Source organism: Vicia villosa, unplaced genomic scaffold (assembly GCF_029867415.1).
Source record: "Vicia villosa cultivar HV-30 ecotype Madison, WI unplaced genomic scaffold, Vvil1.0 ctg.000175F_1_1, whole genome shotgun sequence".
NCBI classification, from domain to species: domain Eukaryota; kingdom Viridiplantae; phylum Streptophyta; class Magnoliopsida; order Fabales; family Fabaceae; genus Vicia; species Vicia villosa.
Window position 1 is genome coordinate 155,132 of NW_026705050.1, and position 72,089 is coordinate 227,220.

General features: G+C 30.9%; 3 protein-coding genes across 3 annotated transcripts; all 3 read right to left on the reverse strand.

The window, feature by feature from the left end:
- Positions 1 to 7,901: 7,901 nt before the first annotated feature.
- LOC131624940 (uncharacterized) lies at positions 7,902 to 24,094 on the reverse strand. The gene is made up of 4 exons (XM_058895862.1): positions 23,912 to 24,094; positions 8,786 to 8,965; positions 8,387 to 8,626; positions 7,902 to 8,231 (listed from the first exon to the last, which is right to left on the reverse strand). The coding sequence occupies exons 1-4, from the start codon at positions 24,092 to 24,094 to the stop codon at positions 7,902 to 7,904; spliced, it is 933 nt and encodes a 310-aa protein (XP_058751845.1).
- Positions 24,095 to 24,248: 154 nt separating this feature from the next.
- LOC131624941 (uncharacterized) lies at positions 24,249 to 25,145 on the reverse strand. The gene has a single exon (XM_058895864.1). It carries the CDS (start codon positions 25,143 to 25,145, stop codon positions 24,249 to 24,251), a length of 897 nt encoding a protein of 298 aa, XP_058751847.1.
- Positions 25,146 to 31,919: 6,774 nt separating this feature from the next.
- LOC131624957 (F-box/kelch-repeat protein At1g80440-like) lies at positions 31,920 to 33,427 on the reverse strand. The gene has a single exon (XM_058895881.1). It carries the CDS (start codon positions 33,236 to 33,238, stop codon positions 32,123 to 32,125), a length of 1,116 nt encoding a protein of 371 aa, XP_058751864.1. The 5' UTR covers positions 33,239 to 33,427; the 3' UTR covers positions 31,920 to 32,122.
- Positions 33,428 to 72,089: the final 38,662 nt, after the last annotated feature.

The window sequence follows — 72,089 nt, forward strand, 5'->3', positions numbered from 1 at the left end:
CGCAAGTACCGGAACCCCGTGCAAAAGGATCAGAGTCACTAACCGGTCGTCCTGCTATAAGTGTGTGGAGATAACGGGCTTAATGTGATTGCGCCTGAATGAAAAAGAGCAAAAAGGATGAGTAAGTTAGGCTATGGTATAATAATATGATTTGAATTGGTTTGTGCATTTAGGAGGCTTATGTCTGCATATCTGTGGTTAGTGTTCTTACGATGTCCTTAGTGTGCAAGATTAGTACCTGTCGATGCAAACTTACCCGAAGAAGATTTGTAGCCTATGATGAGTAACTGTTGATGTATTTGTGCTTTCTTTGTTTTGTTTTTCATTTTGCTCGGAGTGCAAAAGTTCAAGTGTGGGGGAATTTGATCAGTGCATTTTAATGCACGTTCTTATATGTTTGTACTCAAGCATTTCTTCGGTTTGTTTTATTTATTTTTATGTTTTAGTATGTTTTTATATTTTATTTTATTTTTGCACTTATTTGTTTTTCGTATTAATTTTTCAACATTAACAGTCTGCACGGAAACGATCATATCTGGAGTTCCAGGAGTCCGATTGAGGCGTTCTAATAATCGATGGAAAGCTATGAGAAAGAGCTACAATTCTTATGTTGGAGTCGAAGTCAGAATCGGACTGTAGAAGGGCCAGAATATTCGTTGAAGTTGCAGCACTAGTTTTAGTTAAGTTTCGGGTCAATTAGTAATGGGCCTGGGTTTTGTTTTTTGACCCAGTTCGGTTGTGAAACGGGTTGTGCTTTTGTCCCTTAGGTTAGGCAGCCACGAAAATACTGTTCATCATCTTCCATTCACGATTTTGAAAGCTTTGACGAATTTCTATGGAGAACTAACCAAATCCTGTCGAATTGCTGAATTCAGGTTCCGACCTTGAGATTATTTTAATGTTAATCTAGTATTTATTCCTTTCAATTTTGTTCTATGTTCTTGAATGCTTAATTCGAATTGCATAGAGTATTTTGATTCAATTCGATTGATTGTATGACCCTAACAAATAAACACGTTACCGTTTGCTTAATTCGTTACCGTGTATGATTTATCACGTTTGCTTAATTCGTGAAGCGTAACTCCGTTTGCTTAATTCGGATATTAGGATTATACATCGTACAATACTCTTCACGCTTGTCACTGAGTTTGTAGTCGAATAGGAATAGATTATCCGCTTAGGAGATTAATATTGCTTAATCGATGATAGATAGGAACCGAATCAGTAATTTGACTTTTCAGCTTATTTGATAATCACTTTTTCATAATCATTTTTTTGTTTAATCGAAACCAAACCAACCCCCCCCCCCCAAATTCGACTTACATTCGGTTAATAAGAATAGGAATCCTTGAGAGACGATACACGAGTTACCGTTACCGTCGTACTACAGTTTTTTAAAATTAACTCGTTTTTGACCCGTGAGCGACACCGGATCAGGCATCTTCCATAATTCCATCCTTGCGACTCCTAATTCAGTCCCGACGACTCAGAGATTGTAATAATTTATTTTCTTTATGTTGTGTGAGCATTGCTCCTTTTGGTTTTGAATTAGACCAAATTTGATATTATAAGAATTCAACTTTTTTTGGTAATATTCATTCCATAAAAATTATTTTCCTATATGATTAAACGTAAAATTTCCAACTATTTCTTATTTTCATTTTGTTGTTACAAAATTCATTAGTATTTCTATTTTCCATTGAAAATTCGAAAAGCATTCCGTTACTCATCATTATTTTAGAGCCACACAAAGAACGCTTGCTTTTCATCATTAATTTTAAACTCAGAGTCCATTAGACATAAAGTTCCAGAGGAATTCTAACTTAGGACATTCTGACATACCTTTCCTTAGCTCTTCCTTCTTCAAAAGCAAGTTGGCGCTCCTGAGTTTCAATCCCAGAGGCATTTCTTTATTTTGTTTGAATGATAATATGGTTTGTATTAGTTATGTCTTATCTCCCAAAATTAAATCTTCAAAATGAGAGGTTTTAAGAGATGTTGACGTGTCAATAACTTTCTGGTTCTAACTGTTTACTCTCTTATTGAGGACTTTTAGAGGCTCTTTTCTCAGAGTAAAAAAAACTAATATGAAAATCTAAAAAATTTATCAACTAGATTTGACTTTTCAAAGTCAAGCCTATCATCGAACTTAGCATGAATTGATTCAACAACAGTGTTAGTTTTAGTTTTGTATACCCTTGTAGCCTTTTGAGCATTCAACGTATTCTAGCATGATACCTTTCTATGCTTCAAAATCAATTTTGTTAATATTAAGCATAAAACAAATATACCAGAAGTAAAGGGAGTGGAACAGGACCCCATAAGGATATAACAACACTTTGACTGCCTATATGAGTGGCAAGGATCCTATTTAGGGACCTCACATTTTAATAGCCTTTATGGAGGAGGCAAATATCCCACTTAGAGACCCAACGACTTGATTGCCTTTATGGGAGAAATTTGATTTTATAGTAGGAGTTATCTAGCTAGGAGTGATCCTTGTGAGCTATACTATGATATGAAGTACATAATTCCTTATTTTATATTTTCAAGCATTGTCAGTAGTAAGTAAATTTTTTGGATCACCTTGGACTAGGACAAATCTTAAGCAATACACATAATCACACCCATAAGCATAACACTTATCAAAGATCATTTCTCGTATGATCACACCCTTCAAAAGCTTATATCTAAGCATATTGTCCATCAATAAGACCTCTCATCTTGAAAGTGGGAGTTAGAAACCTCTTTGTTTCTAAAATTCCATTCAAATCATTACTAATTATCAGCATGTCATCGACATAGAGACAAAGGAATGTTATAGTGTTTTTGCGCACCTTTGTGTGTAAACACTTGTCACAAGAATTAGGAATAAATCCATTATAGAGGATCACATAATCAAACTTTTAGCAATATTCAATGTTCATAATATTGTATAAGTTGAATCATTTGATTGAATGGGTATAAGTTGAAAACATACTATGAAACATGTATGTACACACACATGTTCATATATAGCTAGAATATTCATAAAAAATAAGTTTAGTAAATAGCTATGGTCAAACAAAACTACAAGCTAATAAATAAATCTGGATAAAACTAGTATATCAGTACACTGCAGAATACAGGAAACAAATGATTTTACACTAGTACAAATGGCTAGTTCTTTACGTGGGTAGTAAAATATTATGAATTCATTTCATCTATGTCGTCAACCTTATGAGTTTAATGAGTTGGAGAGCGATATCTTATATGATAACAAACTATTTTGACAAAGTAAACCGTCTATAAGATATTATAAATTCATTTCCTCTATTTCTTTTTATGTTAATCATCAGTAATTTATCCAATCTTGCTCTAAAGAATTGAAGAAAGAAGAATATGGTTGAAGTTATGGAGTGTTAATGTGTTGTTCACTTGGCAAAGAATTTAAGAAAGAACATGGTTGGAGTTACGGAGTCCCACGTCGTTTTTTAAAAAGAAAATATTAGTGTTTATAAAACAAACAAATAGCTGTGCTACTAAATTGAAAACAGTATGAGTTAATGGGCTGCTATTGAAACTAGACTTGGCTTTAGGCCCAGATGTTATTTTTAATAAATAAAAAAATAATTCATAACAAAAATTAATAAATTAATTACATTATTAAAAATATTAATTAATACAGATAATTTAAAAAAAATTAAAAATTCATAAATTTAAAAAAATCCATGTGGATTAAAAAATTAAAAATTATCACGTGGACTGTCATGTAGGCAGTTAAAGAGAATATTTGTTGGTTTTGTATATTTAACCCTTTTTATAGCTTTAGTTTATTTTAATGTTTCTTTAGCTAATACATGATTGTTAATACAATAAAATAAGCGGCGGTTAAAATTTAATTTTCATAAATATAAATGCTTGATCAACATCAAGTGATTTTCAAAAGTGCTTCATCTATTTTCGTTAATTTTCAAATAAATCAATCGTTCACAATAATTCAATACTTGGTTAACACCAAGTCTTTTCACTCAATAAAACCAATTTCAAAACAAACATGAATAAAACCTTGGTCAACCCCAAGTCCATTTTCAATCCTCAAGTCAAACCATACCATTTTCAAAAAGTCAAAACACTCGTTCGTGTTAATCCTTTCATTCGTATGCGAACCTAAACCCATATAAATTACGTATGTCATGAGTTCCTCTATGTACCTGAGGATACGTAAGAGCGAGATCCAACGTCTCGTCAGACAAAATTTTAATAAAATGTTGGCAATCTTTAAAAGTAAAAAGTAATCTTTGGCCCAAGTGCGAGTCATTTTTTGCCTTTCGCTCAAGTGCGAGTCTTTTTACTTTTTCACCCAAGTGTGAGTCCTTTTTCAAACACCTTTTATCGCCCAAGTGCAAACCCTTTTTACCCTTTCTCCAACACTCACCTGTGTTGGTCTAGACATTTGTCTGTGTAGCACAAACCCAAAACGTTTAAGTTTACCCCACACTGAAGCTCTTATTTTCTCATTCCACCATAAGGATACGTAGGCCATAGATTACGAAAACTTGGTGAGCCCAATAATTAAAAACCAAAAACATTTTCCTTTCTTTCTCTTTTCTCTCATAATAAGTAGAAGATAGTAAGTAGACATCACGTTAACATTTGATCACAAGACTAACTAAATTGTTCCCATTGAGTATAATGGATGTGAAGGATGTTAATACCTTCCCCTCACATAACTGACTCCTGAATCCTAATTTGGTTGTGATAACTATCTTATCCTTTTTCTTCGTGGGTTTTATAGATATTTTCCCTTTCCTTTTGGAATAAATAAAGTTCGGTGGCGACTCTGTTGTATTTCGAGCGTGCGATGCACTCGAGTATTTTTTGCGCCGCGATACATACTGGCCAAGAAGGATCATATTGAAGAAGCCCCTTCGCAAAACCTAATCACTTTTCCAACAATTATCTTGAATTAATTCATATCGAGGCTAATACTACCAGGGCCATGAAGCCAATTTGAACTTCTATTTGCATGCATATTATTGACTAAACTTCAGAGGACCGCTAGAAATCAACATCAACCCCGAAGTAAAGACACAAAAGGGAAAAACAACTAGTTGTCCGTTCATAAGAGACAGTCGAGGGCATTCTCCTATAGACAGACGGACATATAAGGTCATTTATATCCAAGATAGCCACAAAGTTATTGGCTACCCTATATCCCCCTAGAAATAAGTTATGCAGACAAGACCTAAGAGAGACACGTGCACGCGCCGAGAATCTTAAAATACAGACCGCATCTGTGACACCAAAGACACATTTATTGGGAGGTCTTTAAGACCACAAGTCTGTATGGACACAATAATTATAAAACTTACTTTTGATGTAAATTTTAACATCTTCCTTGAAAAATATGATATTTCTCAATCAATTTCACTTTGACATACCTTCAGTATTATACAAGCTTCAACTTATCTCATTTAGAGTTTTAATAAACTATAAACTAACTAAAACTATGTAAAATAAATATATTCAAATGAACTGGTCTTGCCCCTATTTATATATTTTAAAAGGCTGGTTCAATTCTTTATGAATCTTGCTTTTAAGTTGTATCCGGATAATTCTTAATTTATCATAAATTGCAGTTTTTTTGGATTAGTTTGTGTCTATGTAGGTTAATAAGTATGTGAAATGATAGTGAAAGTAAGTAAATTACACACTTACTCGCTCCATTCTCTTTTATAAGCTAATTTTACTTTTTAAATTCATTCAATAAATGATGTATCTAGTTTATATGTAGTCAAAATACATCATTTACTAAATGAACCTAAAAAGTAAATTTTGCTTATAAAAAGGAATGGAGGAAATATATCACTATCTCCTATTCTTATCTATAAAAATAGTATTAGGAGGATTTTTAAGACCTATTTTAAATTATAAAAGTCAAAACTTGTAAAGTATATTTATTATTTAAATAATTATTTGTATTTAAAATATATTTTTTAAAATATTAGTTGGTAAATTAATTATTTCACAATTTTCCATAAACATGATCTTTAATGTATCACAATTTCACATAAAACTATATTTTTAAAATATTTTTAAAATTCAAATAATTAATAATTTCATTAACTTTTATTTTTTTCTATGTAGCTAGTAGGGATGTCAACAGGGCAGAGATTGTTCGGAGGATGCTTCTCTGCTCCCCGCCCCGCCCCCAAATTTATTCCCCATCCCCAATCTCCGCCACGAAAGAATATTTCCCCCCATCCCCATCCCCACAGATCCCCACGGATATCCACGGAGATCGAATCTTAAAAAAAATTCTATACTTTTTGATCAAAACTATGACATTAGTATTTTGTTATTTTTTCCCCTTTTTTTTAAAATGCATATATTTGCTTTTTTATTTTATAAAAAAATCAAAATATATCTTGCATCAATAATAAATAAAAAAAGCAAAAGAACTCGATGTTGCTAATATTTTTTATGTAAAAATAAATAAATAAATAGTAACATGATTTCTTGCTACCGTGCTTCCATAATTTACTACCACAATACCGATGTCGTCCAACGCAAGTGGTTGATTATGTGTGACAAATCTATAACTTCTAATGACTCTTCATTTTCTAAGACATTAATATTTTTGATGTAAAATTATATCATATATATATAATATATAAAGTATAAAAATTAAAATAAATCGTCGGAGTCGGGGAATCTACGGGGCGGAGGATACTTTTGCAATCCCCGTCCCAAAGTGTTATCGGGGCAACTTTTCCCACCATCCCCATCCCCACGGGAAAAAAATCCCCAACTTCAGATCTCCGCACAGATATTTGAAATCCCCTGTAAATCTTGCTTTTAAGTTGTATCCGGATAATTCTTAATTTATCATAAATTGCAGTTTTTTTTGGATTAGTTTGTGTCTATGTAGGTTAATAAGTATGTGAAATTTTTTGGATTAGTTTGTGTCTATGTAGGTTAATAAGTATGTGAAATGACAGTGAAAGTAAGTAAATTACACACTTATATCACTATCTCCTATTCTTATTAATAAAAATAGTATTAGGAGGATTTTTAAGACCTATTTTAAATTATAAAAGTCAAAACCAGTAAAGTATATTTATTATTTAAATAATTATTTGCATTTAAAATATATTTTTAAAATATTAGTTGGTAAATTAATTATTTTACAATTTTCCATAAACTGATCTTTAATGTTTCACAATTTCACATAAAACTATATATTTAAAATATTTTAAAAATTCAAATAATTAATAACTTCATTAACTTTTATATTTTTCTATGTAGCTAGAGGGTGTATATGTAATTGAAATTTAAATTGTCAAATGTTTTTGTTTTTATGTTTTGGATCAAACATTTGGTTTCTTTAAATAAAATTTTTATTACTTTTTGTTTATACTTTTTTATAGAGAGAATATTTTAAAAGATGTTACGTAGCTTGCATATATAAATAAATAGTTTTCTTAGAAAATATTTAGTTATTGTTTTCGCTAAATTGCTTATTTATTGAATAAAGTAAATATAAAATATTTAAAATATAATAATTCTAATTTGTGTTCCAAGAACACATGTTAAGAAACCGTAAATGAAAAATTTATATTGAGTATAAAAAATTTGTGTTTGAAAATTCTACATTGATTAAAATTTATAATTGATTCGTTATTTACTTTTTCACTACAAAATTTTCATTTATGATTTTCTTAGCATATGCCCTAAGGGCACGAATTAATATTATAGTTTAAAATGTTAGTTTAATGAATCTAAACACAACAAAAGCATTATGAACTAAATTAAATATTTAAAAGTAATTTATTATCGCAAGAGCACAAATAAAATCATGAAAGAAATCTACCACATATGGTATTATTTAAATTTATTTCTATTCCATGATAAAAACCTTAAAAGAAAGGTGCCCTACGGGGTATTCCCTTTCTTCTTGAATTTGGCTTGCGTTTTGAAGTCGGTGGATGATTGATCAGAACCACATTTTCTTTGTTGTTTTCATCTTCTTTGACATCTTTTTCATCTTCTTCTTGGTTCTCTTCCTCTTGATCATTGTCTTCTTCAATTCCCGCTTCTTCTAGTTTTCGTTTTGAATTGTGTTCACCCATATTTTTTGTCTTTCCTTTTGGTGGTATCACTTTGATGGATTTTTCTAACAAAAATTCCAATTCCTTCTTCTCTTTTGCACTTACGAAAAAACCTCCTTCCTTTTCTATCCAAGCAAACTTGTATGATATACAATCAATACAACAAAAATTATTTATTATTTAAAAATATAATAGAAATATAAGAAAGAAATTTATAAGTTATGACATTTATTGCCTGTCAAAAAATAATCGAACAATATTAATAGAAAATGAGACTAGGACCAACATTTTACCTTACATTCCAAAGAACAGAAGTAAGTAGGGTCCACTAGATTTCTTTTGCAAATCTTGCAAAGAGAATCACTCATGTAACCGAAATTACTAACATTGTTTCTCTTCGGATGACTACGATCTCTCTTGTTAATGAAGACGATTGTAGAGTTATTTATCATGTAGGTTTGAATTCCAAGAATGTCCACAAACTTATAAATATCAGTGGTCCTAACTGCGTCGTTATAGGAAGACCTCCGTATCTAATATATGATTTTAAATATAAATATTAAAAGTATCACATACTCGTAACAAATATTAAAAATGCTATAAAATGAAGAGAATTATATTTAGAATAAAAAAATACATAAATTATTGAGAATTTATATATAGATTTAAATTTCAAATTAAACAATACTCACTTGAATTACATTGTGATCTTTGTGACCAGAAGTGATGCAAGAACCACAAAACGGATTATCATTGCAATCGAGGCAAAACATGTTGCACTCATTTTTTGGCACGTTTGGGTGAACTTCACATAAGGTGAAAAATGTAGTGATTGATAGCAATTTTTTCAACCAAGGAACAAACATCATGTCCTTAAAAACAAACACAAATATTATAATAAGAAAAATAATACAAATAATTTAACTTGACATTATAATTGAAATAGGTATACATTACCATTGCAACTGTCCTTGTTGAAAGTTGATTTTGGACTAAATTTGAAGAGAAAGAGAGGCAATGATGAAATGTTTATGTAAAAATGGTGAATAGGAAATGACAAAGAAAGAGTTTATATAGTGATAAAGATTCTAGAGTTTGGACACATAAAGTATTGGTTGGCCAATAGAATTGCGGGGACTCGAATTCTCTAACATGAGTTAGGGAGACATGTAAATTAAGATAGTTAGACAAATTATGATTGTTTGATTAAAATTAGATGATCTAGATTTAAAGTTTACAATAAAATTTAAAAAAACATTTTCAAAAATTTCATTAAAAAAATTTGACTAATTTATATTTCCAAAGTAGAATAATGAAATCCACCATTAGATCTTTCATAAATAAAATTATTTGATTAAGATTTGGCACTTCAAATTTAAAATCACGTAACCATCATGGTCATATTATTAAGATCAAATGGTCTAAATTACTTCTTCTAAAAATTCAATTTAATTTTAGAGAAATAATTTAAAACACCTTACAAGGCAACTTATTCATTGAAATCATATTTTCAGGATTATTATACCTAAGAATAATATTTTTATGTATGTTTTTGGTGAAAAACTGAATTTCTTAAGAATGTTTACAAATTTCAATTAATTTAAAAATTATAAAAAAATAAAAATAAAATAAATGTGAGTATTAGTAGGAAGTTAAGTTAGTTTAATTTTATTTTTTAAAAAAATTTGGGTTTTCATCCTCCAACATAAAAATAAATATGAGAAAAATCATGTATAAACAACCTTTCAAGGAATAAAATATATTCAAAAATAATTTTTAAAAAACTAAAACAAACACAAAATTGTTGTATTTCCAATATCATATTCATACAAATATTATTTTATAATAACTTGAAACAAACGTATCCTTAAAAAAATGGCTGGCTAGATGTTGAGGTGAAAAAATTAAGAAACCAAGTTTTAAGGATGACTTTGTATTTAATTCCCACCTTTAACATAAACTATTAAATTAAGAATTAACATACTAACATTGACTGTATAAAAATTCATTAAAAATTCATTTTTTCTTGACAATACAAATTCATTAAATAAAGTGAAACGGCTAATTTATTGAAAATGTGAAATTTTATACAAAACCTAGACTCTTATCATCAAACGGTACTATAAACACAAACATATTATTATTACTTTTATAATATTTATATTTGATAACCTAGTATATTAAAAACAATTATAAATAATTTATGTTTGAAAGAATTAAATAGTTTTTTTTATATATTTCTTTAGAGTAATATTAGATTTGGGGTTTATTCAACAATATTGTTTATTATCATAACTTCATTGAAAATGCTTTTTTTTAGTTTGCCTCACACAATAACAACAACAACAAAATTTACATTGAGGATAATATTTTAAAAATAATAATTTAAATTCTTGAATGAGTTGTTTTAAAAAAAAAATTAAAAAAAGTTAGATATTTTCTTAAATATAATAAATAATTTGAATTTGAATAGTATATAAATTAAAAATTTCAAAAAGTCTCAGAGAAATCCCTTACAAAATTTAACCGAATCATGTTAGTCCCTCAACTAATATTTTTTAAAATCGATTTTTTTCTTACTTTTGAACCGTGACTGAACTGCTAATAAAGACTCATTTTAGTCTCTCACAAAAAAAAAAGAGTCCAAATTAGTCCCTAAGAAAAAATAAAGTATATATTTAATCCCTTATAAAATTTAATCAAGTCATGTTAGTCCCTCTTTTAGTATTTTTTTTTTTTCAAATCAATTTTTTTTTAAATTGTGACTGGACTTCTATTTTACGACTGTTGAATTGAAATTATTTATGAAGGAATTGTAGATAAATCATCGCGATATCACGACGTTCTTTTCTTTGTTTGGTTTATTATCAGACTTATGGGTGGGTGACTATGATTTTTGTTGTTATATATTCCTGTGTATTAGGTGTCGTTATTGTTTTAGTTGCTAATTATTTTTTAGGAAGGTTTAGTTTTGCTACTAATGTGGTTTAGGATAATTTCTTGCTTTTGTAAATAATATTTGTGGCGAAAATAATACACATGGTATGTTGAAAGAAAATTGGTTTATACCATATCACTTAGGTTTTGATGATAACAAAGTATTTAATGAAAGCAGGTATATCTTGTCAAGTCCAATCATAGTTTAAAAATACGAAAAAAGATCATTTGAAAAAAATATTAAAAGAGGGACTAACATGGCTCAGTTAAATTTTGTAAGAGATTAAATAGAGACATTTTTTTATCAGGAATTAATTTGGACTCTCTCTTTTTTGTGAGAGATTAAAATGGGTCTTCACGGGTGGTTCAGTCACGGTTCAAAAGTAAAAAAAAAAAATCAGTTTGAAAAAAATATTAGTAAAGAGATTAACATGACTCAATTAAATTTTATAAGAGATTTAATAATTATGAGGACTAAAATGAGACTTCACTAAAAAAAATATTATAAATTTCTCTAAAGTAATATTAAATTTAGAATAATTGAAGATCAAAGTACTAATTTTTTATAATAAATTGAAGATCAAAGTACTAAAATTTAGAATAATCTTTAGAATGTATAAAAACCAAAAGGTTTAAACATTTCCGTAAAAATTAATTGAAGAAACAAAAGTTTTGTTGGAACCACTATCATTTTCAACAAACTTAGTAAAAAAACTGCATGTAACAAGGAAGTCTTTTGCTAACATTTTTCTTTTATAATTATTTTAAAAAGTTCATTTAAAAATTATAAATGTAATATAACTTTGTTATTATAATTTGAAATAAATATTTATTCGTGTAAATAAATTTCTCATTAGAAATTAATATCATTTCATTATTGTAAAAAGATAATATTATCTAGAATTGACATCCAAAATGTACTGAAATCAATGCACATAATACATAAGAAATAGTACATCAGATGTCCAATAAACTAAATAAAAGATCAAAGTGGAGTTAGACACCAAACACCAAAGTTTTCAACCTTTAGGTCTTCTAGCAAAAACTCCAACTTCTCCAACTCACTTGAAAATCAACAACAATATTGAGGTGGGATAATTAAAATTTAGTGGAGTTCCCTATCTTATGTGTCCACGCGACACTACAAAGTTCTACTACTATTCTCGCACTACTAATACTACTCTCACATATTAGATACACTATGAGAATAACGAAGCTCTGCTAGCTTCTCAACATACATGAATGTCATACTCACAACTGCGGTTGTCATGTAACCCAAGGGTAATTAGCCCCAAAGTCGATCACAAGGATCTACCAATGCAGTTTTGTAAATCCGTTACAGATGTGGTCAATTGCGTTAGAAAGCTAATGCAAAGAGCTCAAGTTATGACGAAAAAAGGTCTAGAACAAAATCGACTTCTCATTATTCGAATCATGTTGTTTTCCTTACTCTAATCAAATCAGGCAGAAAGTTTTTCTTCTAAAATTTGACATATGATTCAAATTGTTAAACCCCTGATTCGAATCAAATATGGAAAAGTTGAATTTCTCCATTTCCTTCCCAAAAACTCGGTTCTAACATGCAATAACATTCGATATCATTATTCATCATACAACCATAAAAACAACAATTTTATAGGTGATCAAACGACAATAACCGTGATCTTTTTCATGCTAAAAATTCAGCCATGCAATAACATTTCAAGGATTTTACCAAAACTCATATTTTCATGAATGTAAAGTATGAACTTGCTTCATTCAAGTCATTTATCACATGCAACACAATACTAACATGCAAAGCTATATTCTAATTATGAACCCCAACTTTAATTGCTTAAAAATTTGAAATGGAGAAGATGGTGGTGAGAAATTGATGATCTGAGTCTGCCTCGATGCTCCTCTTCAAGAAGTCACTCCTTAATCCTCTGTGCACATGACCAAGATGAAGGTTGTGATTGCTAGAGGTATTCTTCCTCCTCCCATTCCAATCCAAATTGTGACTTGAGGCCACAAAAGATAGAATTGGTGGAACAATGTTGGTTAACCACGCACACTCTTGGAATTTGAAGAGACTCGTTCACCCTTTTTTATTCTCTCTCAACTCTCTTATTTCTCTTCTAGTCTGAAAGATAGAGAGATAAGACAAGTGTGGGAATAAGAGAAAAAGGTTTCTCCTTTCCTTATATAGATACAAGGTTAATAAACCCTTTTTCCCTTGCCACTTTACTAGAATTAACAATGATTCCACTAGATAAAAGGTATATCTTGCCATCTATATTTAGCCATAATTATTAATGATGTCCTTTCCTACTTAATCAATCTTAGCATTTTAATTATCACACTTGATTAATTCGTATGAGATGATCGTTATAATTAGGGCATTACACATATAAAAAGAGAAAGTTAATCAACGGAGCTAACGATAAGACGTTCACATAAAGCATATAGATTACATGTATTACGTGTTAAATAAGAAAAGTTCCTACAACTTCTATATGATGTATATGAAGGGTTTGAATGGCTAGTCTGCAGAGAACTTAAGAGAAACTCGGAATTTGCAAGTTTGTGCAAAGTGTAAGGTGAAATGATGGAAAACTTCATAATTAATCAAAGTTTTGAACTGGTTAGATCCCTCTCTCCTTACTAAGCTCTAGTTTAAGCAATGATCAATATACAGCCGAATGAACCCACAAGAAGGGGTTAGGTGAGCTATATGGTTGCATAGGCCAATGCTACAACAATATGAGTGACTAATTCTCCCATATAAATGTCTTCTATGGTCTGGTTGGCAACCTTATTTAGGTTGGTTAATAGAAAGGTTGCAGAATTAATAGGACTATCTCAAAAAACACTTAGGATGAAAAACAAATTTTTCTTTGCTCACACATGTCAAGTTTTCGGCCTTTCCAAAGAATGTTTGGTCTACGACCATGTGGAAATATCGAATGGCAGGATTATGGATAAGAATGTTACTCATGGCCTTATGATCAGGTGAAAAGTATTCATTGAGTCTTCCACATAATAATCTAGTTTACCTTGCATATGTACATCACCAGGTACTTTAGAATGAGCACGGGGACCAGGCTAAAATGCAAGGAGTTTGGCTAACTCTCTACTGGTAAGACGGTAATCATGGCCAAAGAGCCTAAAGGTGGCTAAGCCTTTGCTTTGTCCTAGTCCAATATGGGGTTGGAAACAAAATGAACTTAGGAACTCCAATGTTAGGTTTCTATGTGTGGTGTCGTTTTTTTTACCTCCCCGTTTCACTTGGGAGGACGGCACGCTAGACCCTTCACGCGAAATTTGGAAGGAGAATGCGCTCGTGGTGGGATGAATTTTGTTTCAGTTCTTCCTACGATATCACACGAACTTTCTTATTTGTCCTACGAGTAGGAAAGGGGAAAAAAGATCTCAACTAAACCCTAGGAGTTTGCTAAGTGTGGGGATTTCACCTAGACTAGAAATTCTGGAGTCCGGGGGGTCGGTTATACATAGGGAAGTGTTTAAACACCCTACATATCTGTAGTACTCTACAGGAACCTTCTCTGTGTCTAAATGTGTTTTTGTTTACTGCTAATGATTGGGGAAGTTTCTCCTTTGTGTTAGGAGAAGGAATTGAATTAAAATAAAAGAAAGACAGACAGACAGACTGACTATTTTTGGTATTTTATTAGCTCGCTGAGATTCCTTGTGAACCTCATGCCTACATATCCCTAATGGAAGTCAGAGCTTAATGTAGTTCGGGGAACTAATTAGGGAAATTAATTATTTTTGGGTGCCTTGCTTGAAGCTCAAGGTTGAAGCTTGAATTAAATCTCTGTTTACAATAAAGAGGCATGAAATCATCTTTACATAGAGGTATTTGTACTATTCTACCACAAACATTGTAAAGGAGTGACAGAATAACTGAATTCATTTCATTCAAGAGGGGGACCTTACTTGTGTATGTGCAAGTATACCAGTCAAATGCCTCTTAAATGAAAGAAAGATGCTCATCCAAATTAGGGAAAGTTACCACATGAAATCATCTTTACATAGAGGCATTTGTACTATTCTACCACAAACATTGTAAAGGAGTGACAGAATAACTGAATTCATTTCATTCAAGAGGGGGACCTTACTTGTGTATGTGCAAGTATACCAGTCAAATGCCTCTTAAATGAAAGAAAGATGCTCATCCAAATTAGGGAAAGTTACCACATGTCTGGGTTTTACTGCCATCTCATGCCTTTCAAAATCCTAAATGGGAGACTTGATTAAAATGTAATGTTTGTTTGTTTGAATGTGGTAGAGTAGTAAAAATATCTCTCTATAGAGATAAGCTATGTCTATCTACTGTATAAAATATTTGACTTTAGCTGGCTTGTATGAGGCCCAAGCTTGAGGCTTTTTTGATTGATTTATTAATTATTATTGACTCTGGGAGATGACTCCACTGGGGATTAATTACAGGGTTTTTTTTGTGTTCTGTACAAAGCCCAGAATTGAGGCTGACTCTACTTTAGGGAAAATCTATTTTGATGGGTTTTATTTGGTGTTCTGTACAAAGCCCAGAATTGAGGCTGACTCTAACTAGGGAAAAACATTATTTTCTGCCTTGTACAAAGCCCAAGGTTGTGGCTGACTCTAAAATAAACTGAGTATGGATGACTCTATGGGGAAAAGACCCTAGGTGTTAGGAATCTTTGACTCATGAAATATGGTTTAATCTGCCTTGTACAAAGCCCAAGGTTGTGGCTACTGAATGATGAGGAACTCACTGGGGAGACTCTATTATCTGCCTTGTACAATGCCCAAGGTTGAGGCTGACTCTTGACAGGGGAGTTTTATTGTTTGGTGCCTTGTATGAAGCCCAAGGTTGAGGCTAACTGTTTTTTTGTTGATTTTGACTCTACTGGAGAGTTTATTTATTAAAAGACTGTTTTTTTCCTTTGGAAGCTAACCCTTTCCAGGGATTTTGACTCAGCTGGTGAATTTGTCTGTTAAAAGACTGATTTTATCATGTTTTTGGAGGCTGACCCTTTCCAGGGGTTTTGACTCTTTTGGGGAAATTATCTCCTAAGAGAATAAATCTTTGGTTTTGAAAGACTGATGTTGTTGAAATGAAAGAATGATGTTGGAGGCTAACCCTTTCCCGGGATTTTTATTAAAATGACTGAATGTGTGGAGGCTAACCCTTTCCAGGGGTTTTTATTAAAATGATTGGCAGAAAGATTATCTAGTGGAGACTTCTTGTTTAAAGCCCAAGATGAAGGCTGACACTTATTGAGGATAAGCAAACAAGGATCCTAGACTCTGCTAAGGAAGATTGATGAAAATAAGGGTGACAGAGACTGTCCATGTCTCTCATTCCAAAAATGTACTCAATGTGAAATTGAGACAAACTTAGCTTGTTTAAAGTCTGGTTTATATTGGAAGAAACTCACCAGGGTAGGCTAAAAGGTGACTAAAGACCTGTTCCTATGTTTATAAGAAACCTGATGGGTCCTTGTATACAAGCTCAAGAGGAAGCTGGAAATGCTTTTAAGAAGCCTGTGGGTCCTTGTACAAAGCCCAAGAGGAGGCTAATCGAGGGTCCTTGTTATAGCACAAGAGAAAGCTATGTAGTTTTGAACTTATTTTGGCTCTAAGCAAATGGGTAAGAGGTTTCACCGGGAATAATTCCTCTTTGGGTGGATGTGTCCTATTTTTTTGGATTCTAAGGTTTTTGCCAAGATGTTTCACCGGGAATAATTCATCTTGGGGGTTTGAACTACAGATCTCTAATTAGGAAAGAGCCTTCACCGGGAAGACATTCTCAATCCTAGGTCATATTCCTATAATATATATATATATATAGTTTAACTGTCCTAGGGTTTATACTCAAACGTAGTTCTAAACTAATATATATGCACAATTTATATTTGACAGTAATTTAAATAAAGACTGTAAATTGAAAGCTTGTAAAGCCTAACCTGGATGGAGTGGAGGCCTTTGAAGAAGTATGTACAGAGCCTCAACAGTAATTGGTGGATAACAGTTGAATATATATGATAAAAAGTTAATGGTTTTGAAAACAGAAGAAGTGAAGATGGACAAAGGTCACATAGGTATCTGAAGAGTTTCACCGAGAATAATGCCCTTCAAATACCAGAAGAATGTTTTGAAAACAGAAAGAAGATTTTAAAAATACAGTTTTGAAAACAAGCTAAGAAGAGAAGGTGTTTGGGACTTACACTCTATTAGAGGCCCAGTACTTTACAGTACTGGCTATAAAAGCAAATTGAAAATGATTTGAAATGATATAAGGTTTTGTTGTTTGAAAACCTTAATCGTCCGTTTAATCGGAGACTGATAACAGCTTTGAAAATTGACAAAAGTCAACTTAATTAAGGTAAAGATAAAGATCTATGCCTAATTAAGACCTAAACAATTAGGGTTTTATCATAAAATTATTCACAAAGGTAACAAGATAAAAATATATATTTTAAAGTTTTTAAGAAAACATTTAAAACATACTATTTTAACCCTAATTAAAATACATGAAATAAATAATATTTTTTATGATTTTTTGATTATTCATAAAATAAGTATATTAAATAACAAGTGTGTAAAAAATGAAGTGAAAATGATTTAATTTGATAGGTGAATTATTGGTGTGAAGTTGTGAGAAAAAATGAAGGAAATTAGTGGTAAAAAAATGATTTTGTCTCCTCCAAGGTTTGAACACACGCCCTTTAGGTCACACACCCAAAACCAACACCACTGGGCCAGCGCGCGTATGGTGATAGTAAACTGACTCCTTTGCAACTCATATGTTATTCAAGTGTATAGAAGCAAAAAAGAAAATAAAATCAAAAGGTCTGGGGCGAGGGGGATTCGAACCCCAGACCTTGGGCACGCGCAACACACAAACACTCCTTACCACTGGGCTATAACGATTTAGTCGTTAATGAAACAGGTATCAATCAAAATAAAATAAACTTAACCCTGAATTTGAAATTTGCGCGCCACCACCATTGTCATCTTCAACCTCTAGCTTTGAATTTTTAAAAATCTGAACTCTCTCAACTCTCAACCATTTGCAACGATGTAAACATGAAACTTGTTCTAAATTCACTCACGATTCTGAATATGTAACTAACATAAATTTATATTAACTACATCTAACTAATTTACTAAAAAACGTGAAGAACCCTAAAATTTGAAAATCAAATTAAATGACTATACTGAAAGATAAATGAATGATGATAGAGGGTTTTCAATCCTCTGATGATGCTGAACAAGATAGAATCGAGCTATATCATAAAGAGTGCTTAAATTAAAGAGGTAGAGTTCAGAAACTTACCTCTGAAAATGGAGGTCGTGAGGATGATAGAGAGCAACTGGGCTTGTATGAATGATCCCAAAAGCTTCCTTGGGACTCAGTGATGCTAACTGAATGTTTATTGTAACCTCAATCCTCCTGAATTGTTCTATGAACCTCCCTCGATTTGAGCTTCAAGTGAACATGGAGAGTGATGATTCTTGAGTTACAGATGAGCTGCAGCCATTTGAACAGCTTCACTACCTCCTATGGAACGTGCCTGGATGCTTGGCTTTGTTGGAAACCTTCTGAATTGCTCTATGGACCTCCATCTGCAACAGCTCCAAAGTGAGAGCAACAATGGCGTTCCTCCACTTACAGAAGTGATCCAGGTGCTTGGATCACCTCAAATGATCTCCCTTGAGATGTTAGAATGCTTACTTTCCAAAGATAAGCTCTGGTTTGAAGAAAACGATTCTTCTTGCCAAAGAACTTTGAAAAACAATAAGCATGAGAAGAGAAAGAGAAAGCAAGGAATATGGTTGCTTTGGTGTGTTTTCTGAATGAGAAAGAGGCCTCTATTTATAGGCAATTGATGCTGAACAATTGAAGATAGTAAGCTTGCTTAATGAAGTCACTTTGGTTTCTTAGCCAAGAAGAAAATTTGCAAATATCTCTTATGCAATGATGAGAATTTTGATTCCATTTGATCAATCCCCTAGCCCTCGATTTTGCTTGATCTTAGGGGACAATTCTGAGACAGAAATGAGCTCTAATTGGTTGGTGAGAAGATTCCTTGGGTGATTCATCAATTTTCCATAAATTCACAAAATGTAATCATTACATAATCACATGTTCTTGTTTTTAGAATCTTCTTCAATTCTCATGTCATGGTAAAAATGAATGAATGGCATGTTTTCAGATGTGGTATGGGTCGTGTAGCATCCATAAGAGAGGTCATTTGCACAAAATTGCAAAGTTTCAAATTGTACATGACCTATAATTTCACTTCATGAGGCCAACTTTAAACAAGCATAACTCTTAGCTCAAAATGAATTTGGAGAAGGTTGAACACAATTTGGAAATCCCTAAACATCTACTTCAAATCATTAATTTGGAGTTTCTTCAGAATCTTTTGGCAAATTTGTTAAAAATGAGGCCAAAGTTGGAAGAAAACTAGGTTAAAACACTTAGAAAATTTTCTAAGTGTTTATGACCTAAAACTTCAAAATTTCCAAAACTCTTAAATGATTGATCTTTTGAAAAAAGTTGCATTGTAAGATGTTATTTTATTTTGCAAGATCTACAACTTTCATGTTGGAAGTTTTTTGAGTTGTGTAGGTGAAATTTTGAGTTCTCATCATGCCTTCAAAAACCCTAATTCCCGACTTTTTGCTCCTTGAAGATTCTTTTTGAATTTCTTTGGTCAAATGACTTTAATATCCATATATTGATGATATTGATCCTTGAAAGTCATGGTTTGACCAAAAATCTTAAAAGTCAAAGGTGAACTCATACAGTTGACTTTTTCCTGATAAAGTGAGAATTTGGACTTTTGTGTAGAATCAAGATCTTCTCCTCAAATGAGTGATGTAAATGGATTATATTGAGGTAGTAGAGGTTCTTGAATCATGTCCTGAGTCTTGAATCCATGCCCTGATTAAAAGTCAACTATCTTGGTGAATTAGGTCAAAAACCCTAATTGTCGACCATATGAAAATAATGACTGTAGACTTTGAATTGAGGTGTAATGTCCAGTGGATCTTGTCATATGAGTTATTTGGAGATGATTGATGTCTTTGAATGATCCCCTGGGGCTTTTTAGGGTTTCCCAAAGGTGATCCCTGATTTTAGTCCTTAATAGGCTAAAAAAAAACCCTAGTCTGGTGACCTGAGTAAACCTGTACTCAGATGACTGGGTGTCTAATCAATCATAGGTGAAATAATGAAGCTCTTGAGTCTTATGATTGTATTAGAGACTAATCCTTCTATTGATTGATCCTTTGCCTAAGTTTTCTTGTCTTTGAACACCCTTGTTTGAATGCCAGACTGCTCTGGGTACTTGCTTTGACTTGATGAAAATCCTGAAGATATGTCATCTCAGGGGGGTCAAAAATTAGGGTATGACACTATGGGTTGGGTGTTTTGCAACTGAAAACCTGTCCCAACTCATATGGCTAAACATGAAATGGACATTGTCAACAAGTCCTAGATGGACTAGGCAAAGAAAATATGGGTAACGGGTAGGTGAGGTGGTTCTCTCAGGTAGGATATCAAAATGATTTCTTTGGACATCGTTTTTGAACACTGTCCTCATCCCATCAAATTTTTGCATCCTGAAATAATGCTAGTAGATAAATTTGGCTAAGAAGAATGCAGCGGCTCTGAAAAGAAAACACACACAAGTTAGAAATTTATAAACTAAAATTAAAAATAACCGTTTATGAATAAAATGAACAGAAACCCATGGTTTCTGCCCATGCAACGCTTTGTTTAACGTCAGTAGCTCGAAGTTTGTTAAAATTTAGAATCAGATTGTTGGTATAACAAGTGGAGGGTCTGTTAATGTATGGCGAAAATATTAAGTTGGATTTTCATTACTGGTATAATGTTTCAACCTTTGCCCATTTACAATGAAAGGACCTGATGATTGGTTTTGAATCTCGACAACACCAGATTGCATGACCTTTGTGATCTTAAATGGGCCAGGCCATCTGGAACGTAACTTACCAGGAAACGGCACAATTTGCAGTTGAAAGAAGTACTAAATCACCTACAACAACTTCTTTTCGCGCAATTCGCCTATCATGACATTTTTTGGTTCGTTCCTTATAAATTATAGCATTTTCATAGGCATCTCGTCGGAGTTCATCCAATTCGTTGATATCTAATATGCATTTGTTACTGGATGACAAATAATCCATGTTCAGGGCCTTTATAGCCCAATATGCTTTGTGTTCTAATTCAAAAGGTAGGTGACATGATTTTTGGTAGACTAAGTTAAAGGGGGTCGTCCCTAAAGGGGCCTTATAGACAGTCATATAAGCCTAGAATGTGTTTTGTAGTCTAGAGGACCAATATTTTCTAGAGATGGAAACAATCTTCTCTAGAATCTATTTTATTTCTCTATTTGATAATTCTACTTGTCCAATGGTTTGTGGATGATATGGTGTCGCTACTCTATGTTTTACGCCATACTTGTTTAAGAGATTCTCGAAAATTCTTGAAATGAAATGGGATTCGTCATCGCTTATAATGAGGCGAGGGACTCCAAACCTGGGAAATATATAGTTTTTAAATAACTTAATAATCACTCATGCATCGTTTGAGGGAGGCAATTACTTTGATCCATTTAGACACAAAAACGACATGAACGAGTATATACTTATTTCCCATGCATGATGGAAATAGGCCCATGAAGTCAATTCCCCAGAGATCAAATACTTCTACTTCTTGAGTATTCTTTGGGGGCGTCTCATCGCGCCTTGAAATATTTCCAGTGCGTTGGCACCGATCACATTTGATGATGAAAGCATGAACATCACGCCATAAAATTGGTCAGTAAAGGCCTGCTAGAAAGATCTTAGCGCAAGTTTTAAATGTGCTTGCATATCGCCATAAGGAGTATAATGACAATGATTTTTTTATAATGTTTTCCACCTCCTCTTCAAGTACACAACTAAGATATATACCATCATTTCCTCTCTTGAAAAGGAGGGGTTCGTCCCGATAGAATTGTTTTACGTCATGGAAGAACTTTTTTCTCTTTTGATAGGTCAAATATAGAGGTAGGACATTGGCCGCAAAATAGTTAATGAAGTCAGCGTACCAAGGTACACTTGTTACTATTAGGGTAGTTTCGACATTTATATCTAACTCATTGGAGTCACCATCGTGACTTGTCCTATTATTGACTGACACTATTAGTCTATCATATGTGAAGTCAACATTAATGGGAATAAGGTCTGGCTTCAGGTATTCGAGTCATGAGAGGTGATCAGCTACCACATTTTCAGTTCCTTTCTTATCTGGGATTTCTAAGTCAAATTCTTGTAACAAAAGGATCTAGAGAAGTAATTTTTGCTTCACATCCTTTTTGCTAAATAGGTATTGTATGATAGCATGGTCAGTGAATATAATAATTCTGGCTCCAACTAAATAGGGACGGAATTTGTCTACTGCAAATATTATCGCTAAGAGTTCCTTTTTGGTAGTGGCATAGTTTAGTTGGTTCGTGTCTAAAGTTCGGCTGGCATAATATATAACATGCAATCTTTTATATTTTTTTTGTCCTAAAATAGCGCCTAAACAAAATCACTCGCATCGCACATAATCTCGAATGTTTGGTTCCAATATGGTGGTTGCATGATAGATGCGAAGATTAGTGCATTTTTAAGAAGATTGAATGCTTCTAGATATTTGTCGTCGAAGAGGATTTCAACGTCTTTCATCAGGAGACCCATTAAAGGTTTAGTGATTTTAGATAAGTCTTTAATAAAATCTTCGGTAAAAACCGGTGTGTCCAAGAAAACTTCAAACTTCCTTAACCGTTCTGGGTGGTTGGAGGTTTTCTATTACCTCAATTTTAGCTTTGTCAACCTCAATGCCCCTTTCTGATACTATGTGTCCTAGGACTATACCTTCTGTAACCATGAAATGACATTTTGAAAATCTTGGTATCCGACCTTGCGTTTAACTAATCCAAAAGGGACAATTCTCACCGTCCACTAGCAGGGACCCCGTTTAAAGCCAGAACAAAGTTCTGTATGGACTGGCCCAACACAAGGACTGATAGCACCTAGTAGGATTCGAACTCAGGGCCTTGAGAGGAGCACACTCCCAGTTTAATACAAGGTTAACTTGTACGAATCTTTCCAAAATTTTCTCCAGGTTAGCAAGGCAATTTTTAAAACTGGATCCGCAAACTGAGAAATCATCCATGAAAACTTCCATGATCTCGTTAAGGAAATCCACAAATATTTCCATCATGCATTATTGGAAAGTTGTAGGAGCATTCATAGTTCGAACGACATTTATCGATAAGCAAATGTTTCATAAGGACATGCGAAGGTTATTTTCTTGGTCATCCGAGTGAACTGGAATTTGGAAAAATCCAAAATATCCACCTAAATAGCATAAATAAGAGTGTCTAGCTAAGCGTTCAAGCATTTGCTCGATGAACGGAAGGGGAAATGGTCATTCCCTGACACTTTGTTTAGCTTCATATAGTCTATGTACATACGCCACCCGTTTTCTACATGTTTCGCCACTAATTCTCCTTTTTCATTTTGTACGACTCTGACACCTTCCTTTTTAGGTATGACATCTACAGGGCTAACCCATTTACTATCAGAGATTTGGTAAATTATTCCATCATCAAGTGATTTTAACACTTCTCTCTTGACCACATCACTCATGATAGGGTTTATCCTTCTTTGGTGTTCTCTAGAGGGTTTAGAATCTTCCTCCATCATAATCCGGTGCATGCACACAGACAGACTTATTCCTTTTAGGTCGGAGATATTATAGCCTAGAGTTGCAGGGTATTTTTGTAAGACATTCAAGAGTTGATTTTTTCGTTACTGTTTAGATTTACATTTACTATAACTGGACGCTTTAGTTCCTTATCAAGAAATTCAGATCTCATATTCTTAGGTAATTCCTTAAACTTTATCGATGGTTTCTTAGGTCTGGGCATATGGTCTGTGGTAAGTGCTAGGCATTCATGAAGGCTACCATCAATATAAGGTGTGTGTGCTTTAATTTCATCATCTTCCATTATTGGTGTTGAAGGAAGTTTTATCGTTTCCATAGGTGCTTCTGTATTATGCACTCATCATTAATATCGATGGCGCAACACGAGTCATCTATAGCAGGTACTTTTAGAAATTTTGATAGAATAAATTTGATCTTCTCATCACCTACTTCGAAGGTCATTTTCCTCTTTTGACAACTATCATGGCTCCATCAGTTGATAAGAATGGTCTACCTAAAAGAATAGGGATGTCTTCGTCTTCTTTAATTTCCGTTATGACAAAGTATGTTGGAATATAAAGTTGACCAATCCTAACTTGAATATCTTTTAATATAACGATTGGGTACTTAATTGATCGATCGCCCAGTTGAAGGGACATCCTAGTTGGTTGCATATCTCTTAGGTTTAACCTATTGCAAACAGCTAAAGGCATCAAACTCACACTTGCGCCTAAGTCAAGTAGTGCTTTATCGATAACATGACTTACTAGAACACGCGGTATAAATAAGCTTCTAGAATCTCTCTGCTTAATGGCTAATTTGTTCTCAACAATTGTGTTGCATTTAAAGGGTTTAGGATCTTCAAGTTTGCGTTGGGTAATAGCCTCAGTGAAGGGAATTTCGACATGAAGTTTTTCAATTACTTTCTCAAACTTCTTATATTGGGTGTCTTTGGTTTGCTTAAGCCTTTGAGGGTATGGAATTTGGGGTTTATAGGTGGGGGGTGGTACATATGCTTTATCAAGTGTCTTTAATTTCTTATATTGGGTGTCTTTAATTTCTCCCGCTCTTTGTTTCTCTGGATCTACAGGTTCCTCTACTACTTGTTTTTCAGGTGTAGTCACAATGTTTCCTTTTGGTGGCTCTGGCTTGTTGTTTCTTGGTAAATACTTATTCAACCTAGGATTTATAGGTCCATCATACGCGGTTCTGCTTCGCAATGCAATAGAATTAGCATGGCCTTTAGGGTTAGGTTGAGGTTTTCCAGGAAATGATCCTCCTGGTGTAGGATGAGCGGCTTGTTGTTGTGCTACTAAGGAAATTTGAGTTTTCAACATCTTATTGTGGGTTACCATATAATCAACTTTGTTGCCTAATTGGGTAATCGTCTCATTTATGTGAATATTTTGATTCATAAATTCTTTATTTTACCGAGTTTGAGCTGAAATGAAAAAGGAATTTATGAAAGGAACCAATGCTAGCACTGTCATCGTGTCAGACGGAGTACATAGTTGCCTCTATTTGCACATGCCAAGCAACATGGATGGTGAATCTGATCAAAGAAAGTGCGGGTGGAATTATTCAAGAGATTGAGAACTATGATGAATGTAGAAAGATTAGACACAATGTATTAAATATGTAATTCTTTGTCTTTATAATGCTGACAACATAGTCGAATTGGTGTGTATTTAATAGAGTCAATTATAGTTTGTAAAAATTGTATCTGTTGGATTCGATAGAGAGCCGAATACAGCTGGCCGAAATAAGTGTGTTATTTAGTTACTTTGAGAATTGCTTGATGTACAAGCAATCCCATTATAAATAGGGAGGCACCTTATTATTGTAAAGCGGTTAAATAAAGAATACATAGTTGCAAATAGAAAGTAGAGAGAAACTCTGCAAATTCGCTAATACTTCTTCTTCTCTTTTCTCCCAAAATCCTAACTTCTCTTTTCTTCCATTTTCTCTTTCAAAAATTTATTTTCTTCTTAAATTATTATGTGAGGGAATCCTCTTGCAACTAAGGAGTGATCGAATCACTCAAGTGAAGAGTGAAGAACGAGATTCATGAATCAATCAAAAAAGCGATTGAATCTTATTTTGTCAAAAGCGATGTCCAACACCAATATCATCTAAAATATTAGCGAACAACTAGTTATTGGTGCTAATAGCTCACAAGATAATCAAGTTTAATACTTATTTCTTCAGGTCTATGGCAGATGATTTCTAAACTTAAGATCATATTATGGAGAAAGGTCAATTATACATGAAAGAAAATATATCAATTAAATGATATATAATATTCAGTCAAATAATTAAATGATATATGAATATAAGAAAATATTCGTGATTATTATTGGTTTCCATTCTTAATTATGATGAATGATAAAACTAATACATTTAAAATTTGTTAAGGTATATTATAATTGAAGTTTTCAGTCAAATGAAAAATAATTAATTATTAAATAAATAAAATGAATCATGCGAAGTGATGGTATTCACATAAAATGAAGTTGTATATTCAAATAAAGTAAAAATGGGTTATTGTGAAAAAATATAAATAACATTTAAAATTATTAATAACTTGATTAAAGTCACACACATTATTTGATACAGAGATTAATTTCTTCCATAATAGTCACTCTACGAATAGCATAAAAAAAGATTTTGGAGAAGTACGAATTAGAAAGAAAAAAATAGATAAATTAAATTTGGATTAATATGAAACAAGATATACAATTTAATACCTTTATAAACACGATAAGATTTACATGATAGTAATTTCGTTAATTAACTTAAATATAATTTAAGTTAACTTAATAAATGTCCCCCTTTTAATTATAAAAAGGTCATGCTAACGAGTACTCTAGGGACACTGATTAAAGATTCTAAATATAAAAAATATTTTGTAAATAAATAAATTATTTTAATTTACAATGCATTGAATACAAGTAGTTTTAAGAAAGCATATCTTTTATTTCTTAGAAAGTCAATTATTTCTATTTTCATTACAATAAATACAAGTCTTTAATAAACGAAACATACATTTTTAAATCCTTAACTACTGCCCAAGAACACTCGTTCTCGTTAGCATTTAATGTATATATAATTTAAATATGTCGATTAATAAATAGATTAAAAAAAATTATTGCTTATAATAGTGACAAAATAGTTTATTACTATATCAAACTAGTGAAAAACCCGTGCGGACGCACGGGTTCTGCTGTGGGTTGGACCGGATTTATCAGATACAAATAGTATTAAGTAAAAAAAAAATTATATCAAATTAAAATATAAAAGTTTTAATATTAAATAGTCTATTTTGTTTAAAAGAAAAACATATTTTAAAAATAAAAAACATAATTGTTTAACAGAAATCATATATATTTTAATTTCCCATATATTATATTAAAAAGTATTGTATCTTAAAAATAACTTGTGTGTTTGCGCGTATTTTGATATAGTTAGCTGTGTGTTCACACAATAATAATGTGTTACCCGTGCGTCCGCATGAGTTCTGATGTGGGCCGCGAATTTGTCATTAGTTTAACATGAGAATTCACAAATTAGAAAATTTCAAAATATTATTGGAAAAAATAAAAAATAAAATATGTATTGCAATTATAAAAAAATAAAAACTTTTATTAGTAAGAAAAACTATTAAACTTTTATGTAGACTACAAGTTAAATTGTCTTGTTTACAAAGATCCATCAAAATTCATTCAAAACTAAGAATCAAAAAGAGAAGAAAGAAAAAGATTGGAAAAGAAAACTTTAAAAAAGATTATTATTGAAATTAATTTAATTTATGCTCTGTTAAATGATTGTCTGGTACCCCCTGAAACATCACTGTTATAGTCCTAGCATATAAGTTCCATGTTAATAGGCTAAAATACTGTCTTTAGTTGCAAAAGACTATGTCAAAAGTATATTTATCATAAGTACTTTGTCACGAGGCTAGTAACAATTTAGAGCTTTAGCATTGCATAAGACATGACAGATTATACATATAACTGTATTTTTTTCAAATATTGGCTAAAATGTACATTGACTAAAGTCAATCCGGTTAATGAAAAGCGGGAACACATTTTTCAAACAAAGTAATCATTAATCAGCAATTAAACTTATAATTATATAAGGCACAACTTTGAAGTTAATATTTTTTTTAATTGCTACAAATTTTATTTCTCAGTGGACTAAAGTGTAGTTTATTTTCCAACACAGATTTAAATGTTAGCACATATTCAACACCACACCTAATAATACCAGCATAGAATTATACAATTGTAAGATATAAAATAGGCAGTATATAGTGCTAGAAAGAAGCTAATGCAAAATGTATTTCTCTGTGGATAACTTGAAGCAGAACACATTCAAAGTCCATTCTTTTTTAATATGCATTTAAGATGCATTCTACAATACCCATTCCACTAAAGTTTATACACCAAATCCTATTGCACAACTGAGCTTTTCATTCCACACAGGACCAACTAAATTAATATGTATCTATTGAACATTTTCATTAACAAACTGCAAAATCACAGTTGTTTTAGAAACTCACAACATAGAAAGTCAAAATGGAGTATAGTATTTAGATATTATACTTACTACCTGCTTGCAATTAGGCATCATGTTAATGAGAAAGTCAAACTATGATGATTAACCATATACATGCTTTAAGAAAATAGCGACAGTGATAGCACCACCTTGCCGACCTCCAGTATTCACCGTATCAGCAGCTCCAGGTTTCATTGATTCCCAGTAACTTTCTTCTATTGGAAACCTCCATAGTTTCTCCCCACACACTTCAGAAGCATCAAAAACTTCCTTACTCAGCTCATGGCTGGTGTAAATGCACCTTTAAAAACATACTTAGCAATAGTAATCAGCTGATAAATGGGATGGATGCTAAATAAAAGTTCATTAAGGTCACAACTTTATTTTTTAATCTTCACCATTCATGTTTAGATCCATTCGGCTTCGCCTCTTTCGTAGTCCAAAGAGAACTGTCTGTGGGTTTCATAAAGTCGTCCAATTATCCGTTGACTAAACTCAATAGGGTAATATAAGTTGCATCCCTTGAAGTGTTTAGTAACACCTTTGCAGCTAATGCAACTTGAGGCTTGTCCATTGATTGAACCAAGACACATTTCCCACATAATTGAGCCACAAGCCTAAGGAAAAAATCACAAGCTCTTTCAAGAACATAAATATTTGCAGCAATTTGCATAGCTTGAGTTACAATGATATTTCCACCATTTATTGTGTCATATAATGCTTCATTCGCTTCAATCAGAAGCTTGTCCAAATACTTCCTCACAATATCAAAGAAACTCATTCTTACACCCCATCAGACAAGTAATCACTACATGGTGTATTGCCACTGTCATCATTTTCTTCATTGTTTATTAACTCCTGTTCTATTTTTTCTGGTTGATTAACATCTTTTCTCTTGTTTTCTATTAAAGCAAGTCTCTTCTCTGCACGAATCACAATGCAGATAATTCTTAAAAATCATGTAAGTGGAAAATGGGATACAATCATTACCCTGGACGTCCAAAGTCAAGTCCCCAAGGAAACAATTTAACATCCCTTCTTTTGAGTGCATATTCGATAACTGCCTCATTCTGAATAGTATTTAAGAGAACAATTTAGAAAATTAGAAAACGAAAAAAGCAAGCATATAAATTCAGTGGATGCAAGTTGCAACTGAAAAACGAAGTCTGAATATAATCACAAACTTCACTAATATAGACCAGATGGATTGCAAATTGAATCATGAAGGCACCAATGGATTATTAAAACTTTAGCCATACATGGGGAAGAAGAAATAGGTTCCTTCTTACAAGCTGCAACACATTCCCATTAGCCTTTCTTGATAACAACCGGTGACGAAGTTATTCTTCAACAAAATTCGGCAGAACAGATAAACACATAAAGGTACAAAACATTTTATGTGAAATTTTGTCTACATAAAAGCATCTTGTACAAAGCACACTCTGCAACCAAATCAACCACACCAAATCCAACCATTACATACTCAGATAAATGCATCATCCTTGATAGTACCACATACCAATCGGTTCATTTCACCATAAATGTAAGACTTGATGGAAGTTTGAAGAGTGCAGGGTTCCACATAGCAAAACATGATAAAATGTATATACAATAGAAAAATCAGTTCAGTGACAAACTTTCCATATGATACAGTAACTACAGACCTGTTTTTCAGCTTCTCTTTCACATCCAAACTCCAAATTAGTGGACGAAGCTCTGCACACACGCGAATCTTCACAGGGACGAGCCACTGTACTCAGGCCTCGAACACGTCATACAACACCGATCTGACCGGATGTATCGCCCAAACAACGGTTTGGGATACTACCAACCAAAACATAAAACACAGTAGTCAGTAACTGGATAACAGAAAGTATTGAATGCAAATTGAAAATTGAAATTAAATCGAAGTCAAGAAAATGGTATAGTGACAAACCTGTTCAAGAAAGTTGTAGTTAAAACCTAGGCATGGGAGACATGGCCATTAACATAAGATACCCTAGGGAAATAAGAACTCCATATTTGCCTGCATATTTGGATTTGTTAGGTTAGTGAAACGAAAGCCTAACAAACTTGTTAGGTTACTGCAAATTTGACAAAAGATAAACAAACCCATCAAGGTGTTAACACAATATATAATAAATCCATGAAACGAAAAAAAGGAGACAACTTGAAGTTGCCTGCAAACTCATAAACCAAGTGTATAAGTTATTTTTCTTTTCTACAAACTCATAAACGAAAACAACATAATACTACCAAGTCTATATTTTTTAACTTATTTTGAGTTGGATCTTTTTCTTTGAGTTGGATCTCTTCCTCTTAATCCATAAACTCAGAAACGAAAACATAAATAAATATCGAAATAAGAAAAGGAATAAACTCGTAACTGAACATGACCTCAAGAATAAAACTCATAAACTGATAAACTCAGAAAGGAAACTTATTTCACAGTAGAAAACAAAATCAAAAACATATATATTACCAAAAATATTTCACATTTCCATAAGCAAAAACCAGAAACAATAAACTCAGAAACGTTACTTTTTCACAAAAGCAACAAAAACCAGAGAAAGAAATGTTACTTACTTCTTTATCACACAATAACATCTCAAAATGTTCCTTAATCTTGAAAACAACCGTCCATTTTGTGATGGACTCTCACAGCTATTTTCCATAGCTCCTTTGCGTCACTAATGTCTTTCACCGCCTCAAACGGTCTTGCCATATTCGAAGTTCAAAGATGTAGAGGTGAAGAACAGTTGAATTGTTTTGGAGAGGTTAGGGTGTTTGCAGAGAGAAAGTGGTGATTGAAGGAGAGAGTATAAACCGTGAAGAAAGAGAAAAGAAAGAGAAATACCAACTCGGAAGTGATAGCTGGTACAGGAAGTGGTTCAGGCAGGAACATACCCATTTATTTGAAACTTGGGACGAGAACGATAATCCCGTGGACAAAAGTCTTCCAAAGTTGAATAACCCGGTGGACAAATGGAAGGGCGGTCAAGATCTGTTTTTGAAAATGTAATTTTTTTTGAAAAAGTTCAAATCTCAATAAAAGAGATGCCTTGTATGCTTTTTCGATGTATTATGACAGCCAACTTTTTTAAATATGACTTTTGTTTGGTATAACATTTTGTCCACCGAATTACAATAAGATGCTTTTGGTATAACTATGACAGCTAACTTGTATGCCTTGTATGCATTTTGTACTTTGAGTTATAACATTTTGTCCCATTCTAACTATTAAAATAAATAAAAAAACTATTAAAATCAAAGTTGCTTGTAATTTGTAACAATTTTCAGTAAAGATATTTAAGGTGTAACCAATAGTACAATTTGGTTACAAAAAGTAAATTTTGGACACTTTTTGCCCCTAAATCAATGAGGTGGGGGGTAAAGAAGAAAGGTTAAAATTGTTTTTTCGAGAGCCATTTATTTTCTTATAATATAGATATAGATTTAACTAGAACAATTTATAAGAAATAAATTCATCATTCTTTGTCATCTTTTAGTCTTTACACTTTATGTCTATCTTGAGAATATTGTGATGTGGAATTTAACTTTTTTTTTATCAACACTTTACTTGATCAACGGTGAGACAAGAAATAATGTAAACTTTACTTTAAGAAAAACTTTGTACACACACAAGTCGTTATACTTATAGAAGAACATAGAAGTGGTAAAATTTCTCAAAATTTCAGAGCTATGTATCCTAACTAAAGAAAACAAAAATGTTCATCCTATTTACATTGATATATATATATATCATAAAACAAAACTAAATCTCCAAAAGGCAACCAGATTGAACATGCCCAGAAAAGTTTTCTGAGTTTTCAAATTTAGTCCAAATACCACTTTTTAGGCCCAATATAAATCCCATACAAGGCTTACCAAGCCCACTTGACCCAATCAACAACAACGATCCATCACAAGCTCCAATACACGCAACGTTTTTTATTTCACTTGGCACCTTCGCCACATTCTTCCACGTGTCACTTTCCAATACCACCACGTCACCACCTTTACACATATACATTCTCCCCTCCACATCACAACGATCCACATCACAACGATCCACGCAAGTTCTCGGACACATTGCATCAACTAAAAACTCCTCCATCACTGGACCCCACTTCCACGTCGCAACATCAAACTCCTCCGCACTCCGCTCGAATCGTCCTTGCATCTCCGTACGATATCCCCCGACAACCCTAACTCTCCCGGAGTCCGTTGTTCCAAGACAAAACACAATTTTACATTCGTCTCGTTCCCTTGCCATGTCAGGAAGCGTGATCCACGTGTCATTTACCACGTCATAAGCAAAAGCTGACTTTAACGCATTTTTTTCCTCATCATGTCCTCCTGCCACGTAGACCATACGATCTTGATCCGACGCACAAGAAAAGAATGTGCGGGGCCCACCAGGCATATCAGCCCCACGGCGCCACTCACCTGATAAAAAGTTATAAATAAAAACCGAATTCGAAGCTTTCCACGAATCAGGAGCCCACCCGCCCATAACAACTAAATCATACCCGACACCAGCTATTTGACAGAATAATGGTAACCCGTCACATAACTCGGGTCCTAATGGTAACTCGCTCCAAACACCGGTTTCAGTTTCCAATACACTCAGCTTATAAACCGGGTTCGTCATGGTCATCGCCTTTCCGAGTAAACCGGTTTTACTTTTTTCTGAATCGAACTTGGACTGAACCGTGACAAGGATTTTCTGTGCGTGTCCCGTACGCTTCCTTAACCGACGAAACTCCGGCATCTGAATCTCCGTTTTCCATCCTTTGCTCACAGACGCTACAGCCGGAAACTGATGGTACGAAATTCGAACCATACAGTCTCGTGCTATATCTTCCGGTAAACCTGAAATCAACTCCATAACAGACTTTGAGAATTTAATGAGAAAGATGATAGTTTAGTTTTTGAGAGCTTAATGAGAAAGATGATAGTGAAGAGTTTTTGAAGGTAAGGTTATAAATAAGAGAGTGAATATTGAATAACTAAATTGGATAAGAATATAGAAGAAAGTGGAAGGTGATGTGTATGGTATTAGTAATTTAGTAGTAGATTTTATAGAGGTATGCACATGGAGATTGGGATAAGAATAAATTTTATAGTGATAATTATGCATAAAAATGATAAAGAAATGCGTGGATGTTCTAGAAGGTTTATAGAATCGGCAAGAGAAAAGACAAGTAAGCATTAAAAGCAAAGTTGTCATTTATTTGATTTATTGGGTATTGATTGGGTTGGAAGAATTTAACCTTATTTAAAAAAATAACCGTCATATTAATAAAAAAAATTATTTCTATGACTCTGGCTCTCAATGTTCTTTTTGTAACTAAATAAAATATTCATTCATTTCAATTGATAGAGTACATTGTTGTAATACAAATTAAGAATCGCCAAAAACAAAAAGGATGAATCTGCAAACAAACTCACAGCATCCATGTTAATAGCATAAAACGGCAAATTGCATATGCCTACGAATATAACTATAACTATATTGAAATGTCTGAAATATTCATGTCTCCAGATCTGTAGCGTTAATGGCACCAAAGTCATAGATAGGATCTGCACTAAATCGAAACTCATCTTTCAACCTGAAACAAATGAACACTGCACACAAAGACAGAAAAACAAAATACACCGCACAAAGACGGAAAATCAAAACAAACAACGACACACTAAAATGACGAAATCACAAAAAAAAAAACCACTAAATATATGTGAAAACACTTATTTAACTAATAGAGAAACAAGAACGATTTGGAGGGGTGATTTTGAATCAACATTGATCCTAAATCATCCCTCTCTAGAGGATACAAAAGAAGAAGAAGAAAAGTGACGACGGCTAGAACTCTTGTTCTCAATGTTAATGACCTTAATAATCTATCTAAAAGTTCCGACTAAATATTATTTTCATCAGAAATAAATTTAATATTTTTCGAACTATGACAATATTGATATTTTGATTTTAAAAAATGTTATTTTGCAATAATTGATGTTTTCTCCTTAGCTATATGTGATTGGATGTTGACTTTGGTACGGGGACATGGATTAATGAGTCACACAAGTGTGAATCAATTCTATTCTTTGTTTAAGTTGAATACAAGTAGAAGTATACTATATTCTGTCACCGCCCATTCCGTCCTTTTCTGTGGAAATTAATTTGGATGCCACCCTTGCATAGTTAGCTTTTACATCTTTTTGTGTTACTTTGTTAATCAATCATTCAAGAGATATCTTACCCGGCTTAATCAATAATCTCCTCTAGGTCCGCGGGGATAAGTACATATTCATAGCAATTCATGCTACCACTTGAGCTATGGTCAGGTGGTTGCATGAATTGCTATGAATATGTACTTATCCCTTGGGTACATGGTTCGATTTAATAATATTAACTTAAAAAACTACTAGTCTATTATTAAAAAATAGAAAATGCTAACGAGTGACCCACTGGTTTAGAGTTTAAAAAAATAAGTAAATATTATTTAATAGATTAAAAAATAATTTTTTTATCTAAAATATGTGTATTCAATGCATTGAAAATATAAATAATTAACTTTTTTTAAAAATATCGTGTGAATGTATTAAATCTAAGATTTTTTTTATTTGGAATCAGTGTCTCAGGAGCACTTGTTAGCATTACCCTTAAAAAATTGATTATTATAAATTGGTCTATTAACTTCATAATTATTTTTACTCCATCATTGTCTTATAATAATTATTTGGATTGATTTCAATAATAAAATAAATATCATTTACTAGAATAATCTTATTATTAATAATAAGTAGTGGAGTAGTTACACGATTTAAAATATAATAAATAAGGATAATAAATAAAAAATAATAAATATTACATTGATATTTTAACCGAATAAATAATTTGAGACAAATAAAAATATAAAATATTGATATCTATTGTAAGACAGGGAAATATTATTTATAGTTATTTATATTATCTTCTATATAAAAAAAAAGAAACTATTAAAAAACAAAGATTCAAATTTGTAAAAAGAAATGAAAATTTAGACTTTTTATTTATTTAATGGAAAATGCTAACGAGTGTCTCGAGACACTGTTTAAAATGTATGATTTTTTTTTGTTTCCAAAAAAAATATAGTTTTTTTATTAAATACTTATATTCAAAATAATAAAAATGGAAATAATTGATTTTTATAAGAAATAAGATATATTTTGTGAAAATACTTGTATTCAATGAATTATAAATTAAAATAATAAATTAAAAACACTTTTTATATTTGAAATACTTAAACAGTATCCGATGCACTCGTTAGCATAACCGTTATTTAATTTCTTAATTATTAAATATTCAAATTTAATTATTAAATTTAAATGTTTAATGGAATTTTAGGATATACTTTACAAGTTTATTTCAGTTTAAAAGATTTGAATATATAAGAAAGGATATTAACTTTCAGAAAAAGGAAAGTTATCAAAAAATGAATACTCATATTTATACTAAATAAGAGAAATGATTCTATTTTTTGTTTTTTATTACTATTATTATTAATAGAATTATTTTCTACCAAAATAACAAAGCTATTGAAAAAAGACTATTCAAATTAGCACTAAATAAGAGCCATATTTTCTTAGTTATTTATATTTTATTATTATTATTAAGACAATTAACTTATACAAAGAAAGATAAAAGAGAAAGATAAAAGAAAGATAAAGTGTATTTATTAAGAAGGGTAATGCTAACGAGTGTCCCATGGTCATTGGTTAAGGGATTAAAAAGGTAAGTTGAATATTGTTTAATAAAGTAAAAAGATAAAGGCTAAATTACAGTTTTGGTCCCCCTGTTTTAGGTTTTTCACGATTTTGGTCCCCCTATTTTCTTTTTAAACAGTTTTGGTCCCCCATCTCAATTTTGATGCAACTGTTCATGTACTATTCATGTACGGACATGTACTGTTCATGTACGGACATGTACTGTTCATGCACTATTCATGGACAAAATTGGGATGGGGGATCAAAACTGTTTAAAAAGAAAATAGGGGGACCAAAATCGTGAAAAACCTAAAATAGGGGGACCAAAACTGTAATTTAGCCAAAGATAAATTGTTTACCTAAAATATATGTAATCAATGCATGAAGACATAGATAATTAACTTATTTTAAAGAATATTGTGTATATTCAATTTGAATATATATATATATATATATATATATATATATATATATATATATATATATATATATATATATATATGGCCGGTCCTTTGAATTTGAGTGCCTTGGGCGAATGAAAAGAGTGGTGCCCCTATAATTTTTTAACAATAAATATATAAGGATAAGAGAAATAATTGGATAAAAAACACATTTTCATTTGACACTGTGCAAAAAGAATAGAAATATAAATCTTTGAATTAATGTTTATACTACATCAAAACATGAACCACTATAAAGAGACTTAATATTCTTCATCTTGATCCGGTCTTTTTTCCTATAAATAAATTGACCAAACCTTTAACATTATTTAAATATAATCCTCTTAGCATTTTTTTGTTGCAAAATCGTTAATGGTTTGTTCATAATCAAGGTTCTTCAAAAAATTACTTTCAATTGAAATCAACGCAAGACTATTTAATCTATCTTGTGACATAATAGATCTCAAATAAGATTTTAATAATTTTAATTTAGAAAAACTTCTTTCAGCAGATGCAACACTGATAGAAATAGTCAATATTACTCTATAATCTATGCATGCATTAGGAAAACAATTAAAAGTCTTTGAAGAACTCAATATCATATAGCTTGATTTTAATTCAACTGTTAAAACTTCTCTAATAACTTTCAATTCTTCGAACAAAATTTTACCATCAAGATCAAGAGAATCGTCATATTTTAAACAAGTTTCAAGATGTTTACAACATGATTTCAAGTTCCTAAATAATGATCTAAGCCTTTCAATACTAAACAAGAATCCAAAAATATTTTCATCTGTGCTATACTGCTCAAATCTTCTATCAAGTTAGCTAATTGTTTAATCTACAATACGTAAGAAATAATGATTTCGAAAAGACTCTTTAGAAGACTCAAGATTCAGTTGTGTGGGTTGAGATGAATTTTCATCATAGTGTTGTTTTATACTAAGTTGACGTTTTTGAATAAACACACATTCAATCTCTATTTCATTCTCAATCTTTTCAGCACTAGTCTTAGCATTTACAAATCCATATTCTCTTTAGCAAGTATTTTTGTAATAGAAAATTCTCTTTATATATATATATATATATATATATATATATATATATATATATATATATATATATATATATATATATATATATATATATATATATATATATATATATATATATATATATATATATATATATATATATATATATATATATATTCTTTATTATGAATGTTTAACCAATGTTCCTGGGACACTCGTTAGCATGACCCTATTAAAAAAAATACAATACAATACATGACAATTAACTTTATTCAAATTATTTTAAATTTTCTCAAAACAACTAATTTTTCTCATTAAAATGTCTCATCCAAACATACTAAAAGATAATTAAAAAGTAATCATAAAACTTGAAGAAAAAAAACTAAAGACAATCAATAAATAATAAGATGAAAATATAAAAAATAAAAATTATAATAGGATAACAAATTTTGTATAAATGACGGATCTTGTTTCAATAAATTAGCGATTAAGAAACTCATGTGAACAACATGTTACGGACAATCCATCTTCTACGTCCACAACCCATCTTCTATGTCATCTTTTGTGAATATTTAAAATTTTATAATTTTAAATTTCATTTCGGTATCATTAAATTTAATTTAGACAAAAATATTTTATAAATTTCTACCATTTTTACAATTATTCATAATTTTCATTTAAAGAGTTAACTTTGTCCAAATTATTTTAATTTTCTTCAAAACATTACTCCCTCCGTTTTTTATTATAAGTTGTTTTGGAAAAATATTTTGTATTTTAATATAAGTCGTTTTACAATTCCAATGAATAATTAATGTTATTTTTCCTATTATATCCTTAAATATTTATTATTCTCTCTCATTTCAATTATATAAATTTATCTTCCACATGTTATTAATGAAGGATAATTTTGTAAAAACCTTCATAATTTCTCATTTTCATACAACAATTATTATTTTTCTTAATCTGTGTGAAAAGTCTAAAACGACTTATAATAAAAAACGGAGGGAGTATATTCTTTTATTAAAATGATTCATCTAAACACAACTGATTCTTAGGCAATTAAAAAACAACCATAAATTATGAAGAAAAAATCTAAAAAATAATTAATAAATAATAAGATTAAAATATAAAATATAAAATATAAGATGAAGACAAAATTTGTACAAAAATAAAACCTTATAATATTTGTGTTCCTAATAAACACCTTTTGGATAATCTCCCTGAGGTGGGTCGGGTGAGACAATAAAAGAAATGGGAATTGTGTATTACTTGCTTGTCTCTATTGTTGAGTCCTCTGGTTTTTGTCATGCCTTTCTCCCTCAAAGGGGAGCCCTATTATACCCCCTATCTCATCTTCTGAGACCATTAAGAACTGCCCCTTCGAGTCTCATGATTAAATGATTATAATAATGTCTCCGTCATCATTGTCATGATTTATATCATTTAACGTCATCTCCATCAATTTCATAACTCCTATGCAACCATATAACTGCCCCAGATCCGTTACACCGGGTTTTCTACTCGGACCTCCGATCTCATCGTAAACATCTTCCAGGAACGTGTCTCCAAGAATCATATGCCTGAACCTTTACGTCAACCTAGAATCTTATTCGTCCCATGAGCAATAACTCGACTCTTGTTACTTTAGAAGTGCTTGGTACATCTGATTCCTTCCTCTCGACCCTAGTGATATATAACTCGGTAAATTGAAGGCAATTCTTGAAGTCATATACTCTGATGTATGTGGAACAATCCAGGAGGATTCGACTGGAGGTAATAAATACTTTGTCACGCCCATAGATGATTTTTGTCGAAAATTATGGACTTACATGATCAAGAAGAAAAGGGAAGTGATCGAGGTATTTGTCAAGTTTAAATCTATGGTCGAAAGACAAAGTGGTCGAATATTTAAGATTATGAGGACTGATGGTAATGGAGAATATGTGTCGAAAGACTTCGACATGTTATGTGAGAAAGAAAGGTTTGTGCATGAGGCGGTGTCACCCTACACTCCACATCATAATGAACTGCAGAATGGAATAATGAAACCATCATGAACATGGTGAGAATTGTGTTGAAAGGCAGACATTTACCCAATGAATTTTAGGGTGGAGATATGTCGATTGCAATATACATTTTAAACATATGTTTGACGAAGAAGCTAGAAGGAATTACGCCATAAGAATGTTGGTCTGGTTTCTAGCCTAACTTGAGTCATCTGAAAGTATTTGGAGCTATAGCATATAGACATATGCCAGATCAGTTGAGAAGAAAACTTGATGATAAGTTGAGTCAAATTATCATAATAGGATGTCATATAAATGGAGGATACAAGTTGTTCGACCCCATTGAATAAGAAAGTTGTGATCAGCACGAACATGATCAGAGATGAACTTAAGGAATGAGATTAGACTAAAAATGTAAATAAGGATTAAGTGATAATCTTATGTGAAAAACTAGCAAGTGAAATCAAAAGAGAAGTTCGAAAAAAAATTCAGAGGTCAAGCAAGCCCAAGAAGACCTCAAAGAACAAGATAAATGCCTGCAAGGTTGCAGGAATGTGTGATTACATCCGATGATGTGGTTGATAATGAAGGTGAGTTGGTACATTATGCTTTCTATACAGATGTTGAAACAATAAATGCAACTGAGCCATTGAAGGATTCAAAGTGGATAAAAGCTATGAATGAAGAATTAAAGTCCATTGAAGTCAACAACACTTGGTCACTTGTCGAATTGCCTCAAGGCAAGAAGGAAATCAATGTGAAATGGGTATACCAGGTGAAGATGAATCCCAAAAGAGAAGTAACTCGGCACAAGGCAATACTTGTGGAGAAAGGTTTTCTTCAGAAAGAAGAAGTCGACTTTGATGAATTTTTTGCACTTGTTGCTAGGATCGAAACAATCAGGATGGTACTTGTTGGTCTAGCGAACATGAACAATTGGCACATATGTCAAATAGATGTGAAATGTGCATTCCTGAATGGCCCATTAGACGAAGAAATTGATGTTGCACAACCAGTTAGATTTGTGAAACAAAGTGAAGAAAGAAAGGTGTACAAGTTGCATAAAGTCATGTATGGACCCAAACAAGCTCCAAGAGCTTGGAATGAGAAGATTAATAATTTCCTAAAGGATAAGGAATTTATGAAGTGCACAACTGATCATGAAGTATATGTAAGAAGAAACAACAGTGAATTATTTATACCATGTTTCTATGTTGATGACTTGTCAATAAACAGTAGCTGCAAGAAAGATATCTAACACTTCAAAGGTGATCTTAACAAGGAATTCGAAATTTATGATCTGGGCGACATTTCATATTTCCTTGGCACTGAATTTTACAAGAGTAGTAGAGACTTGATGATGCATCAAAGAAGATATGCAAGTGAAATGCTTGAGAGATTTGAGATGGAAGAATGCAACTCGACGTCGACACCTGCTGAACCAAGACATCAACTGTCAAAAGACTCAAACGAAGATGATGTCGACCCAACACAGTGAAGAAGACTTATTGGGTCATTAAGATACTTTGTCATACAAGGTCTGGTCTAGCATATAGTGTAGGTATGGTGAGTAGATTCATGCATAAGCCAAAAGTGTCACATCTAGAAGAGGATACTAAAACATCTCAAAGGAACTCTCGACTATGGTATTTTATTTCATGCAACTGATGAAGGAAAAGAATGCAAGTTAGTGGGTTACACCGACTCAAGTTAGTATAGTGACGTGGAGGATCGAAAAATCCACAACTGGTTAGGTGTTTGTGCTAGATGGTGCACCGGTTGCTTGGAGTTCGAGAAAAAACCAGTAGTAGCACTATCATTGTGTGAAGCAGAGTATATAGCATCTTCTCTCTGGGCATGTCAAGAAACGTGAATGGTGAACTTAGTCGAAGAGATTACAGTAAAAGATTATGGAGCAATTATCATGAAGATCGGCACCATGTCAGCCATCAATTTGGTGAAGAATCTGATAGCACATGGACGAAGCAATCACATCGAAATGAGGTTTCATTACCTTCGAGAGCACGCAGGAAATGGGAAGCTGAACTTGAAACACTGCAGAACTGAGAATTAGATTGCAGACATCATGACAAAAGGAGTGTAGGTTGAAATGTTCAAGAAATTAATATCCATGATGAATGTAGATAGCTTAGACACAATGAATTAAGTGGTGTGTTGAGATTGTAATTCCTTGTGTCGAAGCATGTCGCTTGATAAAAATAAGATCGTGTTGAAATAGCCTATTATGTCTATGTCAAATTTATGTGTGTTGAATTGTCGAAGGAGTTTCCTCGACAGGATTTCAACTTAGGCCTAGTTTTGTATAACAATATTATGTATTTTGGACTTTTGTATTTTGGGCTTTGCTTATGGAGCAAGCAAACTCAAAATCTATAAATAGGGAGTAACCCCTATTACCGTAAACTAACTCACTTGTAGTTGCAAATAATAAACTTCAATTTGAAAGGCACAGAGAAATTGTGCAAAAATTCTTCTTCTTCATGTTATTTTGTCCAAACCCTAATTCCTTTTTTCCCAATTCATCTTTCTTTTCTTCTTTCATTAACAATTGTGCAGCGGAATCATCTTGTAATTAAAGTTGATTGATTCATTCGAATGAAGAGTGAAGAACAAGAAGCAATTCAATCAGTGTGATTAATTCTTATTCATCAAGATAAATTCGAAAATTTTCATAGATTTATTGCAATTCCAACAAAAATAAGAAGAAAGATTAATATTATTTTGAAAAAGTTGGTAATGTGATTTTTCTAAAAATAATTGAATTCGATTTTAAAATTTGTTCGGTTGTGACGTAATTCAATTTAAATAAGAAAATCAAATATTTTGTTAATATTAACTTTTATAACAAATTCAAAATAACTTAAATTTTAAATATATTTTAACGCGTTCACTAATGATCAAAGGTCTTGATACATTGTTTTAAAAAAAAAAAAGTCTTGATACATTAAATAAAAATAGGAGAGAAATTCTTTATACTGTTATTTACAAATAGTATAATACAATGATGATTTTTTTTTAGAATATAATAACTTTTGTTCCAAAAAAAACAGGTATTACAACCGATCCTATAGGGATCCAGGTATCAAAACAATCAAAATAAGCTACAGCAAACCAAACAGACTATATAGTGCTTATACTCACGCCAGCTAACAATGATGATTTAATTGATATCAAAATGAAGAAAGTCTTATGTATAATATAAAAAATAAATAGAAAACGGATAATACAATACAAGTGGATGGGAATTTTTTTCCAATCTTTCTTAGTTTTCCAACTGGATGGGAATTTATTTCTATCGAATGTTCTATGAATTTTTCAAATATTTGATTGTGAAAGACAATGAATTTTGTTAAAGTCTTTAGAATGAATTTTTGGAAAATTAAATAAAATAAAATAAATAAATTAAAAATGATAATAATATAGCAATAAAATTGAAAAACTATTTGGGTATAAAAAAAAACTAAATGGTTATCCTTTTCATAAAAATGAAAACTACATATGTGGTTATCCAAAACTGAAATTGACAAATTGGTACATCAAAATTATCAATCAATCAATGTGACCATAACAAATTTAATTTAAGTCAAAAAAGTAAAAGTGGAATTTAGCAACCTGGATATTGGATAAGATTAGTTTCACATAAGGGAGAAAAGAAAATTTATAGATAAGATTGTCATATGGTGAAAAATTCTCGTGGGCCCACTTCCACGGGTAAGCGGTGACTTGCGTTCTCCGGATAAGATAATGAATGGTTTCACGCTTCAGCTCCTATCACTAGGGATTACAATTTACAATGGGTCAGATTGGGTGCAGATTTTACACTATCCAAATCTACATCTGAAATCGGCACTCGAACTCAAATTCAAACTCAAATATTATTTTGATGGCAAAATAACACTCACACGCACACTCGTTGAGTTCCGGTTTTTTCATCCAAATCCGAACCCGCAGCAACATACATAAAATATATTTTGGGTTTCGAGTGCGGATTTCACACTACCCAAACTTGCACCCGAAGTATCGGTGACACCCGAACTCAAATCCAGTCAACTCAGATTTTTATCCGTTGATTCGATTTTGGATGCAGGTGGACCCCACGGGTTTAGATCTGCTTATCATCCTTACCAATCACATCACAGTTTTCATTATGCTAGAAAATTTAATTAAGCTTGTTTTTGAAATTATTTTCACAATTCCTTTTTTTATTATATTGAAGAAGTAACTACAATTCTGATTTTCTTTAAATAAGCAAGTAGCATTTTAAACTAAAATATAATATCTATAATATAAGAAAAGTCAATGTTCTGGAAATCAAAAAATATTTTTTTGTTATCTTAGTTTAAATTAATAATTTGAGAGAAAAAAAATGTCTTTTGTTGATTTTTTCTAATTCACTTTTCACTTTTTTATTTTTATTTTTCACTTTTCACTTTTTATTACTTTATTATTATTATTTCTAATAAATTATTAATCAAAATATTTCAATAATTATTTTTAAATAAAAAGATTCTTATGATCCTTTTAAAATTTAAATGATTGTTAATTTACATTTAAAATAGTTTTTAATTTTTAAAAATTAACTATAATAATTGAATATTAATAACAAAGAAATATAATTTGAAATAATTTTAATTTTAAGATACAATATTTTTTAAGAAATAATAATAATTTTAGTTTAAAAAAAGTTTATTTCAATTAAAATAAATTTAAAAATATAGTTGTAAATGTGTGTTATTGGATAAAATACAAAAATGCGTGTCACTTATCATTAACTTTAATTTATATGATTCAAAATATTATTATATTATTATATTAATATTTATCATTAATAAAGTTTATACAATTAAAATAATGTTTACACAATTAAATATTAGAAACAATATATATATATATATATATATATATATATATATATATATATATATATATATATATATATATATATATATATATATATATATATATATATATACACACACACGTGAAAAAAAGTGTATTACTTATTCAATTGTAACATACTACTATTATTTATAGTGAAATTCTATTAGTATCAAATTCTATTGACTAAGATATTTTTGTAAATGATACCTAAACAAAAATAATATTGTATACGGGAAAAAATTTATTATTGATCTAAATATTTTTATATACGAAAAATAATATTTATGAATCAAAAAAATTTATTCAAAAAGGTATACGGGAAAAAAACTATTATTCATCTAAATATTTTTATGTAAACGATACCTAAATATAAATAATATTTGTATATGGGAAAAATCTATTAATGATCTAAATATTTTTATATATGAAAAATGGTATTTATGATCCAAAAAAAAATTATTAAAAAAAGGTAAACGAAAAAAAATTATTATTGATTTAAATATTTTTATATATGAAAATTTATAATTGATTCATATATTTTTGTAAACGATACCTAAACATAAATAATATTTGTATATGAGAAAAATCTATTAATGATTTAAATATTTTTATATATGAAAAATGGTATTTATGATCCAAAATTTTTTGATTCAAATGGTATATGGGTAAAAAATATATTATTAATTTAAATATTTTTATATACGAAAATTTACTTTTGCACCAGATATTTTTCTAAGTGATACCTAAACATAAATAATATTTGTATACAGAGAAAATTTTATTATTTATGTAAATATTTTTATATACAAAAAATGATAAATATGATCTAAAAATTTTAATTCAAATTTTGTTTTTGATTTAAAATAAATATATTATATAAACAAATGTGCGTATAAATCAGAATTAGTGCGTATGCACAAATTTATTACTAGTTTTAATAAAAAAAATATTACATCTGTTTGCTCATGTTTCACAATTGGATTCCAAAAAATGAGCTTTTCATTTTTTTTTTCTTCCAATATTTCAACTTCAATTTAATTCCATATAGGATTGTAATACACGACATATTAGAAATAGATAAATGAAGCTTGCAAATTGGCGTAGTGGTCTGAACTTAGATTTGCTTTCATGAAATCTTTCGTGGTAGTGTTCCCACTCGCTCTTTTAAATTCTCCATAAAGTTGAAATTTAATGATTTGTATCTATGTGATTCTCAATCGGTGTGTGATCTCTTGCACTTAGGCAAGAGAGTGAGGACAAAGTGTTATATACGTACAAAAGGAAGGGGGGAATTTGGTATAAAGACGTACTAGTTTTTTTTTTTTTTTTTAAATTTTAATTATGATTATGAATATAGAAAAGGAAAAATAATTAGTGGGAGACTCTAGATCAAAACCCTCTTAAAAAAATAAATTTAAAAAAAGTAAATTTAGTTTACACTTTATAAAATCTGCCCTTAATTTTAAAAGTGTCGAGTAAAAAAATATTGAAACTGTCATACTTAGGCTCTGTTTGGTAAAACTAGCTGATAGCTGGTAGCTTTTAGCTGGTAGCTGGTAGCTGGTAGCTTTTAGCTGGTAGCTGATAGCTGATAAGTTAATGTGAGTGTTTGGTAAATTAGCTGTTTCATTAGCTGATAGATACAAAATGACATTAATGGCATTTTAATTAATGAGGGTAATAATATATTTTAGTTAAAATAATAAAGGTATTAATGGAAGAAAAACTCACAAGCTAAAAGCTACAAGCTCAAAAGCCACTTCAATTATCTTTTGAAAAAAAAGCTAAAAGCTAGTAAAAAAGCTACAAGCTAAAAGCTAAAATAGAGTTACCAAACAAAACTTTTTTATTAATACGAGCTAAAAAGCTAAAAGCTAAAAGCTCTTTTTTTTGTCTTACCAAACAGACTCTTAGATCATCTAATAATTTGTGTTAGACCTAACTTATGTCTATAAAATTGATTTATAGGGTAAGGATTTCCTCCACTTATAAACACAACACATATTATTTCTCTGAGCAATATGAGACTAAATTCATCTATGCAAATCCAATACAATGAAGGCAAGCCAAAGTGTCACAGTTAAAGCGACTTGAGACAAACCGCAATTAAGGTGTAAATTCCAACATACCTCTTTATCGTTAATAAAGGAGAGTCGGCGCAACTATTTTTTTCTTTGTAGATGTAAGAAACTAAAAATGCATAGATGATGCAATATTTATACGGTTGCTCTATCTAGTTTGAATTTGTCAGAGTACTTTAAATGGAAGCTTGAATATATGGATAACCTCAGTTGAGTCTATTTTCAACCAAATTTTATACCAATCTTTTTCATTGGTGAACTATATGATTTTCATAGCACCTGAGAGCTTGGTAATAAAAAAATTAAAAATATTCAAACAAAATTTTAAGTGGTGGAGCCAGAAATTTTAGACAGTTTGGGCAAAAATTTTACACCATTGATTGTTTATCTGTTTTAATTTTCACATCATATTTTTACTAATTTTGCCCCCCAATTTTGTCTAAAAATCAACTATTAAATTAGGAGAAACAAAGAAAATAGGGGTTGAACCCAGACGCCTGCCAGGCTAACTAGGCCTTGGCTCCGCCCTTGAAGGAAACAACTATTATTGTCTCTTTAGATGACCCCACAAGCGGAAAGGAAACAAATACTCCCTCCGTTTTTTATTATAAGTCGTTTTGGAAAAATATTTTGTATTTAAATATAAGTCGTTTTACAATTCCAATGAATAATTAATGTTGTTTTTCCTATTATATCCTTAAATATTTATTATTCTCTCTCCTTTCAATTATATAAATTTATCTTCCACATGTCATTAATGAAGGATAATTTTGTAAAAACCTTCATAATTTCTCAATTTCATACAACAATTATTATTTTTCTTAATCTGTGTGAAAAGTCTAAAACGACTTATAATAAAAAACGGAGGGAGTATAGTTTATTATTTATGTTATGGTCTCCTAGGAACCTGAGTGTGTGGAAGAGTTATTATTTTAGTTAATAACTAGACATAAAGCTAAATGTTTAAAGTCTCGCCTTTACAAAATATAAAATATCATATGGATACAGATTCCTAGAACTAGTCATCAAATAAACCAATAACAAATTCGTACGTTCATACGAGTTCTAATACGGAACGCACATTTATATTAGATGTATATTTTTAATATAAAAAAGTATATTAAATACTTAACATTATGTGGAAAAAAATAAGAATAATTAACATTAAATTGTGTCTAAAAAAATTCAGAAACAAAATTGAAAGCACCAAAATTAAATTGTGTCTAAACAGTCTTTTGTAACTTCATGTTTCCGTTAATAATCAATATTTTGATCAATAACTTCATGTTCCCGTCGTTAATTTCAAAATATTTAGATCAGTAACTTCATGTTTCCGTTAATATTCAATATTAAAATTAAAAAATAACGCAATAATAGTAAAAAAAATGAAAATAAAAATTAATGTTGCATTAAAAGTTAAAAAGTATTATTTATTTTAAAATAAATGTGGTGTTAAATAAAGATATTGATTATCATAAATGGACCATCAAAAATTTAATTATCATAAATTAAAAAATTGAAAATATAACATAAAGTGGTATTAATAATAAATTGAAAATTGATATTAAAAATGGTATTAATTGATATGTAATCCTAATTGAAAATTAATAATAAATTAATATCATTTTCAATTAATATTTTAATTTAATTAACGTAATTAATTGACGTAATTTAATTAACGTAAAAAATATTCCCTCCCCTCCCCTCCCCTCCCCTCCATCTACCCCGAACCAAACACACCTTTAGTGTATGGAAGAGTTATTTTAGTTAATGACTTGACATAAAACTAGGGAGTAACTGTTGAAAATAAAAGTGAAAGCTCTTATGTTTAACTTAAACATAAGGGCTAAGAGAAATAATGACCTTAAACAGTTTAAGGTCTCGCCTTTATAAAATATAAAAAATATAGATTCCTAGAACTACTCATCAAATAAATTATTCTTGAGCTAAGAGAAAAAAGAAACTTATATTTGGGACATCTTAAATAGCATATGAAATAAGGGGTCTCTTTGATTAACTCCCATTGAGTTCTTGAAAAAACCATGAAGGGTCCATTGATGGAAATACAGAGACAAGGAGAGTGTATGATGTTGTTAATCTAAAATGGCAAAAAAGTTGATTTGAAACCAAACTTGTGGATCACTTTCAAAAGGAAAAACCAATTTAAGTTATCAAAAACTTTAATGTCCACTTTTAAGGCTATATTACCATCCAAATTATTAGAATCAAGTAAATTTATTGCCTCTGAAGTAAGACAAATACAATCTCTTACGTTTCTACCCTGAATGAGTCCTCTTTGTTCCTTAGAGATGAGGGTGGGCATTATAGTGGCTAACTTGTCAACAATAATTTTGGTGAAGATTTTAAACTTAAGTTTGGATAAGGTTGTAGGCCTGTATAAAAAAATGGAAGAAAAATAATAAGTTAAAGTCATAAGCTCAAAAGCTAAGTCGAATGACACTTGAAAAAAAATTATAAGTTAGTAAAGAAAATCTACAAGCTACCAATTAAAAAACAGTTATCAAACAAAACTTTTTATTGATGTGAGTTCAAAATCTAAATATTTAAATATAAAAGCTAATTTTTTGGTTTTATCAAACAGACTCATTGAGAATTGACATCAAGATGAAGTCACGAAAATCAACAAGTGTGACCTTGTTTTGATCATCAATGCATATCACGTTCTAGAATGTACCTCTCTTAGTCGTCGACATATTTTATGGCTTGATGTTTGTTTAGATTGATTGTTGTAGAGAAGAGAAATTATTAAAGCGTGGGGAATTGGTTGTGTCTTTGGTGAGGGTTAGTATATGAAATCCATCATTTTCAAAAAATCTATTTGAGTAAATCTAAAAAAATAGTCTGAATCGAAAAAGAATCATCTCTAATCCATCCACTGTGATGTTGACCAAAAAAACAAGATTGATTGTTTCCATATATGACGTCAATGTTTTAATATAGAACTTAGGTTCAAAATAATGTTAACAAATTATTAGAAGATGATGGTGCTTTGTTAAAATCTTCGCCGTTAATCTCAGTATGAAAGTGTACATGTAAATACTTTGACGCTCAAGTTAGTAAATGACATAAAAGTAGGGTTTCCAAAGTTTGAATAATATATATACATGAATCCGAGACATTCATTTGACTTTATTGTTTAGAATTTAGGGTCTTGAAGTTACTATAAGCATCTTAGAGACATATGTTATAGAATCATGTAAATGTTTGTCATTTAATAGTTTATAAGAGTCGATCAATGTTGGAAACTTAACGTGAATTGAAAGGGTCATCCTATTTTTATGGGAGTTAATTTTAGTGGAATTAGTTATTAATATTAATTATTAATTAATAATGAGTCACTCATCAAAACCTAGTTTTGACTAAGTAACTTCCTCCCACTATTTTCTCTCCACTCTCCCACTATTTTCTCACCACTTAGTTGAATCATTTACTTATAAATATGATTCTTAAGCTTTTTAGTAATGTACGTTAGATTTCTAAATTTTGGAATCTCTCTTCTCCCTCTCTATTCTCTTCATCTCAAAATAATTTCTTTCTTCATTTTTCGAGTGGCCTTGTGCGCCATAAACGACTAAAATTGTTTCAGATACTACGAATGGTTTTTTTAACCATCTATGAAGGTAGGGGTCGCAAAACGGGCTATGGTCCGCCGGGCCGGCCCGCGCACCTGCCAAAAAATGGCGGGTTGGGATTTTAGGCCCGCCACCCGCCATAGCCCGCCCCGCTAATGCCCGTCGCCCGCCAAAGCCCGTCCATCCTCCAAAATTCCCTCTTTTTTAGTTAATTCTAGTAATTACAATTCTTGATGGTTTATATTATATATTTATTTGTAAATATATGTAATATTTTTTTAAGTAAAAATTGTTAAAAAGTTGCTTTTATAAAAAACTGTTTAAAAAAATAAGTGAAATGTTTAATTAAAAGGTAAAAAAAACTTATTAATCTATTAAAAAAATGAAAAAAAATATAAATAAAAATAGGCGGGCGTGATTTTTATGCCCATTTCACTTGACGGGCATGCCCGCCCCGCTCGTTTTTTGGCGGGCTTAAGGCGGGGCGGGCGGCTCGTTTTGCCACCCCTATCTGAAGGTGTATCACTTCGATCGATTCTCACAAGTGCAAGTGACAATCGTAATTTCAGAGCGAACTGTTTTATCATGGAGGCGTCATGTGTATTTTCAAGCTGCTTTGCATAATTTTGGCAGTGCTACAAAACGTCTTAAAGAAAGCGACCTAGTCCGCGACTCAGCCGGTAATTTCCTCTATGGCCATTTTTTTTAAAATCGAAAAAACAACAATTTTAAGACGTTTGCTATAACTGCCGTGTCGACTGAGGAAACTATCGGTAATACTGCGGCCGCTTCTGTGAATGACAAACCATTCAAGTTTGAGGGATCTAATTTCAAACGTTGGCAATCAAAGATGAAGTTTGTCTTAACTCTGAAAAAGGTTGCCCACATTCTGACTGAGGATATCTCTGTTGTTCCTTCTGGATCAATCGAGGTAACTAATGGTAAGTCAACTGCTGAATCAGACGGAACCTCCAAAAAGGACGGAGTTTCCAAAACGTCTGATGGAGACTCTGCTGCAAAAGAAAAAGCCGCATCAGATAACTTACAGCTCCAAAAAGAAATTGCCCTATGGCTAGAAAATGAATACCTATGCAAACATCATATTTTGAACAGTCTTGCTGATGACCTGTATGATTACTACAGTAATCACAAGACTGCTAAACAGATTTGGGAAGCTCTCCAAAAGAAGTATGACACTGAAGAAGCTGATGCAAAGAAATATGTTGTGAGCCGCTACTTGAACTAAAAGATGGTGGATGAAAAGTCCGTGGAAGCACAAAGCCACGAGCTTCAGAAAATTGCTCAGGAAATCATTACTGAAGGTATTCCCCTCAATGAACAATTTCAAATTGTTGTAATCATTGACAAACTGCCCCCCGGTTGGAAAGATTTCAAAAACGTGCTTCGCCACAAAACAAAAGAATTTTCAATCGAGAGTCTGATTACTCGCCTCCGAATTGAAGAGGAAGCTCGGAGACAAGATCAGAAAGATGAAGTCTTAGTTGTTTCTAACAACAAAAAGAGATTCGGTGCGGTTCTGAAGCCTACTGGCAAACCATTAAAGAATCAGAATCGCAATGTTGTGAACCTAATTAAGAATGAGAATTCCTCTAGGGCCTCATCTGCTCCATTTTCTACGCAGCAACCACCACCTCAGAGAAATGACGCTCCGGTTTTCTCTTGCTACAATTGTGAGAAACCGGGTCATATGGCAAAAAAATGTAAGAGCGGGCCTAAACCTGTTGCTGGCTCAAATGCTCAGGAGTCAGATCACTATGACTGATGAGCCATTTGTTGCTATGATCACTGAAGTCAACATGGTTGGTGGAAGTGATGGTTGGTGGATAGACACGGGTGCCTCTCGTCATGTCTGCTATGATCGTGCTATGTTCAAGACATACACTACTGCTGAAGATAAGAAAGTGCTGTTGGGAGATGCTCACACCACTAATGTTGCTGGAATTGGAGATGTTGAGCTGAAATTCACCTCAGGAAAGACTTTGATCTTAAAGGACATCATGCACGTTCCTGAAATTAGGAAGAATCTTGTTTCTGGTTTTCTTTTAAATAAGGCAGGGTTTAGTCAAACTATAGGGGCAGATTTGTACACCATCACTAAGAATAGTATTTTTGCTTGGAAAGGGTACGCCGCTGATGGCATGTTTAAGTGGAATGTTGATTTGAATAAAAATTCTCCTTCCGTTTACTCTTTGTGTGATTTTAATATTTGGCATGCTAGACTTTGTCACGTTAATAAGCAAGTTATTTCTAATGCAAACGACTTAGGCTTAATTCCTAAATTAAATGTCAATGAAACAAATAAATGTGAATATTGTAGTCAAGCTAAAATAACTAAGACTTCGCATAATTCAATTATTAAAGAATCTGGTCCCGTAGATCTTATACACTTTGATATATGTGAACTAGATGGAACTTTAACTAAAAATAGTAAATGTTACTTTATCACTTTTATTGACGATTGCTCTGATTATACTTATGTATACTTAATGAAGAATAAAAGTGAAGCGCTTGACATGTTTAAGATGTATGTAACTGAAATTGAGAATCAATTTAGTAAGAAGTAGGGATGGCAAAGAGACCCAAACCCACGGGGCCCACCCGAACCCGAACCCGAGTCAATGGGTGAAAACCCGAATTGACTGGGTTTGGGTTTGGGTTCGGGTGCCACCCGATATTTCGGGTGCGGGTTTGGGTAGTGTGAAACCCGCGCCCAAAACCCGAAATCACACCCGATTATATATATATATATATATATATATATATATATATATAATATTATATATATATATAATATATTATATATATATAATATATATAATATATTATATATATTATATTTATATATATATATATATATTATATATATATATATATTATATATAAAATATTATATATATATATATATATATATAATATTATATATATAAATTGTGGAAAGTTGTAAGAAAATTGTAGGAAAAATATATTTTATGTATTTTGTTGCGGGTACGGGTTTGGGTGAAAAAACCCGAACCCAACGGGTGTGGGCGTGGGTGTTATTTTGTCACCCGAATAGCTTTTGGGTTTGGGTTTGGGTTCGGGTGGTAATTTCGGGTGCGGGTTTGGGTAGTATGAAACCCGCACCCGCGGGCACCCGTTGCCATCCCTAGTAAGAAGAATAAGAGACTCGGTAGTGATAGGGGAATTGAATATGATTTTGGGTTATTCAATGATTTTTATATTAAACATGGAATTGTACATGAAACGACTGCTCCATATTCTCCTGAAATGAGTGGTAAAGCAGAAAGAAAGAATAGAACTCTTACTGAACTTGTTGTTGCAATTATGCTGAATTCCGGTGCTGCACCTCACTAGTGGGGGGAAATTTTATTGACTGTTTGCTATGTCTTGATAAAATACCCAAGTCTAAAAATAAGATCTTACCTTATGAGATATTAAAGAAAAGACAACCAAAATTGTCTTATTTGAGAACTTGGGGATGTCTGGCTTATGTCAGAATTCCGGATCCGAAACGAGTTAAACTCACTAGTAGAGCATACAAATGTGTATTCATTGGGTATGCAGCAAATAGTAAGGCATATAGGTTTTATGACCTAAATGCGAAAGTGATCATAGAATCAAATGATGTTGATTTCTATGAAGATAAATTTCCCTTCAAATTGAGAAATAGTGGGGGTACTCAATCGAGTCACGTTCTTGTGATACGAAGCACAAAAAGCAATGACAATGTAGAAATAGAACTTCGACGAAGTAAAAGAGTAAGAGTCTCTAAAGAATATGGGCCTGATTATGCGACCTATAATGTAAAAGAAGATCCAACAAATCTTTAAGAAGCATTGTCATCTCTGGATGCAAACTTATGGCAAGAAGCTATTAATGATGAGATAAATTCTCTAGAATCTAACAAGAGCTGACACTTAGTAGACTTGCCTCCTAGTTGCAAACCAATCGGTTGTAAATGGGTTTTGACAAAGAAACTAAAACCTGATGAAACTGTTGATAAATACAAGGCTCGCCTTGTAGCCAAGGGTTTTAGACAAAGAGAAAATGTAAATTTCTTCGATACCTTTTCTCCTGTCACTAGAATTACATCCATTAGGGTACTTATTTCAATTGTTGCTATTTATAACTTAATAGTACACCAAATGGATGTTAAAACAGCTTTTTTAAATGGTGACTTAGAAGGAGAAATCTATATGGAATAACCGGAAGGTTTTGTGATCCATGGACAAGAAAATAAGGTCTGTAAGTTAGATAAGTCTCTATATGGACTAAAACAAGCTCCTAAGCAATGGCATGAAAAGTTTGATAACCTAATGACATCGAATGGGTACAAAGTGAATGAAAATGACAAATGCGTTTATTACAAATCTGAGAATCGCATATGCACTATCATATGTCTATATGTAGATGATCTACTCATATTTGGATCAAACATTCAGGCCGTTAATGCTATGAAATCACTGTTGTGCAACAACTTTGATATGAAAGTCCTCGGAGAAGCGAGTGTGATTCTTGGTATCAAGATCAGAGAATCCAAACAAGGAATTTCTTTGGATCAATATCACTATGTGGAGAAGATCTTAAAGAAATATAAATACTTTGGCTGTAAGCCAGCATGCACTCCATATGATCCAAGTGTGAAAATGTTTAAGAACACTAGAGAAAGTGTTAGACAATCAGTAATTTTATGTTTCCGTTAATATTCAATATTTTAATCAGTAACTTCATGTTCCCGTTAATATTCAATATTGTGATTCAGTAACTTTATGTTTCCGTTAATATTCAATATTTTAATCAGTAACTTCATGTTCCCGTTAATATTCAATATTGTGATCAGTAACTTCATGTTCCCATTAATATTCAATATTTTGATAACTAATTTCAACTTTCTGTTAATATTTAATATTTTTATCAGTAACTTCAAGTTACCGTTAATATTCAATATTGTGATTAGTAACTTCATGTTCCCCTTAATATTCACTATTTTGATCAGTAACTTCATGTTCACGTTAATATTCAATATTTTAATCAGTAACTTCAGGTTCCCGTTAATATTCAATATTGTGATGAATAACTTCATGTTCCCTTTAATATTCAATAATGTGATAAGTAACTTCATGTTCCCGTTAATATTCAATATTTTGATCACTAATTTGAAGTTTCTGTCAATATTTAATATTTTTATCAGTAACTTCAGGTTCCCGTTAATATTCAATATTATGATTAGTAACTTCATGTTCTCCTTAATATTCACTATTTTGATTAGTAACTTCATGTTCCCGTTAATATTTACTATTTTAATCAGTAACTTTAAGTTCCTGTTAATTTTTAATATTGTGATTAGTAACTTCACGTTCCCATAATATTCAATATTTTGATCACTAATTTCAAGTTATTGTTACTATTCAATATTTTAATAGTTGATTAATTTTAATAATTAAATATTTGAATTAATAGTTTCATTTTTCTATTTCATATAATTTACATATTAGAAGAAAATAAATTTATTACAATTTTATTGCATTTATTTTTCCTTTGCCAAATAATAATTATCATCCATAAAATTATTAGCAAAATGATGACATTCTAATTATTATAAAAAATAAACATTTATGATATGTATGATTATAAAATAAATTATAATTAAAGCAATTTATATGTGAAGAATTTGGTCATACAAATATGAAACGTTTTTAACTTATATCAGATGGATCTTCCCATTTTGAAAATATACTTTCCCTGAGATGAAATTTTATGAAATTTTAAGAATTTAGTCTTAATTATATTAAAATATATAATAATTTTTATGAATATAGTTAATACATTGTGTTTTTTTGTAAGAAAAAGATATTAAGATATTGATTTCAAACATAAAAATATGATGATTGTAAAGCCATTGAGATATTCATTTTTTCTTTTATATATATATATATATATATATATATATATATATATATATATAACATATGAGAAAGCCATTTATTTACCCAACTAATCAGTAGTAACTTTTTTTTTTGTCAATAACTATTTTAAATTTCTTACATCATTTTAATTATTTAAACTATTTAATAAAAATATACTTTTTTTTAAAAGCCAATTGCATTTTTTGTTTGAGAAAAATAAATAGTTTTATAATTATCATTAATATCAAATATTAATTTTAAATTAAAAAATAACGCAATAATAGTAAAAAAAATGAAAATAAAAATTAATGTTGCATTAAAAGTTAAAAAGTATTATTTATTTTAAAATAAATGTGGTGTTAAATAAAGATATTGATTATCATAAATGGACCATCAAAAATTTAATTATCATAAATTAAAAAATTGAAAATATAACATAAAGTGGTATTAATAATAAATTGAAAATTGATATTAAAAATGGTATTAATTGATATGTAATCCTAATTGAAAATTAATAATAAATTAATATCATTTTCAATTAATATTTTAATTTAATTAACGTAATTAATTGATATTAATAATAAATTGAAAATTGAAAATTAATACCACGGCAATTAGTGAATTATTATCATAAATGATCCATTTATAACGTAATTTCACTTTTAAAATTGATTAAAATTATTAAATTTGACAATCAAACCACTTTTCTATTTATTAAAATTATTTAATGTGACAATCAAATCACTTTTCACAACTACTATGAAAAGTTGGTCTATTTACTTTTCTATTTACTTTGATACTTTTAGAGTTCTGCATCGAAAATATGAAAAGTTGGTCTATTTACTTTTCTATTTACTTTCATACTTTTAGAGTTCTGCATAGCTAATATGAAAAGTTGGTCTATTTACTTTCATAGTTTCATTATAACTTCTCATCTCATCTATTTTTAGGGTTTTGGAATAGTGTGAGATATGGGTTTTAGAACAGTTTTTTGTCCAATATCTCACAAAATCTGGCATTTAGAAAAAGTAAGATATCGAATCAAACTCTAAATATTACAAGATAGGTCTAATAATAATATTATATTTTGCAAACAAAGTAGAAGATTAATATTCCATATATGAGTGATACATATTTTTCAAAATATAAAATAAAAATAAAAATTCAAAAATATTGCATTGAAAAGTCTGCATAGATGTCGGGATCTTTCATATGCCTTTTTTTTGCCTTGAATGTTTTGCTTGTAGACTTTCATATGCATCTTTCCACTTTCATGCCCCGTGATTTGGATCGGTAAACCATTGCAAAAAATAAAAAAACATATAAAGAAGAAATTTTATTATAATTAAGAGTCAATTATACATCATAATTAAATATAATAAATAATAGCATTAAAATTAATTATACATAATAATTAAATATTATCATGATAAACTAATTATTCTTGAACAAATTCAATAACATTTAAATATTAAATACAAGACAGGAAAAGAAAATATTTGATCCAATAAAAAATTACACAATATTGATCTAATAAAATTAATATTTTTTTTTTTTTGCTATTTGCACCGGTGTCGACCCACCACAGGTTTAGAAAAGATTGTATATTTCAATAGACTAATGGAAGTTTAAATGCACATAAACATAAATATTCGAAACCTATCTGAAATAAAAACCATAATAACAATGTTAGTGATATTGAATAAATAAGAAAAATAAAACACCATCAACGATAATCATTACGAAGAAGAATATAAAACACAAAGAAAAAGAGGAAGAAGGAAGAAAAAGAATAAGAGGTAGTGAGATTGTTTTTTTTTTTACAATAGGTAGTGAGATTGTTAATTTGTAACTGTTGTGGAATTAGAAACAATTGGAATAAGAATATGCTAATAGATGGAAGAGAGAGAAAGAGAGAAAAAATAAAAAATGAAACGTTTCAAAACAAAATGGTGGAATGTTAAGCTAAACACGTGGTTTGTTGTGGAAAGAGTAGAGTATTTTTTTTTTATATGATAGATTATTCTTAAGCTAAGACAAAAAAGAAGTTTATATTAGAGACATCTTAAATAGCATATGAAATAAGGGGTCTTCTTGTCTAACTCTCATTGAGCTCTTAAGATGACCCCACAAGCGGAAAGAAAACAAATATAATTTATTATTTATGTTATGGTCTCTTAGAAACCTTAGGGTGTGTTTCGTTCAAATGAGGGGGAGGGGAGGGGAGGGATTTTAATGAAGGGGAGGGGAGGTGAGGAGATTTTTTTAATCAGATGGGTGTTTGGTTCAAACGAGGGGAGGGGAGGGGAAGGGAGCGATTTTAATTAAAAATATGTTTGGTTCAGGAGGGGAGAGGAGGAGTTTTATTAATAATTTACATTTTTATCCTTATTATCTTATATAAGTGTTACAATATGATATTCAAATGTGAAAAATTTATACATATATTTTTTTGTTAGTAATAATTTTTAATATTGGGTGACTAAAAAATTATAATTTACTACATAACGTTAAAAAATTGAATTCACTTAATTTAAATAAAATGTTCAAAAACAAATTAAACTATATGTTGATAACAACTTTGAAATCGTAATGAATTATTTAACACATAAAATACATAAAATAATTTATTATTAAATATAAATAGTTTAAATTTTTTAATAAAATAAATTAATTAATTAAAATGAAAAATTTAAAATTTGATATAAAAGAAAGTATGATAGGATACATAACAAAATTAGAAAAAAAACATAAATAAACATAAAAGAGTTATAAAATAAAATCAAAAAAGTGAAATGATTATGATTTATATTAAGGACAAAAATTTCAAAATAATTTGAAGGTAGAGAATAATTATAATAAGTTGATAGAAGCAATCGAGAAAAATCACACAAAAGAGAGCAATCTTATATATAAATCCAAGGTTGTCATGATGGCAACCCTAGCCACATGTCAACCTCATAGCAACTCTAAGCACAAACCCTAATTTAAATTTTACTAATTTAACCTTACACTCTATTGTTAATTTTACTAATTTAACCCTACATTAAAAATAAATATAGTAATAATAAAACCATAAAAATAATAATTAAATCTACATTAATAATTAATAATAATAATAACAATAATAATAATAATATTTTTATCAAATTATTTCTACATTAGTATATAATAATAATAATAATAATAATAATAATAATAATAGAATACTAAGCTACAATAATAATAATAATAATAATAATAATAATAATAATAATAATAATAATAATAATAATAATAATAATAATAATAATAAAATAAGAATAATAATAATATTCAACTACCACTATTAAAAATAATATCATCTATATAAATAATTTATGATAATTAAAAAAATCATGTTTTTCTCCTTTTATCTTATGTATACAATATTATGTTTGTCTCAAAAAGATTTAGGAACTTTTATTTATTTAGAATTAAAAAAAAGTACACGAATCAATTAAATAATAAAACATGTTTTTTCTCTAAATATTAAAAAACAATATTATATGATTAATTATTTTAATAAAAATTAATTTTATCATCCAAAATAACTAAAAATAATAAATCTAATAATAATAATAACATAATATTTAGTCACAACTATTATAATAATAATAATAATAATAATAATGATATAATATAATATTCTATCAATATATTCCATCAATAATGATTATATAAATTAAAAATACGAATCAGAAATATAAAAATTATTATATTAACTAATTATCATAAAATTCATTTTTACTTATTGTTTGTTCTATTTGTATATAATAATTATTTATAAATAGTGAAATAATATTTTATTTTGAAGCATTACAATTCAATAATATAATGTTATATTTTGACATAATAAGCTCGAAAAAATAATATGTTTTTCAAAATTTTAGAGTCAATAAACTGTAGATATTTTCTCAACTTTCTTCAACTTGCTCTATTCCATTGTAGAGTCAACAAATTGTCTTACTACCAAAAAATGATGTTTTTTTCTCAGATTAATAGTGATATCTTTTGATTTCTATGTAATTAAAATAATGATTATAATTAAATTGAGATATTTCTTCAACTTTATTCAACTTTTCATATTCCATAACTACTCCACCACTCAATAAAACTTTTATTCTATTTGGATGTAATATTTATAAATAAATAATTAAAATAATATTAAATATTAAAACATTTGTAGTCAATCTTTAATATGTGAAATTTATATTATTAGCTCTAAAAACTTAGTTCATTTTAATAATATATATAATTTTTGTCACAACATTTACTTATATTTGATTAAAAATAATTAGTTGACCAATACGAGAAAAAAATTTATATTAAGGTAAGATTTTATTAAAAATAATTAGTCAATATTTTTATTGGTTATTATTATTATTCATTTTATAGATATAAACATCTACCTGAAAAAAACAAATTTCATAATTCTATATTTCTTTACTTGGTTAAAATATATTCCATAAATATTCATCATTTGCAATACTATGAAATTATTATATTGAAGAAAAAATTAAATATGTTTTAATTACAATACAAATATTTAATTAGTATTAATTATAATAAATTTTAATTGGTGAAACTGAAAGTTACAATTTTTTTTGTAACATATGAGTTATTGTCTTTTTAATAATCATTCTTATGTATATAAATACATAATTGGTTGATGAGTTTTACATTTCTGTACTATATATTTTGTCGTAGGTCTTCATCATTCTCTTTAAACAAGGTTGACACAGTACTTCATTTTCTATTTTGTATTAATATTTTCCTTTCTTTTCATATGTTTTAACTATTATTTGATTTATATGACAAGTAACTCAACATATTCTATCGTAGTAATTATATATATTTCAACTATTTTTTTGTTGTTGTAGATCTGCATCCTCTTTTACCCAAACAATAATAAGGTACCTACTTTTTTTATGGATATTTTTATTTTCTTTTCTTATTATTGACTATGTCTTAACTATTCTTCAATTTATATGGCAGACTTATACTTAATTTGCTCTATTGTATCAATTATCTAAATATTTTAACTATACAATTTTGTAATAATTTTCTTATAGGATTTGGTGATGTAGATCTCTACTATTTCTTGCGGATGTAAAGAACAAAGAAGAATTATTTTGTTACTACTTTTACATTCGTATTATTTGAGAAACATGTGAAAAATCATATAAGTATCTGTCTCTAAGCATAATATATTGAAGGCCTTTAATTTTTTTTTTGGAGAATATATAAACTTTTATTCCACAAAAACAATTGAGTACAATCCGATCCTAGAGGATCCAGGTTCCAACAAAGACCAAAACACCTAGCAGACCAAACCTGTTATCTAAATTGCATATTCAAACCATCTATGTGCCCACTAATATGCTTAGATAAACTACTCCTAGTCATAACACAATTCCTAATGTCATCAACAGGATCCAATTGCACATGATTGAAAGTAGCTTCGTGCCTTGTTTTCCAGATGAAATAAACAGTTTCAGCCACTGTTAATCGAAGCAGATGGCGTCTCCATCCCTTCTTACGGCATTCCTGAGTCAGCCATGCTTTTTCAATATTCCAATGTTGTGGTTCCTTTATATAACCTATCCAATGCAGAATTGTCTTCCAAATATAGCTTGTTTTCCTGCACTGAAAAAACAGGTGATCTATAGATTCAGCTTCATTGCAAAAACTGCACTTGGTCTCCGCAGTTACACCAAATCGAGCCAATCTATCCCGTGTTGCCAAGCGCCCCATAAACAACAGCCATAACTGGAACAGAGCTCTAGGCCTTGCGACATTTGAGCAGAAAACCTGTTTCCATGGCACCTGTTCCTTTTCTCCGCGGATTGCTTGATACCAATGTTTGGTATGGAATCTGTCTTGTTGAAGAATATTGTTCCAGGTCTGCCAATCTTCAATGTCATCTCTAGCATTTAGGATTTTTTTCAGCATCCACGACCAATTAGGCTTAGTTTGAATCTGGAGCAAGTCCCTGCCTTTCATATAATATTCATCAAGCCATTTGACCCACAACTTGTCTTTCTTCCCATGAATATTCCATAAAAGCTTAAGCATGGTTGCTTTATTCCAATCAGCAAGAGATGTAATGTTCATCCCTCCAGCCCTCTTAGGATCACAAACTTTGTCCCATGCTATAGGGGCTTTCCTACTATGCTCTTTTCCACTCCACAAGAAGGCTCGGCACACTGCCTCCACCTGGTGAATAATTTTCTTGGGCAAGGGAAACACTTGCATCCAGTAGGCTGCCACTGCAAACAGAGTGCTTTTAACCAATTGACATCTCCCAGCTGAGCTTAATAGCTTTGATGTCCAATGGCGAATTTTACTCACTATCTTATCCAGCAGAGGTTGACATTGGCTAATGGAGAGTTTTCTACTAGTTAGTGGGACTCCCAAGTATTTGAAAGGTAATTGTCCTTCCTCAAAGCCAGTAATTCTCAGAATCTTACCCTTGTCCATCTCCTTTGTACCTCCAAAGTACACTTTACACTTTCTTGGGTTAACCTTTAAACCAGTGGTTGCAGAGAATTGCTGGAACGTTTCCATCATTTGGATAACTGAGGATTCATCACCTCTAGCAAAAAGTAGCAAGTCATCAGCGAAACAAATGTTTGTTATGTTCAGTCTTGCACATTTAGGGTGAAACCTGAATTTTGAGTTATCCTTCAACTTTGTCATACACCTATGGAGATATTCCATTATCAGCACAAAGAGAAGAGGTGAGATGGGGTCTCCCTGTCTCAGCCCTCTTTTTGCCTTGAGGATCCTACTAACTTGCCCATTGATAGTGTATCTATAAGACACAGTTTCAATGCAAACCATTATCCAGTTAATGAATTGTTGGGGGAAGTTCAGCTCCTGCATTATGGTCTTCAGGGAACTCCATTCAACAGTGTCATAGGCCTTTTGCAAATCCATTTGTATAGTACATCTTGGAGACAGATGTTTTCTGTTGTATCCTCTGATCAACTCATGAGCCACTATGATATTATCTTGGATTGTTCTACCAGGGACAAAAGCTGATTGACTCTCATCCACCACTTCACCAATCACTTTGCTTAGTCTAAGAGTCATGATCTTTGAGATAATCTTATACACTGTTGTACAGCACGCTATTGGTCTTAGGTCTTTCATGTGTTTGGCATCCTTTGTTTTTGGTATCAAGGTTACCTGAGCACAATTCACAGGGAGGTACATACTATTTTGCTGGAAAAACTCTTGGACTGCATTTATCACATCTTCTTTTATGGTCTGCCAACTCTTTTTAAAGAACCTAGCATTATAGCCATCTCCCCCGGGGGCTTTGTTATCACCTATGCTTTGCAAGGCCTGCCAGATTTCAGACTCAGTAACTGGCTGGATCAGCCAATTGTGCTTCTCCATTGACAATTGTCTGCCTCTTCGAAGAGCTACTATATCCACATGGGTTAGTGTGGGGGAAGCAGTGCCTACCAAATCTTCATAGAAATTCAGGATCTCAGCCTCCATATCAGTAAACTCAATTAGGCTTCTTCCATTTCTATCTTCTAATTTGTGTAGTGATGTTTGTCTATTTTTCTCTTTGAGGTTGGCATATAAATATTGGTTGTTGCCATCTCCTAGCTTGAGCCAATTAATCTTTGATTTCTGCAGCAAAATTTTCTCTTCCAGCTCAATATTGTTCATTACTTCTGTACACCAGAATTTTTCAGTCTCAATGAGTTGTTGGTTAAACCTGTCAGCAGCTAGATCTTTCTGAACCTGGTCCAGAATTTCTCTACTCTCTTGGATCTTCTGAACTCCCCTTGTTACTTCTGTGGTAAGCTTTGTAAGGTGTGGCTGGAGTCTCAGGAGTTTTTTCCAAAGTTTGTACATTGGTCTTCCCTGTTGATCATGCACCCAACAATTCTGTACTATCTCATTGTATTGGGATTTCTCAGTGATACAGTTCAGAAACCTGAACCTATATCGTGCTCTTTGATCCTGTCTACAAGCTGGCATCTTTACTAGTAAAATGTGGGGGTTAAGAATCTCTATTTCACTGTTAGCAAATTGGAGGAACCACTCTGTGTTGCAAATGGCTCGATCTATCCTTGAATAGATTATCCCATTAGTGTGTTTGTTAGACCATGTGTAAAAGTTCCCCATTGTCTCATGTTCATGTAGTCCAGTATCAGTCATCATGTTCTCCAGGTCAAAATATTCATTATGGTGGATTTTAGCACCCCCTATCCTGTCATTAACCTTGAGTACATTGTTAAAGTCCCCTATAACCATCCAAGGACCTTTCACAGTAGTACCTATCTCTTTTATGTCCTCCCACAATTGTTTCCTTTTGGCAATTTGGTTCTGAGCATACACAGCAGATAGGAAATGAGAAAAACTTCCATCTTTCCTGTACATCTCACTATGCAGAACCTGATCAGTCTCCTTTATAACTTTAACGTCCCATGTATTAGATTTCCACATGAGCCATACTCTCCCATTGGGATGAGAGGTGTAATTATCCTGATAAGTCCAGTCCTTTCCTATTTTATTCCTTATCTTTTCAGCATTATTAGCCTTAACCCTAGTTTCCAATAAAATAGCACAACTAACCTGATATTTTCTGAGGTGGGCTTTAACCTCAATACATCTAGCTTGTTTATTAAGCCCTCTTATGTTCCAGCTAATCATCATGATACCTTGTCCTCGACATCCTCAAAGCAATTGCCAACTTCAAGAATATCAAAGCCATTTGTGCTAAGTAGTTTTGGTGCTTCTATAATCTCCTTCTTCTTTAGTGTAGCATGTTGTTTGCTCTTGTTATGGCTGCCAGACCTAACAATATTCCAAATCTCTTGTATATTTGCCTCAAGTGCTTTTTCCATTTCAGTGTTTTTAACATTGCTACCTCCAGGGTCCTTGTTACCACTGCACTCAGGGGTGTCCTTTGGCTCATTCACTATCACTGGATTGTTCACACTCTCAGCAATGGTTTGTTTCTTGCTCTGCCAAACCTTTTGCTCGATTTTCCTTGTCTCTTTTTGCTTGCACACATGCCCTACCTTGTTACACTTGCTGCAGAATGGGGGCCTCCATTCATAGTCAATTTTTTGTGTCATTTTACCACCCTGTGGAGTCCTAACTGTTATCTCATTCTTCAGTTCTTTGGTGACATCAACCTCAATTAGGACACGCGCGTATGATACTCTTAGTTTCCTTGTCGTGCATTCGTCTGTCATAACTGGTTTCCTAATTGCGCTAGCAATTTTTCCAAGACTCTTATCACCCCAGTAAATCAAGGGTAGCTGGGGAAAGATAACCCAGATCGGGAGCACTCGCAATACATCATCCTCTAATGTGAAAGTTGGTGTCCACTCATGAAGGAGGATAGGCTTCTTGAAAATGGTGTATGGTCCCCTCATGAGGACTGCATCTTTGTCACTCTTCGTTCTGAATCTAACCAAGAAATACCCCTCATCATTATAATACAAATCAGGTAGAGTAATGAAATTCCATGTGTTCATCATAAATTTCTTCACAGCATTCATGGATAACTCTTCGCCAACTGCATACATAATAAGAGCATTTTCCCAGAACTGCCTTTCCGATATCACATCTTGTTCCTCTATGACTACTTCCATTTCACCATCCACTATCGTTGGTGGTGTGTATTCAATCGCTCCTCCATTTGATGGTAGCCTATTTCCTTTAATCACGTCCACCCAAAGTTTTGGTGGGTTTTCCCCAATTGTGTCTCCCTTCTGTGCTTCAGTTTCTATTTCCTCTGCAATTGGTTCTAGTACCGGATGCTCCGTACCGATTGTGTCGTGTTTCATGGTGGAGGCTTTTTCAATAGAGTTTATGCCTGGTGAGAACACCCGAATCCTCGCCGGTGGGGTTTGTGCCGCCTTTTTCCTTGGCCGGCCGCGCCCCATTACATAAACCCTACCTCCTCAAACCTACAGCCTTCTTCTACTGATTAGCTCCCTAGGCCGAAGACTAGGAATTTAAAGCAGCCTCAGCAGTTAAAGACCTTCAGATTGAGAGGCGTGGAACCGTAGTATTGTCAGTTGCGTTCGTCGAAAACGTTCACCGGAAATCGCCCTGAGAGAAAGTTCAAACTCCCGCTTAAGGCCTTTAATTAAAAATGAATGATTTTGATATAGTCATTCTTGATACATGTTATTGTAATTGTATTATAGAAAAATATTAATGTATTTTAATGATCATCAAAATATTATCTAATAAATTTGTATTATTTCTTATTTGCAATATATAATTTAACCTATATATTGTGATTGTTAATTTTAATCATTTTGTTAGTTTCAATGAATATGTAATATTTAATTTAAATAAGATCATATATTAGTTTATTTATATATATATATATATATATATATATATATATATATATATATATATATTGTGATTTATTTTGTCAAAACAAAATGGTTAAATATTTCAGTAATAAACCCTTATAGTATTATTTTTTTGGGATACAAACCCTGATAGTATTTAGATCAACAGTAATGGTAATTAAAGTTATGAAAACTAATAATTGTGTAAATTAATAAGATATTAAATAAGTTATAACTTATATTTATAACTTTTAAAAAGACGTAATTTTACTTATTTAATGATACAAATACTACATAATTTTCTTTATATGTTAGATTTCCATACAAATTTCCATATTCCTATGTTTTATAAAAAATGTAATAATTTTTTAAATTATTTTATATTTCATTGTTTTTTAAATAATTACATAAATATTTAATAAATTTTATGTATTTAATTTAAATCCATAAATATTACAAAAATTTCTTAATTAATATTTTTATAAATTAAAATTATAAGAGATTAAATAAATAAATATATATATATATATATATATATATATATATATATATATATATATATATATTTGTATCTTTTAAGAATACATGATTTTTACTTATTTAATAGGTATAAATACTATGTAATTTTCTTTATACATTAGATTTCCTTATACTTTCCATATTCCTATAACTTCTCATATGTTTAATAAAAGATATAATTGTTTTATGTTAGAAATATAATTTTCTTTAAACAAAAAAAATTTAGAATGAGAATTCATATATATATATATATATATATATATATATATATATATATATATATATATATATATATATATATATATATATATATATATATATATATGGCTAGGGTTTTTTTAGAATATCTATTTTAGATATTTAATATTTTAGAAATGATGGTTTTAACATAAGGATACCAAACAACAAATAATTAAAAACTCGATTAAATTTGATAACCAATCAAATTTCGAAAGTCGGTTTTAGAATAATAGTAAATTAAAATCAGTTATCACCAATTATTAGTATTCAATCAAATCACGTTTAATTAATGTTTAAATTTTTACGTTAAAAAAAATAAATAACTTATTCAATGAAAAAAATTATTATTTTTTTATATAACGGTTACTAAATCACAATAACATTCATTTATCTCTCAATTTATATATCTCACTCAAATTATAATATTATTCTCCATTTAAAGGAAGATACTCATAGCAGCAAAATGCAACATTAATTTCAATTATTTCTTTATGTTTTCTTTCATTTTATATAGGGTTAAATATATTTTTGATTCCTATAAATATTTTAAATTTTATTTTTAGTCCCTATTAAATAAATAATATATTTTAGTCCCTATAAAATTTTTATGCATGCATTTTTAGTCCCTACTTTTTTAAAAAATTTTGAAAATTATTTAATTACCCTTAAAATTTTAAATTTTTGAATTATTTTTCCATACGTGTTTAGAATATTATAAAATATTTTTTTACCAAATTATAGAATTTTTTATAATAAGAATTAAATATGAACTTTTTAAATTTCAAAAGATAATGATAAAAGTAATGCAAATCTCAAGGAACTTTTATAACATTTTTAACATGTCTGTAAAATAATGATTCAAAAATACACATCGGTTTAACAGTAGAACTAAAATTACGTGCATAATAATTTTATAGGGACCAAAATATGTCATTTTTTTAATAGGGACTAAAAATAAAATTTGAGGTATTTATAGAAACCAAAAACATACTTAACCCTTTTATATATCAACCATATGATTGATCTATTTTTTATAATTTACTATTTCAATCCTAATTTTGATTTTTTTGTTAAAGATTCATATATTTTGCAGATTTGTAAAATGAAATGAAAGATAATTCTTATGACAAGAACAATTGGCTAGAATGAAATATAAGTATAACAACTAAAATCAGGAGTATCATAGGCAAATAAATACCATAAAAATTGAAGAAAGTAAATGGACAAATGTTTCTCTTTCCTTATTTTTTTTAAAAATTTCTTTTTCATTCCTAATATTAAAATTTTGTTAAAGATTTATATATTTTGCAGATTTATAAAATGAAATGAAGATAGATGTTATTACGCGTATAATTTTGATAATGAAATATGAGTATAACAACTAAAATCAAGAGTATCAAAGGCAAATAAATGCCATAAAATTTGAAGAAAGTAAATTGATAAATTTTTCTCCTTAAAATGTCCTTTTTTTTATCAACCATTTATAATTGTAAGGTCATGATTATCTTTATGTAGTAAGAAATTTTACTATTTAGTTTTTTTTGGAAAAATTTCTACCATCAATACTATTTAAAATAAATAATTTATTACTTAGATTATTATTTTATATTTTATTTGAATGATAATATATTAAATTTTTTAATAATTAAAATCTTTAATTTAAAATAAAAAACAAATACAAAACATTTTATGATTAGTAACCGCGCAACGCGCGGGTCACAATCTAGTAAAACAAAAGAAAATGAATAATTTTAAAATATTAAAATTAAACTGAGGATATTATAGTAATTATAATAATTTTTAAAATATTAAAGTTGAGATTCCCTCCCCTCCCCTCCAAATCCCTCCGATTTGGAGGAACGCCAAAAGTGTGTTTTGGAGGGGTTTTGCTCCCCTCCCCTTCCCTCCCCTCCCCTCATAAAATTTGAACCAAACACATTTAATTAAAAATATTCCCTCCCCTCCCCTCCCCTCCCCTCCATCTACCCCGAACCAAACACACCTTTAGTGTATGGAAGAGTTATTTTAGTTAATGACTTGACATAAAACTAGGGAGTAACTGTTGAAAATAAAAGTGAAAGCTCTTATGTTTAACTTAAACATAAGGGCTAAGAGAAATAATGACCTTAAACAGTTTAAGGTCTCGCCTTTATAAAATATAAAAAATATAGATTCCTAGAACTACTCATCAAATAAATTATTCTTGAGCTAAGAGAAAAAAGAAACTTATATTTGGGACATCTTAAATAGCATATGAAATAAGGGGTCTCTTTGATTAACTCCCATTGAGTTCTTGAAAAAACCATGAAGGGTCCATTGATGGAAATACAGAGACAAGGAGAGTGTATGATGTTGTTAATCTAAAATGGCAAAAAAGTTGATTTGAAACCAAACTTGTGGATCACTTTCAAAAGGAAAAACCAATTTAAGTTATCAAAAACTTTAATGTCCACTTTTAAGGCTATATTACCATCCAAATTATTAGAATCAAGTAAATTTATTGCCTCTGAAGTAAGACAAATACAATCTCTTACGTTTCTACCCTGAATGAGTCCTCTTTGTTCCTTAGAGATGAGGGTGGGCATTATAGTGGCTAACTTGTCAACAATAATTTTGGTGAAGATTTTAAACTTAAGTTTGGATAAGGTTGTAGGCCTGTATAAAAAAATGGAAGAAAAATAATAAGTTAAAGTCATAAGCTCAAAAGCTAAGTCGAATGACACTTGAAAAAAAATTATAAGTTAGTAAAGAAAATCTACAAGCTACCAATTAAAAAACAGTTATCAAACAAAACTTTTTATTGATGTGAGTTCAAAATCTAAATATTTAAATATAAAAGCTAATTTTTTGGTTTTATCAAACAGACTCATTGAGAATTGACATCAAGATGAAGTCACGAAAATCAACAAGTGTGACCTTGTTTTGATCATCAATGCATATCACGTTCTAGAATGTACCTCTCTTAGTCGTCGACATATTTTATGGCTTGATGTTTGTTTAGATTGATTGTTGTAGAGAAGAGAAATTATTAAAGCGTGGGGAATTGGTTGTGTCTTTGGTGAGGGTTAGTATATGAAATCCATCATTTTCAAAAAATCTATTTGAGTAAATCTAAAAAAATAGTCTGAATCGAAAAAGAATCATCTCTAATCCATCCACTGTGATGTTGACCAAAAAAACAAGATTGATTGTTTCCATATATGACGTCAATGTTTTAATATAGAACTTAGGTTCAAAATAATGTTAACAAATTATTAGAAGATGATGGTGCTTTGTTAAAATCTTCGCCGTTAATCTCAGTATGAAAGTGTACATGTAAATACTTTGACGCTCAAGTTAGTAAATGACATAAAAGTAGGGTTTCCAAAGTTTGAATAATATATATACATGAATCCGAGACATTCATTTGACTTTATTGTTTAGAATTTAGGGTCTTGAAGTTACTATAAGCATCTTAGAGACATATGTTATAGAATCATGTAAATGTTTGTCATTTAATAGTTTATAAGAGTCGATCAATGTTGGAAACTTAACGTGAATTGAAAGGGTCATCCTATTTTTATGGGAGTTAATTTTAGTGGAATTAGTTATTAATATTAATTATTAATTAATAATGAGTCACTCATCAAAACCTAGTTTTGACTAAGTAACTTCCTCCCACTATTTTCTCTCCACTCTCCCACTATTTTCTCACCACTTAGTTGAATCATTTACTTATAAATATGATTCTTAAGCTTTTTAGTAATGTACGTTAGATTTCTAAATTTTGGAATCTCTCTTCTCCCTCTCTATTCTCTTCATCTCAAAATAATTTCTTTCTTCATTTTTCGAGTGGCCTTGTGCGCCATAAACGACTAAAATTGTTTCAGATACTACGAATGGTTTTTTTAACCATCTATGAAGGTAGGGGTCGCAAAACGGGCTATGGTCCGCCGGGCCGGCCCGCGCACCTGCCAAAAAATGGCGGGTTGGGATTTTAGGCCCGCCACCCGCCATAGCCCGCCCCGCTAATGCCCGTCGCCCGCCAAAGCCCGTCCATCCTCCAAAATTCCCTCTTTTTTAGTTAATTCTAGTAATTACAATTCTTGATGGTTTATATTATATATTTATTTGTAAATATATGTAATATTTTTTTAAGTAAAAATTGTTAAAAAGTTGCTTTTATAAAAAACTGTTTTAAAAAATAAGTGAAATGTTTAATTAAAAGGTAAAAAAAACTTATTAATCTATTAAAAAAATGAAAAAAAATATAAATAAAAATAGGCGGGCGTGATTTTTATGCCCATTTCACTTGACGGGCATGCCCGCCCCGCTCGTTTTTTGGCGGGCTTAAGGCGGGGCGGGCGGCTCGTTTTGCCACCCCTATCTGAAGGTGTATCACTTCGATCGATTCTCACAAGTGCAAGTGACAATCGTAATTTCAGAGCGAACTGTTTTATCATGGAGGCGTCATGTGTATTTTCAAGCTGCTTTGCATAATTTTGGCAGTGCTACAAAACGTCTTAAAGAAAGCGACCTAGTCCGCGACTCAGCCGGTAATTTCCTCTATGGCAATTTTTTTAAAATCGAAAAAACAACAATTTTAAGACGTTTGCTATAACTGCCGTGTCGACTGAGGAAACTATCGGTAATACTGCGGCCGCTTCTGTGAATGACAAACCATTCAAGTTTGAGGGATCTAATTTCAAACGTTGGCAATCAAAGATGAAGTTTGTCTTAACTCTGAAAAAGGTTGCCCACATTCTGACTGAGGATATCTCTGTTGTTCCTTCTGGATCAATCGAGGTAACTAATGGTAAGTCAACTGCTGAATCAGACGGAACCTCCAAAAAGGACGGAGTTTCCAAAACGTCTGATGGAGACTCTGCTGCAAAAGAAAAAGCCGCA

What these genes read in the sequence shown, in the direction of transcription:
- LOC131624940 (XM_058895862.1), bottom strand. Translation starts at nt 24,094, where the DNA reads ATGGAAGATGATGAAATTAAAGCACACACACCTTATATTGATGGTAGC. An exon ending in AGCGTCCAGTTATAGTAAAT is followed by an intron (nt 8,966 to 23,911) that starts GTAAATCTAAAC and finishes TTTGTTTTTAAG; the next exon opens with GACATGATGTTTGTTCCTTG. An exon ending in AAGATCACAATGTAATTCAA is followed by an intron (nt 8,627 to 8,785) that starts GTGAGTATTGTT and finishes ATCATATATTAG; the next exon opens with ATACGGAGGTCTTCCTATAA.
- LOC131624941 (XM_058895864.1), bottom strand. Translation starts at nt 25,145, where the DNA reads ATGGTAACCCACAATAAGATGTTGAAAACTCAAATTTCCTTAGTAGCA.
- LOC131624957 (XM_058895881.1), bottom strand. Translation starts at nt 33,238, where the DNA reads ATGGAGTTGATTTCAGGTTTACCGGAAGATATAGCACGAGACTGTATG.